The following is a 72089-nucleotide window of genomic DNA, read 5'->3' on the forward strand; positions in this document are numbered from 1 at the left end:
CCAACACTTTATCAATCCCTTTTGTAAAAAATTTTTTGATTTTTAATTTTGAGAGTCATATTTTATCCCTTCATAGTAGTTACCCTTATTTTTGGCATATATATATAAGTTGTTCTCTCTTCAAAATTTTGAGATACAGTTTCTTCTAACAGATCAAAATATACCCTAAATCACTAGCGCATGGTTTTGTTCTAGTCTCCTGCCTGATCACATTCTCTACCCCCTTTTTTTTTAAATCTTCTTCTTTCTTTTTTCAAACAACTTCTTATCAATTCCTTTTATACAATCTTTTATAATTTTCATCTTTACAGTCATCTTCCTTCCCTTCATTGTATCAACCCTTACTTTGTACATATATAAGTCTTTCTTCCTTTAAAATTTTAGGAGGCACTGTCTTCTAACAGAACAAAATACGCCCAAAATCTACTGTGTGGCACTGATCTATACACTAGTCTGATCATATTTGATCATATTCTGTTTTTTGTTTTGTTCTGTTTTTGTTTGTTTTTATCTTTTTCTTTTTCTTTTTTTTTCTCTTTCTTTTTTCTTTCTTTCCCTTTCTTTTCCCCTGGTTTCAGGTCTTTTCTGATTTGTATAGAGTATATTTGCTGGGGACGTTGTTAACCTGTTAGCATTTTGTTCTCTCATTCATCTAGTCTCCTCTGGACAAAATGACAAGACAAAAAAAAAAAATCACCTCAGCAAAAAGAACAAGAGGTAGTACCATCTGCCAGGGACCTACTCAATATGGACATTAGTACGATGTCGAACCTAGAGTTCAGAATCATGACTTTGAAGATACTAGCTGGGCTTGAAAAAAGCGTGGAAGTTATTAGAGACACCCTTTCTGGAGAAATAAAAGAACTAAAATCTAACCAAATCGAAATCAAAAAGGCTATTAATGAGGTGCAATCAAAAATGGGGAAACCATCTGCTAGGATAAATGAGGCCAAAGAGAGAATCAGCAATATAGAAGACAAAATGATGGAAAATAAAGAGACTGAGAAAAAAAGAGAAACAACTACTGGATCACGAGGGCAGAATTCGAAAGATATGTGATACGATAAGACAAAACAACATTAGAATAATTGGGATCCCAGAAGAAGAAGAAAGAGAGAGAGGGGCAGAAGGTATATTGGAGCAAATTAAAGCAGAGAACTTCCCTAATGTGGGGAAGGAAACAGGCATCAAAATCCAGGAGGCACAGAGAACCCCTCTCAAAATCAATAAAAATAGGTCAACACCCCGACATCTAATAGTAAAACTTACGAGTCTCAGAGACAAAGAGAAAATCCTGAAAGCAGCTCAGGAGAAGAGATACGTAACCTACAATGGTAAAAATATTACATTGGCAACAGACCTATCCACAGAGACCTGGCAGGCCAGAAAGGACTGGCATGATATCTTCAGAGCACTAAATGAGAAAAATCTGCAGCCAAGAATACTATATCCAGCTAGGCTGTCATTGAAAATGGAGAGATAAAAAGCTTCCAGGACAAACAAAAACTAAAGGAATTTGCAAACACGAAACCAGCCCTCCAAGAAATATTGAAAGGGGTCCTCTAAGCAAAGAGAGAGCCTAAAAGCAGCATAGATGAGAAAGGAACACAGACAATATACACTAACAGTCACCTTACAGGCAATACAATGACACTAAATTCATATCTTTCAATAGTTACCGTGCATGTAAATGGGCTAAATGCCCCAATCAAAAGACACAGGCTATCAGATTGGATTAAAAAACAAGACCCATCAATTGCTGTCTGCAAGAGACGCATTTTAGACCCAAAGACACCCCCACATTGAAAGTGAGGGGGTGGAAAACCATTTACCATGCTAATGGACACCAAAAGAAAGCTGGGGTGGCAATCCTTACATCAGACAAATTAGATTTTAAAACAAAGACTGTAATAAGAGATGAGGAAGGACACTATATCCTACTTAAAGGGCCTATCCAACAAGAAGATCTAACAATTGCAAATATCTATGCCCCTAACATGGGAGCAGCCAATTATATAAGGCAATTAATAACAAAGCAAAGAAACACATTGACAACAATACAATAATAGTGGGGGACATTAACACCCCCCTGACTGAAATGCACAGATCATCTATGCAAAAGATCAACAAGGAAATAAAGACTTTAAATGACACACTGGACCAAATGGACTTCACAGACATTTTCAAAACATTCCATCCCAAAGCAATGGAATACACATTCTTCTCTAGTGCCCATGGAACATTCTCCAGAATTGATCACATCCTAGGTCACAAATCAGGTCTCAACCAGTACCAAAAGATTGGGATTATTCCCTGCATATTTTCAGACCACAATGCTTTGAAACTAGAACTCAATCACAAGAGGAACGTCAGAAAGAACTCAAATACATGGAGGCTAAAGAGCATCCTACTAAAGAATGAATGGGTCAATGAGGAAATTAAAGAAGAATTTTAAAAATTCATGGAAACCAATGAAAATGAAAACACAACTGCTCAAAATCTTTGGGATACAGCAAAGGCAGTCCTAAGAGGAAAGTATATAGCAATACAAGCCTTTCCCAAGAAACAAGAAGGGTCTCAAATACACAACCTAACCCTACACCTGAAGGCGCTGGAGAAAGAACAGCAAAAAAAGTCTAAACCCAGCAGAAGAGAAATAATAAAGATCAGAGCAGAAATCAATGAAATAGAAACCAAAAGAACAGTAGAACAGATCAACGAAACTAGGAGCTGGTTCTTTGAAAGAATTAACAAGATTGATAAACCCCTGGCCAGACTTATCCAAAAGAAAAGAGAAATGACCCAAATCAACAAAATCATGAATGAAAGCGGAGAGATCACAACCAAAACCAAAGAAATACAAACAAGTATAAGAACATATTATGAGCAACGCTATGCCGGCAAATTAGATAACCTGGAAGAAGTGGGTGCATTCCTAGAGATGTATCAACTACCAAAACTGAACCAGGAAGAAATAGAAAACCTGAACAGACTTATAACCACTAAGGAAATTGAAGTAGTCATCAAAAATCTCCCAAAAAACAAAAGCCCAGGGCCAGATGGCTTCCCAGGGAAATTCTACCAAACATTTAAAGAAGAATTAATACCTATTCTCCTGAAACTGTTCCAAAAAATAGAAGTGGAAGGAAAACTTCCAAACTCATTTTATGAGGCCACCATTACCTTGATTCCCAAACCAGACAAAGACCCCATCAAAAAGGAAAATTACAGACCAATATCCTTGATGAACATGGATGCAAAAATTCTCACCAAAATACTAGCCGATAGGATCCTACAGTACATTAAAAGGATTATTCACCATGACCAAGTGGGATTTATCTCTGGGCTGCAAGGCTGGTTCAACATCTGCAAATCAATCAACGTGATACAATACATTAACAAAAGAAAGAACAAGAGTCATATGATCCTCTCAATAGATGCAGAAAAAGCATTTGACAAAGTACAGCATCCTCTCTTGATCAAAACTCTTCAGAGTATAGGGATAGAGGGCACATACCTCAATATCATAAAAGCCATCTATGAAAAAAACCTACAGCGAATATCATTCTCAATGGGAAAAAGCTGAGAGCTTTCCCCCTAAGGTCAGGAACGCGGCAGGGATGTCCACTCTCACCACTGCTATTCAACATAGTATTAGAAGTCCTAGCCACAGCAATCAGACAACAAAAAGAAATCAAAGGCATCCAAATCGGCAAAGAGGAAGTCAAACTCTCACTCTTTGCAGATGATATGATACTGTATGTGGAAAACCCAAAAGACTCCACCGCAAAACTGCTAGAACTCATACAGGAATTCAGTAAAGTAACAGGATATAAAATCAATGCACAGAAATCAGTGGCATTCCTATACACCAACAACAAGACAGAAGAGAGACAAATCAAGGAGTCGATCCCATTTACAATTGCACCCAAAACCATAAGATACCTAGGAATAAATTTAACCAAAGAGGTAAGGGATCTGTACTCAGAAAACTATAAAATACTCATGAAAGAAATTGAAGAAGACACAAAGAAATGGAAAAACGTTCCATGCTCATGGATTGGAAGGACAAACATTGTGAAGATGTCAATGGTTCCTAGAGCAATCTACACATTCAATGCTATCCTCATCAAAATACCATCCACTTTTTTCAAAGAAATGGAACAAATAATGCTAAAATTTGTATGGAACCAGAAGAGACCCCGAATAGCCACAGGAATATTGAAAAAGAGAAGCAAAGCTGGCGGCATCACAATTCCGGACTTCCAGCTCTATTACAAAGCTGTCATCATCAAGACAGTATGGTACTGGCACAAAAACAGACGCATAGATCAATGGAACAGAATCGAGAGCCCAGAAATGGACCCTCAACTCTATGGTCAACTCATCTTTGACAAAGTAGGAAAGAATGTCCAGTGGAAAAATGACAGTCTCTTCAACAAATGGTGTTGGGAAAATTGGACAGCCACATGCAGAAGAATGAAACTGGACCATTTCCTTACACCACACACAAAAAATAGATTCAAAATGGTTGAAAGACCTAAATGTGAGACAGGAGTCCATCAAAATCCTAAAGGAGAACACAGGCAGCAACCTCTTCGACCTCAGCCACAGCAACTTCTTCCTAGAAACATCACCAAAGGCAAGGGAAGCCAGGGCAAAAATGAACTATTAGGATTTCATCAAGATAAAAAGCTTTTGCACAGCAAAAGAAACAGTCCACAAAACCAAAAGACAACCAACAGAATGGGAGAAGATATTTGCAAATGACATATCAGATAAAGGACTAGTATCCAAAATCTATAAAGAACTTATCAAACTCAACACCCAAAGAACAAATAATCCAATCAAGAAATTGGTAGAAGACATGAGCAGACATTTTTCCAAAGAAGACATCCAAATGGCCCACAGACACATGAAAAAGTGCTCAACATCGCTCGGCATCAGGGAAATCCAAATCAAAACCTCAATGAGATACCACCTCACCCCAGTCAGAATGGCTAAAATTAACAAGTCAGGAAACGACAGATGTTGGCGGGGAGGCGGAGAAAGGGGAACCCTCCTACACTGTTGGTGGGAATGCCAGCTGGTACAACCACTCTGGAAAACAGTATGGAGTTTTTTTCAACTTTCAAACAGTTGAAAATAGAGCTGCCATACGATCCAGCAATTGCACTACTGGGTATTTACCCAAAAGATACAAATGTAGGGATCCGAAGGGGTACGTGCACCCCAATATTTATAGCAGCAATGTCCACGATAGCCAAACTGTGGAAAGAGCCAAGATGTCCATCGACAGATGAATGGATAAAGAAGAAGTGGTATATATACACAATGGAATATTATGCAGCCATCAAAAGGAATGAGATCTTGCCATTTGCAACAATGTGGATGGAACTGGAGGGTGTTATGCTGAGTGAAATAAGTCAATCAGAGAAAGACATGTATCATATGACCTCACTGATATGAGGAATTCTGAATCTCAGGAAACAAACTGAGTGTTACTGGAGTGGTGTAGGGTGGGAGGGGTGGAGTGGCTGGGTGATAGACATTGGGGAGGGTATGTGCTATGGTGAGCGCTGTGAAGTGTGCAAGACTGTTGAATCACAGATCTGTACTTCTGAAACAAATAATACAACATATGTTAAGAAAAAAGAAAAAGAAGAAGATAGCAGGAGGGGAAGAATGAAGGGGAGTAAATCGGAGGGGGAGACGAACCATGAGAGACGATGGACTCTGAAGAACAAACTGAGGGTTCTAGAGGGGAGAGGGGTGGGGGGATGGGTTAGCCTGGTGATGGGTATTAAAGAGGGCACATTCTGCGTGGAGCACTTTTTTTTAAAAAGCAGAAGCAAGACTTGTAACACAAAAGCCATTGTGAGGACCTAGAGGATCATTGGGCTCCCATTACTCACAGTGGATGAGGTTCCAGGGACGAGCAGACTTTCTGAAAGTGGATGGGAGACAGAATACATACCCTGGTTCCCAGCACAGGTTTCCTGAAACCCTTGAAATTCCCCAAGTGATAAGAGCACTCGGAGCACCTTGTGTTCTAATGAGGGGACTCAGGGTGGGCTCCTGCATGGCCCCTGGACAGGGGCTGCTGCCCAGAAAGACCAATCCATGATTGGAAGCTTGGACTGTTCGGCACCACCCCCATCCTCCAGAGAGAAGACGGGAATGGAAATGGAGTGGTAATGATCATGCCTCCGTGAGGAAGTCTCCATAAAGTACCAATAGCCCAGGGTTCAGGCAGCTTCTGGGGGTGAACGCATCCACACTGAGACAGTCACGCACCTCAACTCCACGAGACAGAAGCTCCTGTGCTCGGGACCCTCCCGGAGCTCATCCTGTGTGTCTCTTCATCTGGCTGCTCTCCTGTGTCCTTTATCACATCCTTGACTAAACTGGTAAGTGTAGATGACTGCCCCTCTGTGCTCTGTGAGCCACTCCAGCAGATGAATCGAACCTGAGACGGGGTCCTGGGAACCTCCGATTTGTAACCAAGTCTCAGGTAACCAGGGGACCCGCTACTCGTGATTGGCATCAGAAGTGGGGGCGTCTCCTGGGACTGAGCCCCAAATCTGTGGGATCTGACCCCAGCTCCAGGTAGATGGTGTCGGAAATGACTTAAATGGTAGGACCCCCAGCTGGAGCGGCGGGAGTGCTCAGTGCAGGAAAACCCATGTGTCCAGTGTCAAGTGTTTGGAGTGTGGGAGTCCTGGGGGAGGAAAGGGGCCACTTGGAGGGCAGGCTGACCCTGTCCTACTCAGTGGACAGGACAGCTTGTGTTCTGGACTCACCTCCAGTTGTTAAATGAAGGAAAAACCACCATGGGATAACATCGGCCGGCCCCGGGTCAGGGACTCGGCCAAACCCGCTAGGAGCAGTAGAAAATTTAGCTAAATGTGAGGGATTACAGGCCACCCACTTAAAATTAGTTTCAAGTGAAATTATGCTAGAAGTCTGCCTTTCGTTCCCACACCGTGGCAAGCTATTGCTCCTGCTTTATAAGCACTGAGTGGGTAAGGCCGTGAGACTAGCCTGAAAATATTTTCCAAATACACTGTAAACCAGCTAAAGCCATCCCTTGGTGGTTTTACAATGCACTCATCCTTCGTCATCCTGCTGCTAAGTCCCACGGGGTACACGGAGGCTCCAACCCGCCAACCTCAACCACGGGGTCAGGAAGGAAACAGCAATGGAAAGCATGGGAGAAGGGGAAGAAGCTGCTTTTTCTGCAAGTAGCTTATTTCTGTTGGGTCACCAGCACAGACTCAGAACTGGGCTGGGAAAAAATAAATACCTTTCACCTCTAAATCAGCTGCTAATCTGACCCACAGCCTGGCTGGACACAGGGATTCCCAGCAGGGACCTGATGACTATCTGCTGATAATTTTCACATCAAAGAAACATAACAAGCTCTTCCCCATCAGAGAGTTTTTATCTCATTTTATAAAGGGCCCTCGGGCCCCATCTGAGCTCCAATTCCATCCCACTGCTAGCGGACACTCTGGCCACTGTCACCATCCACGGCCATGAGGCCAGCGAGGGTGCTCAATGGAGCTCAGAACCTGTGGGTTACCATGTCCCGGCAGACAACAAGGGCCATCCCAACCCTTCTCCGGGGCCCCCGCCCCCTTAATCAGCCAGAAGGTGTGTTGCTGATTCAGTCAGGAACCCAATGACATACTCATGCCTTCCCCCAGCAGGCAGCGCCAAGGGGCACCCAGGGCAAGGTGAGGGCCCCGCCGGCCCCACTGTCTGCCATCTGCCCTGAGTCACATCCTGCTCCCCCAGCCGGTCCGCAGTCTCTCCCAAGTTGGGGGACAGATTGCACGGCCCACTCACATCAGCAGAGCACCTTTTCCTTTCTTTCTAAAGATGGGCTTACGCATCCCGCGCCCTTTGACAGGAAGGAAAGTGGGGAGATGCAGGCGTGGGAGAGGAGATTCGATCGCAGGGAGGAAAGCAAACAGATTATTTGATCTGTAAATGCTTTGTTAAACCTAAAACGAATTAGAAGAATTCATGAAAATGGCTTTAAATTAAAATAAAATCCCCGTGGATGGGAAGGGGCTGCTGCCGGAGTGGCCACCGCTGGTCCCTCACACACCTCACCAGCATCTCCCTGTGAGCCTGCCTGTAGGCGTCAGACGCCACAGAAACAGCACCAGGTGGTGAGGGGACGCTGCCCCCCATTCCCAGGGCCGCCCCCGCGAGGACATAAGGGAAACTCGCTGACGGTGAGCAGCACCTGGCCTCACTGAAGCCCAGACTCACCTCCATCATCCTCTGAGGGGCGGTGAAGGGATTCCTGCCATCAGAGGGCGGCTTCCCTGCAGAGAACATGCTGTTGAGAGTTACTTGGTTTAAAGGAATATTGGGTCAGATTTGCAGGCACCATTACTCCACCTGTGAGCCCTGTAAAGGTAGAGTCATCCCCTCCTTGTTCTTTTATCAGTTGATGTAACTCAGGTTAAGCCAACTGATTTTCTTAAACACCAGTTTCATTTATAGTTAATGAGCCTAAAAAAAAAAAAAAAAAAAAAAAACCTGAAACAGCACATCTAAAAATTCAGTGTGTCTGGGGCTCTTTCATACATGCTCTGAATCTGGGGGAATTTACTCTCCTAACAAGAAAACCGACCTAGATATTTGGGCAGTCTGTAAACGTGTTTCAAACAACATGAGAGCATCAAGCCTGAGACTTTTGTTGACATCGTGCTGCTTGAACAACCTTAAAGTTTCAGCAGTTTAAAACACTAAGCACCTGCCTCACGTTTAGGGTCTGAGGTTCAGCCGGGGGCTCTCCTTCAGGCTGCAGGTTGAAAACAGTCTGCTGCGTGCAATTCAACTGTAACCTTCGGTGTCCAGAGCTCATCGTGGGCCAAGCCCGTCAGAACCCGTCATTGGGCGGGGCAGTGTCTCCACTGACCCTGCAGGAGCCCCAGGAGGGGATGCTGCCACAGGCATGGAAGGAACAAGCCCGTAACAGTGAGGGCATGGGGAACCGGGGGTAAGTGGTCCAATCTCCACACCTGGATGTCATGACTGTCACCAGACCCAGATGCAGGACAGAAAAGCATCCAATAGCTAAGGAGAGTCTTTTAAACTGACAAGATCTGTAGCGTGCACTGAAGAAACAGCTGTCATCAACCTTAGTTAGCTAGATATTATAGTAAGGAAATGGCTAGAAATACAAGGAGAGATTTAAATGCACATCAAGAGTTAGCAGAGGTGAACACATCTCTCAGCCTTGGGCAGATCAAATGGAGAAAAACAACAGGATCTACATTACAATCTATAAATAAATGGTAAATTAATAGCTATATAGCAAACTGCTTCCTGAAGACAAAGATTTCCCTGTCGCTCAGAATAACAATCAAACATTTGTAGAAAATAATTGTATGCCAGTTTTCAAAGAAATCATTAATGATTTTATTTGATGATGCATTTGCCCCACAGTTTAAGGACAATAAAAGAAAATTAAAAACAAATAACAGGAGTTTAAAATAAAAACCAATTATGCAACTTGAAGAATAAAATCCTAATCACTATTCAAAGAGAAATTAGAGACTGATTTAAAAAGTGAAATGAGCCCAACACGTGAAAACCAACAGGATGTGGCAATAGTTGAATTCAGAGAGAATATAAATATTTAAGCGCTTTTATTATTTACAAAAAAAGACATTATTGTGGGTTTTACCCTGTTGTATTATTTCAAGCTTTTAAAGAACACAGAAGTTCATGCTTGGCAGAATCAGGACAGAAGGAAATCTTCTTGAGTTATTTCACGATGCCTCCATCAATGGCCTTGACGCTAAAATCTTACTGAGATAAATCCTGAAGGATGCTACTGTTAAATGTTTCTTAACAACATGTTGGTTTCTTCTTTGGAGAAATGTCTGTTCGTGTCTTCTGTCCATTTCTTTTAAAATTATTTTTTTAAAGATTTTTTATTTATTTATTTGACACAGAGAGAGAGAGCCCAAGTAGCAGAGCGGCAGGCAGTGGGAGAGGGAGAAGCAGGCCTCCCACCGAGCAGGGAGCCCAATGTGGGGCTCGATCCCAGGACCCTGGGATCATGACCTGAGCTGAAGGCAGTTGCTTAACCAACTGAGCCACCCAGGCACCCCTCTTCTGTCCATTTCTTGACTAGATTTTTTTATTTTGGGGTGTTGAGTTTAATAAGTTCTTTATAGATTTTAGATACCAGCCCTCAAAAAATTAAAAATAGAGCTACCATACGATCCAGCAATCACACTACTAGGGATTTACCCAAAAGATACAAATGTAGGGATCCAAGGGGGCACCTGCACCCCAATGTTTATAACAGCAATGTCCTCAGTAGCCAAACTGTGGAAAGAGCCCAGATGTCCATCAACAGATGAATGGATGAAGAAGATGTGGTGTACATATACAATGGAATTTTATGCAGCCATCACAAAGAATGAAATCTTACCATATGCAACAACATGGATGGAACTAGAAGGTATTATGCTGAGCAAAATAAGTCAGTGAAAGAAAGACAATTATATGTGGGATTAAAGAAACAAGACAGAGGATCATAGGGGGAGGGAGGGAAAAATAAAATAAGAGGAAATCAGAGAGGGAGCCAAACCATAAGAGACTCAACTCTAGGAAACAAACTGAGGGTTGCTGGAGGGGGAATGGGGTACCTGGGGGATGGGCATGAAGGAGGGCACATGATGTGATGAGCACTGGGTGTTATATAAGACTGATGAATCATTGACTACCTCTGAAACTAATAATACAGTCTATGTTAACTACACTGAATTTAAATTAAAAAATTAAGAAAAAGAACATGTTGGTTTCAGTAGCTTTGTGTTTTCTCAATTTTCTATAATAGGCATGTATTCCTTGCATAATAAAAGCAAATAATTCTTTTAAACAATAAAATGACAAAGGGAAAGACTTTTTTTTTTTTTTTCAGAACATGCTGGGAGTCCCAGATCTTTCCTTTCAGCCCCAGACAGTACCAGGAGGGGGTTCCTTTATCTCCTGGCCTGTTTGCATGTCATTTGCTTGAGTAAGAGGTGACTTATAACTAGATGCTCAGACTCATCTTCCAATCCCTCTGAAGGTATGGTGGCTGTGTTCAGGAAGAAAGCCACCCCCTCTCTGGGAGCACAAGGTAGCAGCTGACACTGCCTGTCTGGCACTCGCCCACGTGGCAGGAGTGGGACAGGGCCTGGCGCCAGCCTCAGACCTCCCAGAATCAGCTCCAGGATTCCCCGGCCAGTCCCCAGGTGTGACGCCCCATGTGCACATCTCCCAGTCCACAGAGAGTCTTCAGCAGGACACCTGGCAAGACCTTCGCATCCAAGGCCCCATGTGCGTCCAAGCCTGCCCGTTGTCATGCTCAGCTTTCCTGGGGCAGTGTGGTCTGGGCAAATGTGCAGACAATGACACCCCACTGAAACACGCACCAAGTCTCTGACATTCAACCACCGCTTCTGTGTTCCAGTGAAGTGCCGGGACCACAGAGGTGTCCTCCAGCACCTGCTAATGCTGCCCTCACAGCAAGGCTGTGACATCAGGCTCGTGTGTGAGACTCACAGAGGGACACCTGCCCAAGCCAAACGTACGTTGGCGGTGGGTCTGTATGGCTTCCAGCTCTGTGGATGTCACCACACGGTTGTGCTGCCTTTCCGCAAAATGCATTCTCTTTATAACACATCCAGTTTGCTGTTCACGATTTTTATACCAAACACCCTGTTGCAGACAGGGGAGAAACCCTTTGCTCCTAGCATTTATAGCAGTCCCAGTTACTCAGCTCCTTGGAAAAGCACAGCTGGAAGCATAAACTGTTTCCACGCATCTTCTCTGAACTTCTAACAACACAATTTTTAAACAAGTAATAAAGTTCCAAGCAGCTGCAGTGACATAATGCAAGGAATTTGATCTGCCGTCATGGATGGGTTGGAAGACCAACTTACTTAACTCTGTGGGCCCTGATGTCCCATTCAGAAACTGGGGTGGAGGGCTAAGGAGCTCAAAGTTATTTCCAGCACTTTCCTATCAGTGATGGAAAATGGTTACTTCCACCCAATTAAGTACCTAGGAGATTGCACTAAATCCAATGACAAAGTTACCTAGGTGCTGGTGTATGTCATTCAGTTTCATACCACAAAATTAAAAGCACATGGCTTTTCTCAATTATCTTTTCTAGTCACTACTTTTGGATTGATTTGCACCTGTGCCTTTTGCCTTTTATTTGTCTATTTCTGCAGTTTGGGAAAAGTGCCTCATGTGTTAAAAGCCAAATATAGAACAGGACCTCCTTGTTACAACAGGATCCTGGGAACCAAGTAGCTTGGAAGTTATCAGGAGATGGGCCATAATGAGGTTAATTCTGGTCAGGTTTAATTATGTAAAGTTGTGCTGTGGAGAGGCATGGTCCACACAGCAGGCAGGCTCCAGCATGGGGAGGCTTTCAGTGACAGCAGGTGGGGTGGACATGTCACCAACCACTCCATGAGCCACTTACTCCCCTTTTAGGTACCTCCTTGTCATTGAAAAGCAGGTGTCAGGGGGGGAAATGTCATTATGAAAGCACTCTGTATTGGGAATTAGTTATCCCATCATGATGCTGTGCCATTCGCTTGTACAGCAGTTATTTTAAGCTCTCTGTCCCTTTACAGAGTCAGTTCTCAATTATCCATCACTAGAGAAGGTCAGTGGCAGGAGCGAACCTGACTGACAGGCAATTAAAAACAATGTACATTTAGCTTTAAAATGAACTGCACTGTGAAAACAGGGAAAAGGTACCTTGTAGGTTATTAAATTACCAAAATTTTAAATTGTGTTTGTAAACTGTTATAAAAACAACATTCAAATATGTTGATTTTTAAATTAAATAGTTAAAAGGTAACAATGCTCTCCCACCACAGCCCAACCCCCCACTCCCTGGAAAACACCACTTCTGATTATTTCTGTTATTAGTTCTCTTGGCTATTTCTTTACCTCCATATCTCTTAATAATATGTTTACAACATATTTATTGAAATATCCATTTTTGGTATTATCTATTGACTTCCCATTGTGGGACATAGGATTTTAGCTTCCTCACCCTGCTTCTCTACTCTCCACATCTATTTTTAGCTCCCATGTTAATTACTTTTTGTCACTTTAGACTATATAATTGGAATGGGAATTCTACTTCTTGTTCTATTAAATATGGAGAAAATGTTTCCTTAACTCATAATACGAGATTGTAACACCTCCTATGTTTCTATTTACCCATTATCCTTCCCTTCCACCTCCTAAGTTCTCTGTATTTTACTTTTATAGTGGTCACTTCGGCAGCACATATACTATATTTTACTTTTATATTGTCAAGTTTGATAGCATTGGCACTCTAGTCCATAATCATAATTAAGTATCTGATTTGTCTGATTAATTCCAAAGCTTGGAAGATCACTGAACCACATTACATTATGAACTTTGTACATTATTAATTGCAAAGTGGAATCATATGTTATCATTATATTCCCTTCCTTTTATAGCTTTTTGGTTTCTCTGGAGTTTCTAATTGCCTTGTTTTTCTTGCATCAACTGCTTTTTCCTTGTCCTTAAAATCTAATATTTTAAAGGCAGTATCAAATTAATGAAATCCCCCACCATCATGATTTTTTTCTCCCCAGGGACTTCCCTCCTGGAGACCTCTGTTCTCTGGGGCTTATTGCTCTCTAGGACTATCATCCTCGAACTTAAATTTCTCAGTGTTCTGAGTGGTATCCACTGTTCTTCTTGACCCATGTCTTCTTGATTTCCACGTTATTGTGTTGGAGTACTTCCTCAAGTAATATCCTAACAAAGGATCAGGGCATGGGACATAAGCAATGAATGCTTACACATTTATACTTTATTTATAGTATTCTCATAGTTTGATTTATATCTAAGATTTGGGAACCTGAGACAAAGCATTAACTGTAAGCAGTTTTTTGGGAGGTACTCCCAGGAAGCTCTGGTAGGTAAGGTACCATGTGCCTTAATGTGTAGGTTACCACTTGAGCAAGTGAACACCTCTGGGAGACTGTTTGACAGTTACATCCTCCAAGTTATCTCAATCAGAGTAATTAGCCAAAAGAACCCCATCAGGCATAATGACAGGGCTTCTCCCAAGAGTGTTAAGTCTCTGGAACTTCCAACCTGCATGTTGGCTCCTTCAAACAGAGAAAGCCCTTTGGCAAAGATTTGCAAGTGTCATGCTAGGAAGCATCAATCTGCTTAGGAAAGTTCATTGTAGGGAGGCATAGGAGGGCACAGGGGTGTCTGCCTCCACAGGTACATAATTCTAGAGGGAAAACATTTTCTTGGAAATTTGAAGTTCATGGTCACTGTTCTAGCATAAGTTCCCTGCTTCTTGATTATTTAAAAGATGCAATATCATCTTTCATTTTATCTAAGAATAGTAGAGCTATTGTCAGTGTTTTCTTGTGTTCACTACGTTGTTTCTCTTCTATTTCCTGGATTATGGTACACACAGGCAGAGCTCACCAACCAGCAGACTTCACATTAGGCTAAGTTGGTTGTGAACCAGTCATTACAAAGTGCCAGAGTGAGCACAGAGGCACCAAATTCCACACATTTGAGTTCTGGCTCTAATTAACCCCCAATATTACCCTTAATTCTTTTTGGAACAGTGGGTTTGTGGAAGAAATCTACTCAAAGCTGGCCGTGTTCAGTGACATGCTTATCAGAACTCCAAGCAAGGGGAGGGGGGACTCCAAATAAGGGTGTCAAACAGGCAGTTGGTTATATGAGTCTTGTTTTGGAGCAAGGTTTAAACTGGAGGCATGACCGTCTGGGTTATTGGTCTCTAGATGTTATTTAAGTCATGAGACCAAGTGAGATCTTTGAGAGAGGAAGAGTATAGACAAAGAGGTCCAAGAACTGAGCCTTGAGGACTAAAGAGGAACCAGTGAGATTCGACAGCTGAAAATAACAGAAATTTATTCCCTCCCAGTCCTGGAGCAGAAATCTTAGATGAAGTCATCTTCAGGGTTGGTTTCTTCTGTGGCCATGAAGGAGAGTCAGCTCCAGGTCTCTCTCATAGCTTCTGGTCATCTACTGACAATCTGGTATTGCAGATGCACCCAGCCCCCCACCCCCAACCCTCTATCCTCACTCACAAGGCATTTCCCCTGTGTCTCTTCACATTGTCCTTTCTCTGTGTGTGTGTCTCTGTGTCTAAAGGTCCCCTTCTTATGAGGACATCACTCATATTGGATTAGGCCTCACCCCAGTGACTTCATCTTAACTACCTCTGTAAAAACCCTATTTTCAAGTAAGGTCACATTCTGAGGTAGTGGGGGTTAGGACTTCAACATATATTTTGGGGGAAACACAATTCAACCATCACACCTTCTTGGTTCATTTCCTCATACCAGATCTCAGTTCTAGCAACACATACTCTGCAATCCCACCCAGGACTGTGTCTTAGCGGAAGGCTGCTCGTCATGTACATGTCCATCTGCTACCACCACTTGCCTTGTGCACTTTCCAAAAGTCATATTTTTCCAAAATTTGCTTATGCCACTCATATTTCTATAACAAATATATAAGGTAATTAAATACTATGCAACCTGATGAATGTGAAAACCAAGTTAAATGTGAGGGAAATATTTGCTAGCAAGAGAAGTGACTTACAACAACTCCTTTGAAATTAACATCGGATAAAACAGCCATAAAAGATTGGAACAATCTTTTAGGAATCTAGAAAGATTCTTCATTCAAGCTGTTGTACAAAATGTTTTCATGTCCTTGAACCAATGGAAGGAAACCCAACCTCTAAGCTGAAGTCAACATACTATACATATGTATAGAAGAGGGGAGAGAAATCTGCTCAACACCAGTCAGTAAAGTTATTCTCAGAGAAAAAAATCCTGAGCGCCACACTGAAAGATTAGCAGGTTGGTGCCAAACATTTGTTTAAAATGGAATTGAAATGTTTAAGGTGTTTGTTATTATAATTCTGCTCCTTAGCAGTATTCACTTGACTCCAGATACCAGCCCAGATGTCATGGAAAGATGGATATGTGCTACAGGTGGCTGAGGCAGGCTCGAACCTGGGCTGTTCAATTTCAGGTCATGACTGCTGATCCTTCCAGTGGGAAGCAGGTTGACTCACGGACGGAAGCATAACTGGCCCAGGGAAATCTCAGGAGTCACCATCTATGAAACAAAAAGCATGGTTAAACATCACACAGATTTCAATCTTTCTCTAATTGTGCCTCAATTCTCTTTCCAAGCCCCATGTTTGGTTTTCCTATCATGGCTCATATTTCAGTTTCCCATAGAACTTTAGGGGAAACGCCAGTACCTGTTACCCAGGAAGACACAGGCTTACCCATTCATTTACTCATACATGGAGCATGCAGCAGAGAGAATGGGGCATATGCCTGTGCCTGAGATGGTTCCAGACACTTGCAGACTCAATTAATCCCAGAGCAAGTCAGATGGGCCGGGTCCCTCCTCTCCCAGGGTGGTCAGCAAACATTCACAGAGTCCCGCCCGAGTATGTCAGGTATTACAGTACAAGATGAGGGTACTAGTCAAATGACACGCGAACACTGGCCTGCCAGAACTTATAGGCCACCAGAGAACCCGGAATGCAAGCCAATGTCAGTAGACTAGGGAGTAAGGGCAGCCATGGGGTGTGCACGGGACCTGGAGAGGGCCCAGGTGCTGGGCTCCATCCTCAAGAACATTCTCTCACTCAGTTCCCCCAGGCAGCGCAAGGCACAGATATCATCCCCAACTTTCAGGTGAAGGCAGATGGGCGTCAGCAAAGACCCAGCTGAGGAAGCCCCATGCCCGTCCCCATCTTCCCTTCCTTCTCCACAGGTGTGAGCTCCCTAGATGGACATGAACCAAACCAGCGATTCCTCCTTCAGGGACGGGGGGCAGACCGTATTTCTCTGGCTTCTTCTCCTCTGTTTCGGGGCTCAGAAGTCTCAGTGCACTCCTTACACTTGCACACACAGGGAGCACACCCCAACACAACCCCCGACAAATGTTAAAATAGGTCTGCGCTGGCAGGTCAGCTAAATACATGTGCTTTTCTTCCTCCCTCCCAAGGTGACCCCTTGGTCAACCTTTCAGCCCGGGCAGCCAAGCTGCGACCAGCCACCAGACATCGTTCCGTTTCCCCATCTAGAAGTCAGGACTCTCCGAAATGTTACAAGGGACTGCGGCTCTGTGATTGATCCGGCCAATTTCCAGGTGCTCCTGTACTGACAGAGGCACGCTCTGAACCGTGTCAGCTGGCGGGACCTTCCCGTCATGGGCCCCCAAGTGTGTCCTGGGAAAGGCGGCCATCTGGGCAGGAGCCCTTCAGGGGCTCTGGGCGGTGCCAGTCGAGCTGCTGTCAGGGAGCGGGGGAGGCCGGGCATCGCAAGATTAAAACACACCATTTCGTAATAACACTGTCAGGGGAGGTGCAATGGGGGGGAGGGCAGGTTGCTTTTTGGCTAAATACCTTTATTATGTTTTGTGATTGTGAAGGCAAAATATATCTTTAGAAAATGTGGAACATGTCAAATAACAAACCTTCCTGAATTGGCCATTAAGCCCCTCATGAAGGTCCCCCCCCCCACTGCATCTACCACACTGTCCTATTTTCCTTCTCAGCCTCTGAAAAGGTGTATATATTATATGTGTGTGTATTTTTTATCCTATATATAAATAGAACACTTATAAATTTACAAAAACCATATATAAATATGTATTTACATGTAGATAAATACGTGTGTCTGTATGGCTTTTGTACTTTTAGTGTCCTGTTTATACAATTTACTGTCTTGTTTTCTCATGGAAGATCCCAGCATTGGATAGTCTCTCGTCTTTGAACAGCCGCTAAAACACGACCGCAATGGCCAGGACCACGCCGTCATCTGGCGTACCCTCCCTGTCTGGTTTAGCGTCTCCTGCCCTTTTCTAGTATCTCCCTGACGTAGATTATACTGTGATTGCACTTACATAAATACCTGTGCCACTTTCCCGCTCCCTCGGGACTTTTTTCTTTTTCTAGAAGGGAAATCACAAGGTCAAAGCAACTCAACAGAGTGCTCTGGGTGAGCACTGCCCAAGTGCTCTCCAGGGAAGCGGAACCGACCTCTGCGTCCACCACCCACCTGCCCACAAGAGGGCGAGTCTCAGGGCACTGTCACCAGCACTAGCTGCCACCACAAAGCTCAGTGTGTCAGCAGAATGGGCGAACACTGGTCTTTTCATTTTTTTTTTTTAGTTGTATTATTTTGTATGTCTTTGCTCACCATGAGGCTGGACATTTTTCAAATGCATATTGGGTGTTCTGGATTTCTTTTCTTAATTAGACGGTTCCTACCTCTTGCACTTGGTTCTCATGTTTTTCTTACCAATTTCTATAAAAATAATTGGAATTAATGTTCTAGTCTTTGCATAACATTTTTGAAATGGTCTCAAAGAGGGAAAAGATTTGACTCTGTGCTTTCCCCAGGCCTCATACGCTGCATTTTCCAGAGACATTTAAAAGGTCAATGCTACTTCAAAGTCAGACTTCAGTCTGAATGGACCACCACCAGAAGGCAATACAGTTTTAGATATGTTCCACTAGTTCTGAAATGAGCTAAAATTTTGACTTCTTAAAATGTCAAGCTCATAAATTCACCCCTCAGACAAAGCCAGGTGCTGATCACCACTCAACAGATACTCACTTAGCCATGATGATGTTCAGGGCCTTGAGCTATGGTCCCACCAACGTGTCTGTGTTTAGATGCAATGAAGGAATTTCAAAATCTCTCTGTCATCTGTAAATTCTTCTCATCCACTTTTTCCCCTAAATCCAGTAATTCAGGGTTAAAATATAAAAAGCACTTATAATTTTGGTGCAGGTAGAATCAAGAATGATTTTTTCATCTCTGAAGGTTTATTTAAGAGATGCCCAGAATAGACCTTTCTTCCTAAAATAACTACCTCCATCCATACCTTGGAATCAGGGGCTGTGAGACCTGTGCTTCCTTCGAAGGTCCTCTGCTCCCAGGCCCTGACGACGGACAGGCTTGGAAGCCCACAAGATGGGGACCACGAGAACCCAAGGGGCCCTGGGACTCATCTCTAGGTGAGCCCATTGGAGACGGTGGGCGTTCATTTCTGGCTACGGGATGGAATTTAAGCATCCCGGGTCGTGAGCACCCAGCATGAGGCAGGTGGGGGCTGACCCCTCCCTTCTCCTTCCAGGAGCACATCCAGCCTGCTGACATGCCCAGGACCTGCTGTGAACACACGCTCACTGGCCGCTTCCCTCAGCCCCAGATAAACCAGTCACTTGAGGACTCCATTTCCTCACCCATAGGGTGAGCGCATCAATAGGAGCATGTTATTAATTACGAAGGATTGGGTGATCCGTGTAGGATATCCGTCTCGTCTCTTTCCCCAGGACCACGCGGTGCTCGCTGCCCACCAGCCAGTGAATGACAATGCAGATCTGCTAAGGGACAAATTGCTGCCGACAATAAGAGCCAGAAAATGAACCAGGTCTAAATTTAGTTCCTGTTTTGGGGCACCTGGGTGACTCGGTTGGTTAAGCGACTGCCTTCGGCTCAGGTCATGATCTCAGGGTCCTGGGATCGAGCCCCACCTCGGGCTCCCTGCTCAGCGGGAAGCCTGCTTCCCCCTCTCCCGCTCCCCCTGCTTGTGTTCCCTCGCTCGATGTATCTCTCTGTCAAATAAATACATAAAATCTTAAAAATAAACAAATAAATAAATAAAAATAAATTTAGGTCCTGCTTTGTCAGAACACCACAGCACCAGCTATAACCTGCTAGGCATGAGCTGGGGGGAGGCGTGCCTTCGAAAGGTTCAAGCACCCCCCTCAGGAGGGCAGGCTTTCGGGGCCAGGCGGAGGAGGGGGCACTGACAGCTGCGAGGTGCCCCCCAAACAGGAGGCATTGCTAACACTGACAAAGATGGGGGTAACCCAGGACGACGGTGGGCTGCCTGGTGTGGCGGAAACAAACCTGTCACTCCAGCGGCACAGCTGCCTAGAGGACCCCAGGGAGGCTGTAACCCCTTCCCCCTTATTGCTGGGAAGTGACTTTGTGATTTGACACATTAAAAACAGGTTCAAGCGAGGCTCCTCTCCAGTGAGTTGGAACCTCTGAAGTGACAGGCCCGCCTTCCCTCCTGCACATGCTGGCTCAGACAGGAGCCTTCCAGAAGGAAGAGATGGGGAGGGGCAGGTGGGGGGCTTTCCTGGAATGCTGTGCTCTCAATGCTCCCTATCCTACCAGGAGAGACTGGGGCAGTTGTTTAACTGAATCCTCAAATAATTACTTACACGAATAACGAGGAGCTTCTGATTCTGGATCCTTGGTCAGTGGTGCGGGTCCTACAGGGTATTCCTGGGGTGCAGGCACTGCCCAGAGCTACAGAGCCCTGTCCAGACCAGCCATCAGCCCATGATCAATCCTTCCCAACCCCAGCCTGGCCCTCCCCAGCCTTGGTGCCTGCCCAGCCCTGCACCTGCCTAAACCTAGCCTCACCCAGCCCCGCACCTGCCCAGCCTAGCCCTGCCCAGTCCCAGCCTCACCCGGCCCCGCACCTGCCCAGCCTAGCCCTACCCAGCCCCTCCCCTCCCCAGCCTGGTCCTCCTCGGCCCCAGCCCCACCCAGCCCCGCACCTGCTCAGTGCTCATCTGCCCAGCCTGGCTCGGCTCAGCCCGCACCTGCCCAGCCTGCACCTGCCCAGCCCCACACCTGCCCGACCTGGCCCTCCTCAGCCCCAGCCCCACCCAGCCCCACGCCTGCCCAGCGCGCATCTGCCCAGCCTGGCCCCGCTCAGCCCCGCAGGCGAGGAGAGTGGCGCCCGCTGAGGCCGCGGAGTCCGCGGGCGGCCAGCAGAGGGCGCGCCTCCCCGGGCCGCGCCTGGACTCTACCGCCCGCCCCGACCCCGTCCCCGGGGCCCAGACCCTGACCCCAAGCCGGGACGCGGACCCGGACCCGAACCCAGCCGGAGTGAAAGGGAGAGTGGCCGCCCGGCCGGGAGTCCGACGGTCCGACGGTCCGGGGTTCCGGGCCGGGAGGGCGGGAGAGGCGCGCTGCGCGAGCCAAAGGCGTTTGTGCCACCTGTTGGCGCCGCGCCCGCACTGCACGCGCCGGGAGAGGCGCGCGGGGCTGCTCGGTGCTGCCCGGGGAGGGCGATGCCCGGGGCGGGGGCCCGGCTCAAGCCTGCCCGCAGGGGTGAGGACTCAAGGGGTGGGGGCCGGCCCGCCCTGCCTGAAGGAGGGGGACGCATGGGGCAGGGTCCAGGTCTGCTCCTGCCCTGGGAGGGGGACCACGCTGCATGCCCCTTATTTTTAATACTGCAGTATTTCTAAATTTAATTTTTTTATAATTTAATATTTCGATTAAATTAGCTGGCATTTTCCTCAAGTTCAAGTTTTGACCAGCATTCATTATTTTTCATGGGGAAGAAGTAACTTATAAATAATAACACGTGTCTCATTTTTTCCTATGCACATTTAGTTTTACTCTTTATAATGAATGCATCTTTTAAAAAACGTGTAAGCTACAAGATATTTGTGTAAGCTACGTGGGTTGGTCATAGATGTAAAGAACTACTTGGAATTCAGATTTGCAAACAATGCTTTTTATAACTAATTTTGCCAGATGTCACCCTTTCTTCAGACATTTGGTTTGTCTCCAATCAGACACTTGTTTGAAGGTACAAGGAATTTGGTCTTAACTGTGTGTCCTTGTCTTAACCCTGCCTCCTAAATACCAAGGAGGGTGACAGGGAGGCACGGTTCTGCTCACAAGTTAGTGCACACATTCTACTTAAAAGGAGGGCTGGGACCTGCCCAAAACATGGAACAACATGGGTCCCCACCTCAACTCCCTGCATGTGTGATGGATGCAATTTTGGGGTTTTCTAGCATTCATTTCTTCAGGGGGGTGGGGGGAAATATATATATATGCGCTTTATCATGAAATGTGTGCGCCACAAAACATGAAAGAAGGCTTAATTACAGCTGTTGACATCCTATTAATAGAAACAGAAGATAAATGTTTTAAATGTACAAATACAAAATGCCGCAGCACACCTTTCATTGCGAAGGCAAATGGCCACTCCTCACTTACCCTTGCCCTCAGTGTGACACATAGCCTTCCCTTCCTGTCCCTAAGTAAAGCAGGGCTTGTATTACTGGGTCATACCTCTCCCCATGGTCACCAAATGTTTTCCAGTAGTTCATGTTTATTGGCATATTTTTTGTTTATACAACTTTGTATGCAGGAGCTAAATACATCTAGCTCTTTAATGTGAAAACACACCTCATTTATAACTCACAGAAATGAATCAGGAGACACCTTGGCTGTATAACCGAGAGGAGTGCAGAAAAACAGGAGGAATTCTACTGTTTTCAGTATACATATACATAATATATCATATAATACTAATCATATTAATATATAATTTCATGTATAATTTTATTATTTATAATTACATATAATTTTATATATACTATCTATAGTTATATAAGTAAAAAAACCTAGGGATTATATATATTTCAGATTATATGTATAATAAGCAGGGCTGTTAAGAGAATACATATATTCCATATTATATATAAATAAGAACATAATATATCCTATATATTATATATATCCTAATATTATGGATACAAAATTAGGGTGTGAAAAGGATAGCTTAAGTTCAGGGCTAGAATGAGATAGGATAGGAAAAAGGGAACATTATTTCTTACTAGCAGAGCCTCCATATGTGGCTCGAATTCAGTGATTTAACTGAATCCTACAGATAACATCAGGTTTTAAGTGTCAACAGCAATTAATGAATACCATGGCATTCTTAATAGCATATCCCCACCCCCCAAATAAGTAAAGAGGAGAAGCACTGTCTAGCCCTCCTAAAAGAGCAACGGGTCAGAATCTGGTGATGGAAGTCTCTATGCAACAGCCCAGCAGTAGATGATATTGTTACTGCACCTCTCGTAGGACAGTGCAGGGCGAATAGACAAAAATTTCCATCTATAGCCTAAGGTATCTAATATTAGGAATAAAGGATATTCTACAGATAGATAGAAATCTTAGTAAAAGCAGATATGCAAAGATAACATTCATATGCCAAGAAAAAGGAGTCATTGCAACGAGAGAAGTAATCAAAATACCGTGTTTTTAAGAGATTATTAATTGAGATGAAACAATGGGAGTTCACAGTGAAATTGTTGAAAACCCTGGGGCCCTCACTGCAGCTCCATGGCACTGTATCCATTAAGTAGAGATAGAAATGTGAACAGAGTAGAATGCGGGTCCGTTCTGGACTCTGGGCGTGTGCGTAGGCATAGGCAGGTAGGAAGCAGGATGAACATGCAAAGTGGATTCTGTGGGCACCACGACTTAGTGTCTCTGTACCCACAGGAAAGATGAGTTAAGATTTTAAGTTACCCAAAGGCGAATAGGGAAACCAAACACAAATAGTGTGAAGAAAGAGCACTGTTCTTTAGAGAATGCTCCCCAAATTAAACAGTGTAAAGAGATGTAATATTATGCCGCCGCTTTTTAGGTATACGTTCAGCCAGTGTCTATTGAAGGTTTCAGGCGCAGTGCTAGGCACCGGAAGGACAGAGATGGCTAAGACGTGGGTCAGTGATCACTCAAAACAGGAAGTGACTACAGAGACAGGAGTCAAGTATAGTGGGAGCAGAAGGAACATTTCCAGATCTTTTTCTACAGATGTCCAAGTATATCCACCCATTCTTCAACAAACGCTTCTTACATGTGGAACACTTGCTGAGCACCCTGCTGGGAGCTGAGACGACAAATGTTAGGGGAAAGTAAAGGTTGTGGTCTTCAAGGAGGTAGTCTGGTGAGGACGCTTATGGTGTCATCAATCACACAAATGCATTTAAAATTACACTTATGCTCTTTGGTGGCTCGGGAGTGTGTGCAGCACTGGGCACATCATGGCAGACTCCACCTGCCCAGGGAGGTCACAGAAAACTTCCCTAGGAAGGGACAGCTGAGCTGAGCTATGATGGATGGATTAAAGATGGCCACAAACTCTATCAAGGGCTTTGGTCTAATTCTTCTCCCCTGGATTTGGGGCTAGCCCCAGGCTCTCACCACAGCAAAAAGTACCTGCAGAGGTAACGACCACATGACTCCCAAGTCCAAGTGAGGAAAGGCTGCAGCTGCTGCCTGTCTCTAGATTCACACACTCCCAGGTGCTTCTGCTCAGGATGCTCCCTCTTGGACTCAGCCACCATGCTGAGAGCAGCCAAGTACGTGGAGCAGTCATCACTGAGGGCATTCCAGCCCCAGACAAGCTTGGCTCCCAGATAGCAGCCAGCTTCACCTTCCAGCCTTGAGCCACCATGGAGACCCAGCCCAACTGAGCTTTCAGATGCCTGCAGCCCAGGATGCACCAGCCCACAGCACATGAGCAGCCCAGAGTGAGAAGCATCAAGCCAAGCCCTTCCAGAACTCCTGCCCCACAGACGTTGTGGCCATGCTAATTGGTTGTTGCTCTAAATGCTGGCCAGAACAAGACCTGCCACGTGGCATTGGTTTTGAGACCACGCACTGATAGCAGTTTGAATGGCCTTGCTGGAGCTGCTGGAACACCTCAACGAGGTGAGGAAGGTGGGACTGGAAGCCAGAGTAAAGGAACCCCCCAGTACGTGGTGGCACAGACTCGGGTGGCACCATGCCTGTGATAACACAGGATGTAGAAGATGTACCTGACAATCACTATGATCTCGCTAAGGAACTCTCTAGGGGGATTCTTGGAAGTACCTTGCACCTTCATGGCTGCTTGTGAAAAGATGAGGTGGGGGAGAAATGGCATGAAGACAATGTGCTTAGGTTTTTAGCAGAGTGAGCATGAACTGTAAGGGTCCAGGACAGACTCTGCAGCCAGCAAAGGGTTCACTGTGAAGAGCTGGCCTCAGGGCAAAGATGAATTTGAGGGCACTGCCAGGAAAACATCACCTCGTGGAATTCAGGGCATAGCTGAGGGACCCTTCAAAGGGCCTTCTCAAGGTAAAAAGATCATGCACCCCCTCCACTGAACAAAAAGACCTCCATTAAATAAAAATAGCCCTAGGGACAATAGTGCTTCAAAGGCAGGACATTGCTCTCTGCAGCCTCACAGGTGGCCAAGGCAGAGAAGGGTTTATCTCGAACAGATCTGTGAATGTGCTTTGGCCTAACGGAATGGATTATAAACTGATGCTTAAAACTCCATGGGGTTTTTCAACAACTTAACACAGTTGACTGACAGGAGCCATGGAGGCTCCTTCCCAGGGGCAGGGCTGGGAACTCACTGCAGAGGTGATGATATGTGCCTGGCAGGATTCAGAAACACTGTCTCCAGTGGCCCCCAATGCCTCCTTCTCCTTTTTCGAAGCAGGAGGGTTTATCAGAGCATTCCTCACTCAGTGTCGCCACTATGTGCCGGGGCTGTGACAGATCTGTTTAGATTAGAGGCCTTTGACCAAGAGAAAGTGCACTTGAAACATGGGCTTTGAATGGGGGTCTTGTGGAGAAAGGAGAAGCCAATTACAAAACAAATTTTCATGGAGGGGTAGAAAAAAGAGGGAGAGTCTTGAAAATGAAGTTATAAATACACTAAGAAGAAATGCCATTAAAACACAGTCAACAAATGGGAGAATTCACTCCTGAGGAAATAGAAATAATAAAACAACCTAAAGAGAATTTTAAAATTAGTATGTTTAACATAAAAAAAAAAAAGACCAAACAGGAAAATTATGGAGCTAAAAGGCCAACATAGATCAAGGACATCTGCATGTTAAGAACTAATTTAAAATGCTAAAAGTGAAAAAACTTGTACTTCATTGGAGAAGTAAATGTGAAATAAGAAAATGGAAAGAGTGCATGCATATCTTTTAGAAATTTTCTGTGAAAGAGAGGGAGATGGGATAGGAGAATCGGTGTGGGTCCTAGGAGCATCCCTCAACACCACCACTGTGGGAATTACCTGAGCATAATCGGAAAGCTACCGTGGAGAGTGACAGGCTGTGTAGTCAAGAGCCAAAGGGGATAATCCACAGGGCAAGGCTCCCCTATAAGAGAGACTAGGATCTGCTACCAGGTGGGGAGGATACTTCTGTGGGGAAAGGTACAGGATGCTATCTCTGGTAGCCTCTGTTATCTCCGACGTTGGGAAATGAGGCCAGTGCTGGGTGCTGTGGGGAGGAGGCTCTGAGCATGGGAGAGTTGAAAATAGCAGAGTCAAGGGTGGGGGGCAAGCAGTCATGAACACAGAGGGGAACACTGGGCAAAATGGAGGCTTATTTGAGGCCAGGGTTCCTGAATGTGGAAGGGAGCCCAGCCATCTTGCTGTGGGACTCTTCATGAGCACCGGCTTCTAGAGGGCCTGCGGGCCTGTTGCAACTTAGCTTAAAGGAGCAGGCCCTGGCTGAACGCCCACTGAGTGTCTCCAATACCACTATTAAAACTGCACCGTGGAAAGACACTAGGGTGAGCCCTCAGCACTGGGAGAACACCTGCAGGTACAGGGCTTTTCATTTTGACCACTTTTCAAAATGTATTCATTTCTAAGGTTATTCTAATTTTACTAGTCTCAACTCATTCTATTGACAATAGAATTCAGCATTTCTTATATCCCATACTATCTCCTGAATCCATTCTTTTTTCAAACCACCTTAAAATCTGATTTTTCCTAGTATGCACCGTGACTTTGGGAACCTCCCTCTGGAAATGCTGATCCTAGTGGACTGTAGAAGGACAGTGCTAAGTGGTCTGTGACAGAAGAAAATTCCAATTCCATATGAAAAAAAAAAAAAGTAGTAGGGTCTGGCCAGTCCCAGGGTTTGTCAGGTGCTGCGATTAACATAAACAGCACCTGGGAACATGACACATGAGTGGGAATGTTGCTGACCCTGGAACATGGAATCTAGGCTGGATAAGAAGGAAATAGAGAACAGGCTGGGGAAGGGTCAGGTCCACTACCATCAAGAGTCATCTTCAAGTCATGAGAAAATAACTCTCGGACGTACAATTTGGGGAGGCTAGGACATGTGGATGCTAACCTGGTCCAGCATGGAGGACAGTGCAGTGGAGGGTAACCCTGAGCCAGACGCCAATGATGGTCACCTGAGGGAAAGATGTGGGAGTGGGAGCCCCAAGGAATGGTTTGCTCTTGGGGCATGTGAGTGAAGACCCAGAGCCTGAAAGGAACAGGAGCAGGTCATCCTACAACCAAGGGGGAGCAGAGCATGATGTGCCCAAGGCATGGCTTGACTACAACCAGTGTGGCTCATACTCGAGGTGGACTGGGGCAGAATCTGTGCAAACACTCCACTTCCCCTCTGCAAAGTGAGGTTGATGATTTGGGACTCCAGGGAGGATTTAATGATACGCTGTCTCACACAATGCGTTTACATGTCGGGTACAGTGAAGCTCACATCGTGTGCCACTGTGGTTCAGTCTTAAAAGAACAAGAGGGCCCTACTGTGTGCCACACACTGGACTGGAACTTGGGAACAAGAAACCAAGAAACCAATTGAGTCATGAGTGTATGAGGGAGGCGCAATAGCAGGTTTACAGGGGGACAACCCCCTGCATCAAACTGGAAGGCCTCAGGCTTGGCTGGAAGAAAGGGCATGTGCAGAGGCTGATGGGCACATGCGGCCCAGCCATCATGTGGGAGAGAAACAGTTTAAACATAGTTAAAAGTCATTTCCAATGACTTGTCATGAGCCAGGTGGGAGAGAGAATAAGGAAAAGCTACATTACAGTCCTGTGTAAGGGTGTGACTTCTTCCCAGCCCTTCCAAGGGCGTGAAGATCTTCCATGACCTCCAGAAACTTCATTACTCCTTTTCCTTTCCCTTCCCAGAGGTAAGAAAGTGTGCCAGGGATTCTCTATCGAGACCTTAACAGACGACAATTCTCGGCAGTTGGCAGATGGGAAAAGAAAGAGGCTGTGTCTTAGCAATAGGACAAACACTTCTGGCTATTTTTTTATTAATATTTTAATCTCTGATTCAAGAATCCTTTAGGAATTAGCTTATGTCATTACACAACTTCTAAATAGTATTTTTGGAAAATCCTCGTGACAGATAAAACCCAAGATTTTGGCTAAAGGGCAGTATAATACTTTTTTTTTCTTTTTGAGCAAGCAGTAAGAACCCTATTAGATGTTCACTGGTGCCGGGTAACTTATTAATACATGTCATAGCTCAATCATTTACTATTACCTGGATGAACATCAAGGGTGAAGTACCACCTAAAACGAGTTTGCTAAGAGTCATTTCTAGAAATCAATATTTTCATTTGTTTTGTTTCCACATGTGAAAGAGTGTGTCGAACCAAAAAGGTAAAGGCAGGTAGGAGACAGGACTCCTCCGAGTTGTCGTCGTGTTTGCGCGCAGTCCCGGCTCCTTGAGAAAGTTGTAAAATCATCAGCGAACATGACCGATGCCCAAGAACGTGGGTCCGTGTGAGAATGAAGCCAGAACCTAGGGCTTAAAAAGCATGGTGGCTGCCCGACACCTGCCTTTTCTGGAAAAGGAGGATGAGCTGCAGAGAGGTGAGGGGGCTCCCCTGGGGCCGCCCAGGAGCCATCTGCCCACCAAGCCTCTGTCCTGACGCCGTGACTCGAGGTCACCACACGTTACACTACACTGTCACCACAGTCCGGTCTACCCCAGGCTGTGAGATGAGAGCTAAGTGTCCCTGTCCCCTCAAGGCCTTGGGCAGGGAGATGGCAAGAGACCCGTGTCACAGGTGCAGAGGCCCGGGGGTTTGGTCCACGGCACACGGGACAGACACGGGAACCCAGACTGAGTGCGCATGCGCAGTCTCAGTGCCGCCCTACCCAGACATCTTATTTAACAACAATTCTCTAAACACCTATCTATGAACTTTTCCTAAAACTTCCTGTAAGCTTTTCACTTGTTGATGAAACTATTTCATCCTTCATGACATGAGCTAAGACATGTTCACAAAACGTGCTCTGGAATGTTGGATTCTAGAATAACAAAAACGTTATATAAAAACTAAGGAGTGGAGATGGGTGGGGGATGGGGTCACTGGGGGATGAGCATGAAGGAGGGCACGTGATGTGATGAGCACTGGGTGTTGTATGCAACTGATGAATCACTGACCTCTACCTCCGAAAACAATAATACACTATATGTTAAGTAATTAAATTAAAAAAAAAAAACTAAGGCAATCTGAATCACATACAGGCTATAGTTATTAATAATGTGTCAGTGTTAACTTACTAAGTGTAATAGAAGTAACATTCTAATAGAAATATTAATAGTAGGGGAAAGAATGCAAGATATGTGGGGGTTCTCTGTACCAACTTCATAATTTTCCTGTAAATCCAAACCATTTTAAAAAGTAAAGTTTAGGGGCGTCTGGGTGGCTCAGTCGTTAAGCGCCTGCCTTCAGCTCTGGTCATGATCCCAGAGTCCTGGGATCGAGCCCCGCGACGGGCTCCCCGTTCCACGGGAAGCCTGCTTCTGCCTCTCCCACTCCCCCTGCTTGTGTTTCTGCTGTCACTGTCTCTCTCTGTCAAATAAATAAAATCTTAAAAAAAAAAAAGCAAAGTTTATTTTTAAAAACAGCACTAACCATGTTGTTACAAACATAGACAGCAGATGGGGACAGCCTCTCATGAGGGCAACAGGACAACACCTATCAGAATCCCCGATTTTACTGTCTTTCTACCTAGAAACTCCCCACTTTGGGTATCTAATCTAAAATATGTTCAAAAGTCCTGAAAACTATCATGGACAAAAGTATCATTGAAACAGAACAAATAGTAGCTAAACAAAAAAAAGGCAAACAGTAGGAGATTGTGATAGATTCTTACGAGAGAATACAGTTTTGGAAGTCAAGTTTTGGACAAATCTGAGTGACAGAAGAAAATGTTGTTGCCACCTCATTATAATGCCTTATGGAAATGCATTAATGTATTAGCAGGAATTACCTCTGGGGGTGACATTAGCACTGATTTTAAGTTTCATGACTGTTCATTTATAATTTCAGAATTTTTTAGATTGACAAGATGTTTCTGAAATAAGGAAAACATAAAAATATAGTAAAAGGATTACGTTGAAATGAAAACATTAGTAACCTGTTTTTCTATTTCTAAATCTTCAAGAATGACTATAAAATAGTTGATTTTCCACATTTTGAATTCAGATGTAAAATCAACAAGGGGAATCATACTTCTACAAAGCTTCTGTTTTAAAATAGCTTTTTCTTACAACTTTGTGTGTCAGTGGAGAGAAGGCAGGGCCTGCTGTGTAATCTGACCTGGAAGACCCTCCTCAGCAATCCAAGGATGTCAGATTGTACCCTAATGAAATAAACAATTGATTCAGCTCTTCCCACTCTGCACCTGTAGGTCTGATGAATGCATTTGTACATAACTTTGAGCGTGACAATGAATTCTGCATCAGGCATATGGATGATTAAATGACAGAAGTGTATTACCTGTAGGCAAATGCAGCCATCACAGGACACACGGCAGCAGCTCTTCCAGCTGGGAATTGTCTCGGCAACGCTGGGGTCATCCTGTTTTGAAATAATGCTGTGGGATTCTTAGAACATGTCTTAAGAATGTTGGAGATGGTTGATAAGAACTTCTGCTTGACGTCTTGTTTCCAGGGCAACACTTCTCATAATGCCACATTCTCCAAGAAATAATAGTGATACCTGAGGAATTCTGAACTGTGCATATTCCAGGTCTTGGTGCTGTAAGACATGACATCACATTTCCAGAACTGGTCTTGGATAAAACTGGACTTCCTAAAGAAATAACATCAAGAATTCATAAGGTGGTTCAGAATAAACAATAATGCATCAATATTTCTCCCCAACCCTCTGCTGGGGTGGTGATATCAATGAAGAAATACTAACACATATTTTTAATCTTGAGTTTTATCCTCAATGGGTGGGACATCTGGCATAATGGAGTAAGATACTAGATAAATCTCCCCCAAAAGCAATGACAAAACTGGACAATATTGTCAAAAATTTCTTTAGGACTCTAGTAATTAAATAAAAGCATATCAAAAATGAGAAGCATGTATTCAAGAAACACTGCTATACCTCAGGTGAGAACACTGGGGTGTATGGTGTCTTTATAGGGCTTCTCCAACCCCACATACCACCAACTCCCACAGTGTGGTGGTTCATTGTTCTCCCTGGGCTGGGTGGGCAGTGGAGACCAGCATCTTGGCTGTTGGCGGACCTGACTTCATTTGGAGTGGTGTGTGGTGCTGAATAGAATAGCCATCTCTGCAACAAAACCAACCAACCAAACAACAACCAAAAAAAAAAAAAAAGACAAAACATTACAGCAAGTCCTATAAACTGCCCAACGTTTAAATGCACAACCCAACCTATACACAGATTCACTGGCTAAGGATGGAAATGTTATTAGTTCAAAGGATTTTGAGCCAACCTCTCAGCAATCCTCGTCTGACTGCTAAGCTACAGCAGCCAGAAGCGACCCCTATGAAACCAGGCTCATATATAAAAACAAGAGCTTCTAAAAACTGAACACAGATATAAGAAGTAACAAACTTCAGGGGTGACGGAATTTGCAGAATTAGTCTAAGTCACTGAACAAACAAGTAACAAAACCAGTAACAACAAACACCAGGAAGAGGGGAAATCATAACCCAGAATTGCTACAATAGAGCACCTAAAATAACAAGTTTTTAACACCCATTACTTCACCCATTACAAGACATGCAAGAAAATGGAAACATGTGATCCATACATGGGGAGGGAGGCTCTCTGAGAGGACCCAGATGTTGAAACTAGAAGACAAAGATCTCGAAGCAGCTATGATAAATATGTTCAAAGAATTGAGGAAATCATTCAAAGAATTAAAAACAAATATAGTGATGAGTCATCAACAAAGAGATAGATGAGTCATCAACAAAGAGATAGAGATTCTTAAAAAGACAAATTAGAATATTCTGGAGTTGAAGAGCACGATAACCAAAATGAAAAATTCACTCAACAGAGTATTTGTACTGGTCAAATAAAAAATCAGCAAACTTTAAAATACATCAAAAGAAAATAAGCAGTTTGAAAAAGCAAAAGTGTAAAAGAGCAAAGAAAATAAAGATTCTGAGACCAATATGACACCATCAAATATATCAATATACATTTAATAGGACTCACAGAAGGGTTAGAAAGTAGCAGAAAACATTGAAGAAATATTGAAATATTATTGAAAAAATAAAAACCGAAAACTTCCCAAATTTGATGAAAAATCTGCATGCCCAAGAAAAGCTCAACAGATTATAAATAAGATAAACACAAAGAGATCCACACCTAGACACATCATAGGCAAATTGTTAATAGCCAAAACTAAAGAGAAAATCTTGAAAGGAGCAAGAGAAAAGCAACTTGCTACATACAAGAAAACTTTAATGAGATTAACAGTTGACTTCCCTTAAGAAAGAATGCATGCAAAAAGCTATTGAGATAACATTAAAAGAACTAAAAGAAAAAAAAAAAAAGCCTGTCAACCAAGAATTCTATAATAAGCAAAAATATGCTTCAAGGACTTAAAAAAGTCTTTCTTAGGTAAACTAATATTGAGAATATTTGATGCTAGTACACCTGTTTTACAAGAAATAACTGAAGGAAATCCTTCATGCTGCAAGGCAATGACACCAGATGATAATATGAAGAAATAAAGAATGACATTAAAGTTCTTATGTACATAAATGTAAAGTCAATATAAATATATTTTTGATTGGGGCACCTGGGTGACTCAGTCAGTTAAGCATCTACCTTCGGCTCAGGTCATGATCCCAGGGTCCTGGGATTGAGTCCCATGGCAGGCTTCCTGCTCAGCGGGGAGTCTGCTTCTCCCTCTGCCTCTGCCCCTGGCTTGTGCTCTCTTTCTTGCTCACTCTCTCTCTCTCAAATAAATAAATAAAATATTTTTTAAATATATATGTATTTTTTCAATTGTTTCTAAAGCTATTTAAAATACAATGACTCTAGGTAATAACTAGAAAACTGTGTTGGTGGCCTTATAATATACATAAATGTAATATGTAGGACAATCAGAATACAAAGGAGGAAGACAATGAAGCTATACCGGAGCAAACTGTCCATATTTTGCCAAAATTAAGCTACTGTTAACATAAAGCAGATTGTGATAAGTAAATATGTATACTGCAATCCCTCAAGCAGTGTTTCCCTAAGAAAGTGGCATTAAAAGGGAATAAAAATAGCACATTAGAAAACTACTATTTAACACAAAATAAAACATTAAAGGAAGAGGAGAGGAACAAAAAGACATGAACATAAAGAAAACAATTAGCAAAGTGGAGGAAATAAATCCAACCGTGTTAACAAATTCATTAAATATGAATGGATTAAACACTCCAGTCGGAAACCAGAGATTGGCTGGGTTAAAAGCAAAATGACAAGAAAAATAAGATCCAATGTCATTCTTTGTAAGAAGTACACTTTAGATACAAAGACACAGAAAAATATTTAAAAGTAGATGATTTAAAAATATACCATGAAAATAGGAACCATACAAGAACTAGAGGAGCCAAACCAACACCAGATTAAATAAACCTTAAGACAAAACACATTAATAAGGGAAAAGAAGGATTTTTATGACAATAAAAAGTCAACTTATCAAAAAGATATAACAATTATAGACGTATACACACCTAACAATAGAGTCCCAAAATACATGAAGCAAAACTAACAAGATTGAAAAGACAAATAGGCAACTCTGTAATAGTAGTCAGGCACATTAACATCCCACTCTGGATAACTGATAGAAAACTAGATAGTAAATCAACAAAGATACAGAAGACTTGAACATTATCAACCAACTTCACCCAACTAACATCTAGCAAACACTTTCTGCTTCGCAATGGCAGAATATATCATCTTTTCAAGTGCACATAGAATAGTCTTTTATATAGGTCATATACTAAGTAAAAAAAAAAAAAAACACAATCAGTTTGAAAGGATTAAAATCAGAGTATATTCTCTGACCACAATATAATTATAAATTTCATTAGAAATCAACAAAAGAAACTCATGAAATACAAAAATATTTGGAAATTAAACAACACACTTCTAAATAACTCGTGGATCAATGAAGGAATCACAAAAGAATTTAGAAAATATTTTTAAATGAATAAAAATGAAAACACAACATATCAAAAATTATAGGATGCAGCTAAACTGGTGTTTAGAGGGAAACTTCTAGCTTTAGCAGTCTGTATTAGAAAAGAAAAAAAAAATCCCAAACCAGTTAGTCTAAGCTTCCATTTACAAAATTTTTTTAAAAAGAGCAAATTAAACCAAAGTAACCAGAAGAAAGCAAATAATAAAGGGTGGAAATCAATCAAATAAAACAAAACAGGAAAAAATAGAATAAACATCAATGAAAGCAAACATTGTTTCCTTATAATGATCAAGAAATTTAACAAATATTTAATTATACTGATGCAGAGGGAAAAAAAACACAAATTACCAAAAGGAAGAATAAAGGAGAGCACATTACCAGTAACTCCATAGAAATTTAAAGGATTATAAGGGGAATACTATGAACAACTTTATGCTAACAAATTAGAAAATTACATGAAATAGACAAATTCTTAGAAAGATACAAATTACCAAAAGGCTCAATAAGAAAGAGAAAATATGAGTAAACATATTATAGAGATATTGATTAATAATTTAATTAGTAATTAAACATTTTCTCATAAAACTTAGAATAGTCAGAACAATATTAATGGAGAAAAACAAAGCTGGAGGACTAACACTACCCTATGTCAAGACTCAGTATAAATCTACAGTAATCAAGACAACACAGTATTGGTGAAAGAATAGACAAACAGATCACTGAAACAGAACAGAGAGCCCCAAGAAGACCCACGTAAATATAGTCAACTGATCTTTGACAAAGAGCAAAGACAACACAGTGGAGCAAAGCTTATCTCTTCAATGAGTGGTGTTGGGGCGCCTGGGTGGCTCAGTCCAGTTGAGCGTCCAACTCTTGGCTTCCACTCAGGTTGTGATCTCATGAGTCATGAGATGGAGCCCCAAGTCCAGCTCTGTGCTCAGTGGGGAGTCTGCTTGAGAGGTTCTTTCCCTCTGCCCCTCCCCCCACTCTTGCATGCTCTCTCTCTCTCCCCCAAATAAATAAATAAATCTTTATTTTTTTAAAAAAAAGTGATGCTAGAACAACTTGATATCCACATGCAAAAAACTGAATCTAGACCGAGATGTTATGCCCTTCACAAAAATAAATTCAAAATTGATCACAGATCTTGGAGATGGAGATGACTTTTTAGATGTGGCACTGAAGATGCAAATCCATGAAAGAACACTGAGAAGCTGGACCTCACTAAAACGGAAAATTTCCGCTCTCTGAAAGACAACGTCAGGGAGTGAGCATAAGGTCAGATGGGGAGAAAATATTTGCAAAAACACATCTGATAAAGGACTGTTATCCAAGATACACAAGGAACTCTTAAAACTCAACAATAAGAAAACAAACAACTCGATTTAAAAATGGGCCAAAGACACTAACAGACACCTAACTAAAGAAGATATAGAGGTGGTTAATTAGCATATGAAAAGTTGCTCCACATTTTATATCATCAGGGAAATGTGTTTTTAAAACAATATTGGGTGACGGGCATTAAGGAGGGCACTTGATGTAATGAACACTGGGTGTTATATGCAACCGACAAATCACTAAATTCTCCCCTTAAACTAAAAATACACTATATGTTAACTAATTTGAATTTAAATTAAAAAAACAATTTAAAAACTAAAAATAAATAAATAATAAAACAATAAGATACCACTATGCACACATTAAGATGACCAAGCTCTGGAACATTGACAGCACCAAATGGTGATGAAGATGTGGAGCAACAGAAACTCTTATTCATTGCTAGCGGGAATGTAAAATGGTGCAGCCACTTTGAGAGTTTGGCAGTTTCTTCCAAAACTAAACATATTCTTACCATATGATCCGAAAATCATACTTTTTGGTATTTACCCAATAGAGTGAAAACATAGGTCCATACAAAAGCATGCACGCAGATATTTACAGCAGCTTTATTCGTAATTGTTAAAACCTGGCAACAACCAAAATGTTCTTCAATAGGTGAATAGACAAACTGGTGCATCCAGACAGTGGAATATGACTCGGCACTAAAAAGAAATGAGCTATCAAGCCGTGAAAAGACATGGAAAAACCTTAAATGCATATTACTCAGCGAAAGAAACCAATCTAACAAGTTTACATACTACACGACCCCAACTTGAAGAGGTAAAGACTACAGAAACAGTGAAAAGATCGGTGGCTGTCAGCAGATCGAAGATGGAGAGATGAATGGGTGGATCACAGAGGACTTTTAGGGCAGCGAATATGTACGATATATAGTATAATATGATACTATAATGCTCAATACATGTCATTATGCATTAATCCAAACCCATAAAGTGTAAAACATCGAAGTTGAGCCCTAAGGTAAACTATGGACTTTGGGCGATAGTGATGTGCCCATGCAGGCTCATCGAATGTAATAAATTCACCACTTGGAGGGGGATATTGATAAGGGGAAGCTGTGCATGAGTAGGATCATGGGGTATGTGGGAAATCTCTGTATCTTTTTCTTAATTTTGCTATAAATCTAAAACTGCTTTAAAAAAAAAGTAAAAAAAAAAAACCCTCACATAAAGGAAGGCCACTTAGATGGCTTATTCAGTAATTGTATCAAACAAATAAAGAAGAAATAATACCAATCTTTCCAAATTCTTCCATAAAATAGAAGACAGAGGGGAATTTCTCAACTCATTCTACGAAAGCAATATTACCCTAAAACCAAAGCCAGATAAAGACATCCATCATAAGGAAAGAAAGCTGCAGACCAGCATCTCTCATGCAAAATATTGGCATACCAAACTCATCAGTATAGAAAGGATTAGCTACCCAGAGCAAGTAGAATTCATCCAGAAATACAAAATGGCTTCATATTCAAAATAATTTAACAAACTCTATTAATAGCATGAAGAGGAAAAAATATATCATCATCTTAGATGTAAAAACACATTTCACAAAATTCAGCACCTATTCATGATAAAAATAATCGACACATTAGAAATGAAAGGAAACCCTCTCAACTAATAAAGGACTCCTACAAAAAAATTCACTAACCTGAATTCAATGGTGAAAGCCTGAATATTTTTCTCTCTACAATGGGGAGCAAAACAAGGATGTCCATTCTTGCCATTTCTATTCAATATTGTAGCAGAGGTTCTAGACAGTGCAATCAGACAAGAAAAGGAAATAAAGACATTCATCAGGAAAGGAAAAAGAAAAAATTCACAGGTGACATAATGCTGTATGTGAAAAATTCTGAATTCACAAAAAACGTCTACTAGAACTAATAAATGAGATCAGAATGGTAGCAGGATCCTTAAACAATGTAGAACCCACCAGAAATAAAGTTCAGAAAATAGTTCCTTTCATGATTGCATCAAAAAGAATAAAATACTCAGGAGAAATTCAACAAAAGGGATGGAAGGTTTGTATTTGTATACTGAAAATAACGAAATATTGCTGAGAGAATTTAAAAATCTTTAAAGCATGGGGAAGCATTCCATACCCATGGATTAGAGAGCTCTGCTCTCTTAGGAAGGCATTTCTTCTAAAATCAACCTGAAGGGCTGCAGGTCCCATAAAATCCCAGTGGACTGTTGATGCAGAAATGGACACCTGATTCTGAATTTTATATGGAAATGCAAAGGATCCAGAATAGCCAAAGCAAAGGTGGAAGACTTCCATGCCTCCATTTCAAAATTTACTGTAAATCAAAGATAATCAAAATAATGTGGGGCTTGCATAGAGGTGAACATGCAGAACAATGATATAGAATTAGAAGTCCAGATATAAACCTTTACATTCATCGTTAATTTATTTTCAGCAATGGGGCTAAGACTATTTAGGAAGTGATGACAGTCTTAACAGATGATTCGAGACTACTGGATATTCACATGCAACGAGATGAACTTAAACCCATACCTTGTATGCATACAAAAAATTGACTGCCAACAGATCATAGACCTACATGTAAGAGCTAAAACTATGAAACTTTTAGAAGAAAACTGAGGTGTATTAGGTGGAGTTCTTAGATCTAACACCAGAATCATGATACATAAAAGTAAAATAAAGTACGTTGGACTTATGGAAATTAAATCCATTGAAAGATGCTATCAAGGAAATGAAAAGTCATCCCACTGTTGAGGGGAAGCATATATACGATGCGGGGTTTGTAGCCAGGGTATATAAACAACCATTACAATGGAATAACCAAGACAAAAACTCAGTTAAAATGAGCAAAATATTTAAATAGAGATTTCACCAAAGAAAAGATATTTTCACCAAAGAAAATATATGAGCTTGATAAGCTCACAGAGAGATACTCAGCATCATCAGTCATCGGGGAATTGCAAATCAAAACCACAGGGAGATACCACCTCACACCCACCCAGAACGGCTATAACCAGGAAGGTGGGCGGTGACACGTGTGTCCAGGGCCCCGGGAAGGTGGAAGATGTGCACACCGCTAGTGGGGGAGAAGACCGGTACAGCCACTTGGGAACCGGTTGCCAGGTTCTTCAAAAGCGAAGTATAACATTCACTGTGAGACCTAGCAACTCCACTGCCAGGTAATTACTCAAGTGAGTGAAAGCACACAGAGACACCTGCCCAAATGTCCCGCATGCCAGTCACCAAAACCAAACACTGGAAACAACCCAAATGTCCATCAACCAGTGAGCCAACGGAGAAAGAGCTTTAGCCTTGAACGCATGGATGTCGTAATGGCCGTTTCTCTTTTGATCAGGTGGCTGCTCAGCATTCTCTTTAAAGACTTCTGTTTTGTTCCGTTTCAGATCTGCCTCTGCCAGACCCTTTGTATGTATAACCCCACTGAGATCTGGTTCCTCCAAAGAAGTCCGCCATATCTGAAGTTCTGTTCCCAACGTTCTTGCTTGGCTTTGCTACAGGAAGGGAGAAGGGAGAGGGAGAGGGGAGAGCCACGGGGGCCACAGACCACGCCTGGAAATGCCCTGTGAGGCCTTCTCCTATTTCCCACATGCAGAATCAGTGTTGGGGTCCCACCTAAACACAGACAGCTCTGCAGCCCCTGACTGGCAGCTCACATAGGATTTTGCAGGCTGTTTCAAGAAACTGTCTTAATAAATATCTACTCATTTGATAAATAATTAGCCTAGAGAGAATTCTAGGTGTTTGGGAACACCCGAACACAAACTAACGTGTCCTCACAGTCCTCTGGAGTTCATATGCAGCATCTGATGTTCCCAGGGACCGGTAGCGGGCCCCAGCGGGGAATCCACTAGCTACAAAACTGCCAACAGGCAACCGCTCAACAAATGTGATCCCCAGCAATCAATTTCTCCTGGTCCAGCCAAGAAAGTGTCTTTGCTGGGAAGCCGGTGCCCAATAGTGGGCACGGAGGCTTCCTGGAAAAAGATGCAGAGTCCAAAGCCTGCATGATGAGCGTGGTTTCCAGGCGACTGGTGGGAGACAGCCAGCCAGCTTGGGAGGGAGGGAGCGTGCAGGGCGCAGGCCAGGCAGCAGGACACAGCCCAGGCTCAGGCGGGGCTCCCCCACCCAGGCTGGACTGGTAAGGTGTTCTCCCACCTTTTCTGTAGCTCATAGTCCATCTGCTCCATTTCCTCTTTCTGGAATATTCTCCTTATTGACAGTCTGAACCAGCCCTCTGGACAACCATCCATTCCTCTCAGCATCTCCCCATCTTCTTCCTTCCCCCTGTGGCCTGGTGGGATTTCCTGGTGTCATCCACGCCACGAGGGCCTTACTGCCTCACTGCCCAAAGATCCAGCTTGTCCCACATGCGTTTCTGCCTGGATGCCCTCTTACGCTGCAGCTCCAACTGGCTCACGTGCCACTTTCTGCCTTGGGCAGGAAGGTTCTTGCAGAAGTACGAAGCACAGGTGGGGCTCTCCATGCCCCCAGGCCCCCTCACCCAGCAAAGTGCGAGCTGCCTGGCCCTGGTCCACTTTGGCTGCCCCTCTGCAGGCCCAGCTCGGTGGGTGGAGCCTGTCCTCCCTGTGGCCCCGGGAGCGGGGGGCAGCCTGCGGCAGGCTGGGGACAGCTCCCTGCCTCCCGGGGAAAGCCCCCCGCCCTGCGAGGTCGGCCTCACCAGCGCTGGGCTTGGGCACACCTCACGCTGAACATGGGGCCAAAGACCCCTCGCTGTCCTCAGAGAAAGTCATGCCAGGCCGCGTGCCCACATAGGATCCCAGGCACCCTCGCCGCAGGGTTACTGAGACTCCAAGGTCAGCTAGAGTCTAGAGAAGAGACCACGTCACCGTGTCATCTCAGATGCCGCGAAAACATGCTTGTTCTTCAGATAAGGGAAAACCTCTGAACGGAGGCACCTGAATTGTCTTATACTCCCCAACAACATTATAAAATGTTCTATTTTACACAATCAAATCATCTTTATGAAACCAGCACAAATTCTTCTTTGTACTTGTCAGTCAGTCTAGCATATGTTTCTGTTCGGACTTGTATTTGTAACAATCTCCTGATTATTCAGAAGCTAAAGTAAACTGACAAAGGGGGGAAAAAAGCAAAGCGACAGAAAAACCCAAGCTTACCAACTTTTAATTCCATGTAGAATGAATAAATCCGAAAGAGAAAAAAAATGTTTTGAATGCCAGAAAAAGAACTCTTAGAGTCAAATTGTCGTTTTAGCATGAAATACGTCCCAGCTCCTGAGGGGAAAGTTGAGGTTTCGGTCAGCTTGTTTTCGGCGAGGACAGATGGGCTTCTATGCAGCGGCGCGCGGGGCAGAGAAAGAAGAACGCACAGCCCACTCACCACGGCCCACGCGCACCACCGTGCGCGTGAGCTTGGCCAAGTCTGGAGCGATTATGAGTTTTCAAATAACATGGGCACTGCACCAGCGACAAGACCAGGCGTCCCAATTCGTGTAGTCAGAAGTTGTGTTTATCGCTGGGCAAGCCTCCTGAGGGGTCAGCATCCCTGCGCACGGTGCTCCCGGGGCCAGTCCTCACAGAGTCAGGATCCCCAGCCGACCCCTCCCACGAGTCCCTCCAGACCCCTTCCAGATTGTTCCCTAATATTGAAGTTTCCAACAGAAAACAAAACAGACTACTAGAAAAGGAGGAACTTGAAAATGGAAAGCAGGAGCCCCCTCTGAGAGCTCTTGGCATGTTCTCTGTGCCCCTGGCCCGGTGATGGGAAGGCCCCAGCCCCACTGCAACCCCCCGCGCCCCCCCCCGCCCCCCCGCGCCCCCCACGCGCCCCTCCCCCCGCGCCCCCCCGCGCCCCCCAGCGCCCCTGCCCCGGCGCCCCCCTGCGCCCCCCAGCGCCCCTGCCCCGGCGCCCCCCTGCGCCCCCCTGCACCCCTGCCCCGGCGCCCCAGCCGGTGCTCCCGCCTCCCCTCCTCCTCCAGCACCGATTTATCAAGTTCAGACTCCAGCTTGATTAACGCTCCTACCTGTCCTAAACGTCAATAGCCATCACCGCATATCCAATTCCACGGTGGCGATTATAGTATTGATTTCCGATGCTTGCAGTGCCTGCTTCCGCGGCCGGGCTCCGGGGCACCTCCCGGACAGGCGTGTTATTAATGTAGGGTTTAACTTAGAGTCGTTTTTTAAAACTCCTATTTTTTATGAAAAGTGCCTATAAAGAAGTGTTGAGGGTTGAACTAATTCAAAAATGTGCTATCTTACCCATATATATTTCACTGGTGCACGTGTCATCTCTCCTGGGTAAATCTGTGTTTCTGACAAGTTTCAGCATCAGAAGCGCTGCTGCATTGGGAAGGGCACAGCATCGTAAAGCTTTCTTAATAAAAATCACTGTACAAAGTAGATTACACTTTGAAAGCTATTTTATTTGCTCCCTTTGAGGTAGATAATCATAACCAAAATTAGTATATTTTATCTTCATGTTGCAGTGTAACTATAGAAGAAAAAAGAAAATCAAGATTAAAAGCCCCAGAGCATGTAACTCTGCAACTATTAATCCAACCCCACTTTTAATTTCCATATACTTGCAAGAATTTTTATGAAATTACTAGAATTCTCTATTAAGATCTATTTTTATGTATATTTAAGCAGTTTCTCTACACAGTGGCCTTAAAATAATTAGTAATTCCCTTGTCTTATTTTACAGCATTCACAAACTTCTAAGTTTTCCCACTTTATAAAAGAACATTTTACAAAATACGATGCATCTGCCGCCTTACATCACAGGATTAATATGATCTAGTGGGCTCTCATAAAAACAGATCGAAAAGAGGAAAACACTATATAAATGTGAAGTATTAATACCACTGTTATCATTAATAATGGCAAGTAATATGCCAGCATTTAATTGCCTTGTTAGAAATGAAATTCCAGGTTTCGTGCTAATGTACTCCAGGATGCCTTGTGTTTCCTGGGGACTTTGCATTTCCAGGGTGTTTGGTTTCTTCTGGTAAGTGGGTAGCTGTCTTAAATCACCAGCCCAACAGAGGTGCCAGGCCCTCACCTGAAAACAGGGTGCCCAATCGAGCTCTTTTCTGTGTACTGACAGGTCTGCAAGCTCTTCAAGGGAACTTGTTTAGTCCGTTTTAGAAATGCACACAAGTTGCTTTCCATTAGCCAAGAATGTTTTTTTTTTTTCTTTAGCCAACATCTCCATCCCTCCCTTGAGGGATAAGTCCCTGCCCTTTGAGGGTCCGGGTGAGTCTGGGAATTTCCGGGCTGGGAAGGGAGGGTGCTGAAGGCAGAAGGACAAGGGCACTTGCTGGAAGTAAGGCACGTGGTTTCTGCAGACACATGAGTTCCCCAGGAGGGAATGTTGAAATTTGAGGACCAAGCGTGTCTGCTCTCTTTCCAAAAAAGGGATGGTTCCTAGAGGTGGGTGAGCAGGGCCTTCCGGATCTGCGGGGGCGTGGAGCTGGAGCTGGGTGGTGAGGCAGCCTTGCAGCTGTTCCCCAGGGAGCACGTCTGGAAAGAAACGCCCCGGCAAGAGCGGCAAGGAGCCCCACCGTGCCTGCCTTGCCAACAGTCCCCTGGCGATGGAGCCAGCGCCCCTCATTGTCTTCCCAGGTGCTGATGCTGGAGCAGGCCTGGCAGCGGTCCAGGCTGCGTGTGCTCCCCAAGGCCGGCTGCCAACGGAGAGCCAGCCTAATCCTTGGAGCTCTGGCAGACAGAAACCCAACCGGAGCTCACACAGGAGTAGCAGCGGGGAGGGGGAGCTGCCTGGAGCAGGGAGCCGGGCAGAGCCCAGGCCCCCGGCCACCCGCCCCACCTCTAGCTGTGTTCCACCATCTGCAGCCTCGGCCACCAGCCCCTTCTCTCTGCCTTGCTCCCCTGTCCCAGCACCAGCAGAGAACTGGCTGCCTTTGTTCGGATTTATATTGTCTCACTGACTAACCCAGAAGGGCCAAATAAGTCAGCAAAATTAAAATGTTCTGGCTGAGCTCGTCATGGAAAAACCCAAGTAAAAGACAATCCGATCGGATGGCCTGGGCTCTCAGTCCTTAGAGCAACCCACCAGGTCCACAGGGAAACACCATAGCCAGCCTGCAGCCCCGAGGGCAGATCCTCAGAGGGAGGAGGTCAGCTTGTACCAGGAGACGGGAAGGGAGTCGGGACAAAGAAGTTATTACAAATATGCGAAGGGCAGCCTGAAGGTATGTCCCCACCCCAGAAGCTGGGCTCAGGCAGGACCGGGTGTGAATTTTGGCTTGGTTTTTACTTGTCACCTTGTGCCTGTTCCTTAAAATGCCTAAAATACAATTCAGCCCTCTGTGCACAGGGCTTATGTTTTTTAATAACTAGCTCAAGTTCCCCTTGGATGATAATTTATTGTTGTCACCAGTATTGGTGACGTTTGAATGGAATGAGATTCCAATTAGGAGAAACAACTGCGTAAATATTCTGTGACTATTTGCTGTAAATAAACCAGTGCTTAAATTAGTAATTTTTTAAAAACGTGATTTCTTTAAAGGAGCTCTCTAAAGAGATCTGTTCTTTGGAGCTGCCAACAGTTAGTTGCAGGAAGACCAGGAAGCATCGAGTTAGAAGGAAGGGAAGGAAGACGCATGCGTGGCTCAGGGTGCACACGCGTGTGCGTGATTTCCGTATGTCGCAAGCAAGTCAGATCTGCCAACAGGAATCTTTAGAAAAACTCTGGGGGAGAGGGGTAAGCACAGAGTACCGTAACAACCCAGAAATTCTGGTAGATTCCTTTATAATTGCTTGAATTGGAGGGAGACTGCTTGACGTCTCCCTCCAGAGAGAATCAGGCCTGATGACCTGCCTGTCCCGTCAGAGCCAGGGACAGACCTGGTTCCCACAGCTCCTCGCGTCCTACCTCATTCTTCTTTACGGGCGCACGTGCAAAGCCCTTCAGCGTCAGTGCCGGCTACCGGTGTATGTTCGGGTGTCGTTTTGTAACAAACCAAGAACACGCACACGACTTTCACCATGAGTAACAGCCTCGACAGAACCAAGTTCTCCTGATGAAAAACGCAGATCATCCAGGACTGAGCAAACAGACGACGTCTCCCACACGTTGCTGGCCCGGCCGAAGTCTGGTCTTGGAGTGAGTGCCGCATCCAGTGCTGTCGCCTCTGAAAAGCTTGAGCCCCGCGGCCTCCCCGCCGGTGTCTCCCTCCCCCGCCCTCCTGAGGCCGCGCTGCCAGGCTGACAGCAACCCTGAGGAAGGGGCTGCCCAGGGGCTCCCCAGGAGTGCCCCGCGTGCATGCGGGGAGCAGGGTTCTTCTCGGGGCGGCCACGGGAGAGGGGGCCTCCTGCTGACCTCTGAAATCACTGGGGCGTGCCGAGCTCTGGGCTCCCCTAAGTACCCGGGCCTGGGGTGGTCCTCAATCGCCCCGTGGATGGGCTGCAGGAGCACGGGAAGGGCCAGGGTGGGAGGGAGAGTGGGCTGGCCTGCTTGGGGAGCGACAGAAGAAAGAGGGTACCTGGGTTGTGTCAGGGAAATGAAGACCAGAGAGCGTGAGCCCGAGAACGGCTGTGCAAATATCGCCGTGTCCACGCCACCCAGGGGATTGGGGCTGGAGCAGGGTCCTCATTCTCTTTCCGACCTGGAGCTCCAGAACCCCTCTCCCCTCCTCCGCTACCCTCTGGAGACGCAGTTCAGAGCCAGAGACGGACAGACCGAGTGACTGATGTCGTGCAGCCCACCTGTGAGATGCAGCCACCGCGGCCTTCCAAAATTAATCGTCAGGCCAGCAGTATCGACAGGCTCATCATTTCTCTCCTCTTGTCTTCATTCCAAATTTGGCCATCGATTTTCATGGGAGTCCTGAGCTTCAGTCTCCAGCAACCCAGAGAACTTGCCGCAAACAGCTTTCCGTAGCCCCTGCCTCAACAAGCAGAGTTCTGTCTGTCCAGATAAAACGCGGACTCCAGCCTGCATCGATGGAGGGGCATCTCGGGGCCGTCACCCACCCTCGGCACCCTCCCAGAGGCATCCCAACAGGGGCATCAGCTCTTGTATCCCTCCTCCGGAAAGAGCCCGTGCACCGCAGGACGCCGAGGGAGCTGAGCCCCCGCAGACGCGCAGCCGTGTGTCCAAAGGCTGATGTGCTTCAGCTCCGACTCCGTCCCTGCAAGGGGGTCTCCAGGCAGGGAGCAGAAGTCTCACGAGGAGAATTACATTCTGATGCTGCTTAACCATTTCTGGAGATGAATCAAGGTGCTCTTTCCAAATACTGCTGCTCGTGGGCCCCTCTGGTTTGCCCCCAGTTCTGTGGATTTGGGACAAACTGTTTCCAAGATGCCTCCGGAAAGCTTTCCTTTAATGCTTACCAAAGCTCAGAAGAATCTCTCGGCTCTCAAGTGCCACTCCAGATGCGTCTGGAGAAGTCAGCCTCTTGTGAAAGAGCTAATTATAAGCTGAGGGGCATGAAGACGCCTGCCGCACCCTGCTCAGCCCTTGCTCTGTAAGGACAAAGTCCTGAATCCAGAGGTTATCCCTGCTTGTCAGGTCCCCATGAGGAGGCGAGGACAGAGACCACTGATACCCCCATTACACAGGCAAGACAACAGAGGCACTGACACCTCCAAGGTCCATATCAGTAACCAGCAGAACGGGAATTTATTTTTTTTACTTAAAATTTAGTTAGTGGACGCCTGGGTGGCTCAGTTGGTTAAGCATCTGCCTTCGGCTCAGGTCATGATCCTGGAGTCCTGGGATCGAGTCCCGCATCGGGCTCCCTGCTCCACGCAGAGCCTGCTTCTCCCTCTGCTTCTGCTCCCCCTGCTTGTGCTCTCTTTCTCTCTCTCTCAAAAAATAATTAATATTAATTAATTAATTAATTAAAAAATAAAAATAAATTTTACTTAGCATACAGGGCAACGTTGGTTTCACGGGTAGAATTCAGTGATTCGTCACTTACAACACTCAGTGCTCATCAAAACAGGTGTCTTCCTTAATACCCATCACCCACCTGGCCCGCCCCCTCCCACCTCCCCTCCAGTGACCCTCGGTGTGTTTTCTCTCATTAAGAGTCTCTTACGGCTTGCTTCCCTTTCTCCTTTTTCTCCCCACTTCCCATATGTTCAACAGTTTTGTTTCTTAAATTCCACATATAAGTGAAATCATACGGCATTTGTCTTTCTCTGACTGACTGATTTCTCTCAGCATAATACCCTCTAGCTCCATCCACAGTGTTGCAAATGGAGAGATTTCATTCTTTTTGATGGCTGAGTAGTATTCCATCAAATATATATATGTCACATCTTCTTTATCCATTCATCACTCAGTGGACGTTTGGGCTGCTTCCATATTTCGGCTATTGTGGACATTGCTGCTATAAACATCGGGGTGCAGGTGCCCCTTCACATCTGTATTTTAGATTAAAAGTTGCAATGCGACAACTTTCACGATCCCCAGCGGTGGCTAGTGCTCGGTACTGGGGCGTCTCTTCTGAACTCCTGGAGCATCACACTCACCATCCCCACGAGAACTGGGCAGCTGATCCCCACAAGGAGAATCAGGCACAAAACAAGATGACTCGAATGCAGGCAGGTGCAAGGAGCTTTCTGTTCTGTTCACAAATTAACCAGCTCTGAGGACTGCGTGCACTGGTGCTGAGCCACCCAGTTATGTACAGGCGCAGGTAAGGATATCCAGGAAAAAAAAAAAAAAAAAGGTCAACTTAATAAGATCATTTTTAAATAAATTAGTTTTTTGCATACTTCACTTCTCTGACCTTCCTCCCGCCTGTACTCCCGGCTGCTCCGCTAGAGACCACCCCTCTCCACGGCCTGTCCACGACAGTGTTCTGCCATTTCCTGCGGGTCGTCTGCCCACCGCTCACACCGACTGTAGTTTTCCTGTGCCTGAGAATTCTATGTATTTTTTATTTCCTACGTTTTGTTGTGTTTTCCATGCTATTTGGCACATGGAGCATCAAAGCAAATATACCGTTGACATCGCTATTTCCACGAGCCTTCCTTTAATTCACTTTTGCGTGAACTTTGAGGTGCTCAGAGAAGGAGGCTCCCGCACGGTGTCGTCTGCTCCTTGGGTCGTATCCCTCATTCGCTCCTGCTGTGCTTTTGTCCTGAAAACGGCGGGCGGCTTTCCTGGGGTTCCCCAGCGCCCTGCCTTACGGAAGAGGAGGCCCAGGCCCAAGGACATCAGGCGACAGTCCCAAATAATGAGATGACCCCACATGTCTCACTCAGGATGTGCTCTGACGAATCCGGGGGCCCCGTATGGGGCACAGCCTTCTTAGACATTGATGAGGCGGGGAAAGCATAAATTCAGAACTTTGGATTTTTTTCATTATCATAAAAGGAACATACTCTAGGCTCATTAGAATTTTGGGAAACAGAGAAGAAAACAAGGGTCCTGCAACCTTGTAAGGGTAAATTTTGTGTATTAACCTGCCTCAGTCTCTGGGTATGGTGGCGAGCGTGTTCCCCAGTGACATTCGGACTTGAATCCAGGGACTCAGGGAGCAGGCGCCCTCCCATCCGCGAGGGCCTGGGCAGAGCAGAGGTGGGAGGAGAGCTGGCACGGCAGGGTCTCCTGCCCTCAGACTCAGCCCAGAACCGCGCTACCAGCTCACAGATGGCGGATCGTGGGAACTTCAGTCTCCTTAGTTTTCCGAGCTAATTCTTCAAAATAAATCTCTTTATACTGATTCATCCTGGAGAACCCCAAGTAACGCACTTATTCCAACATGAGTGCTGGCAAATTTGACATTTTTCCACCCGGACTTCTTTTCCTCCTCCTTTTGTTTTCGGTAAAGCCTTCTATGGGCATCAGCCCCTCACAGCCACCTGAGAAGCAGAGACGGCCGTCAGCTCCGTGTTACAGGACGGGCCGAGGCACAGCCCGGCGGGTACCTGGGAGCACCCTGTGCATGTGGGCCGCTTTGCAACAGCTCAGAGGATCAGCACAATCACGTAATCTCTGGGACCTGCACACCCAGACCATGGCTGCCCAAGGCCCGTTAGGACAAAGGACAGTTAGCCGGCACCTAACATTCACTGTTAACTGGGACAGTGATGCTCACATTTACCCACATCAAGCCTTCTTGGGTGTGTCTATGTTATAAATGGTCCCCACTGGATACAAACGGTCGGGACGCATCATGTTCTCAGGTGCACGCTGCACAGCGACTTACCCCGACCTGGACCGAATCTTAGGTGCTTGCAGGTTGGGCCTGTGGGCCACCATCTTGAAATCTAGAATCATCTTCTTGTGTCTAGACTCACTTTCTCAGGAAAGACCTGCAGGAGTGGCTGACGGTCCAACAGAACTGAGTTCAGAGCTCGGGAAGGCATCTGCACGGACCCTGTTTTGAGGTGCGGTCCCATGCTGAGGTCCTGGAGCTTAGGATTCAACACACCTTTTTGGGAGACAGTTCAACACATGACCCTTTCTTTAAACCACCTCCCCTTGTTTCACAGTAAAAGCGTGCCTAGCCGTGTTCTGTGTTGTCTTGTCTTATTGTGGTCAGAGTTCCGGCTAGCCATCCATGCACGTCTCTGGCCGGTCAGCGGACAAGGGGGATTGCACCAGTGTGTGTCCCGCCCGCGGTCCTTGCAGAGCCGTCTAAGGGACCACTGCACTGCACTCTATTCGCAGGCTTCTCCTTCATGGCTGGTCACCATCTCGGGCCCGGCATGCAAAGACTGGCGGGAAGAAGCTGGATCAAGCTGTGCTGATGCAGAAGCCAGTGAGCGCACCACGAAGTTCAAGCATTCCACGACAGAGCGAGGGAAACCCCGGCACCTTCCATGTTTCCTTCAGGACTCTCCTGCTCGCTGCCACCAAGCTTCCTGGACTGAGATGCAGCAGGAGTCATGTCTTCTGCGTATCACTGTGGGCAGATGGCAGTGTTACCTCTTCACCCACCCTGAGCCCTGGAGCCCAGCTCGAGCCTGCAGAGGAAGGCACGTCAGGCCCGCGGAGAGGTTGCGTGATGCGTCCTCTCTGTGGCATGGCTGAAGTTCTCCACCACCCAGCTAAGCAGCCCAAAGCCACATGCAAGAGAGATTATGTATCTGTCTTCTTCCGTCTGACTTGTTTCACTTAGCACAATACCCTCGAGGTCCATCCGTGTTGTCACAAATGGCAGGATTTCATTCTTTTGTATGACTGATTTTTTTCCAATTTTTTAAAAAAATTTTATTTATGTATTTGACAGAGAGAGCGCGCACACAAGTAGGCAGAGAGGCAGGCAGAGGGAGACGGAGAAGCAGGCTCTCCACCGAGCAGGGAGCCCGACGTGCGGCTCGATCCCAGGACTCTGGGACCTTTCCAGTTTTTAATCCATTCGTCCACCGATGGACTCTGAGCTTGTTTCCATATCTTCACTATTGTGAATAATGCTGCAATAAACATAGGAGTGCACATATCCTTTTGAAATAGTGTTCCCCTTGTGCGGGATAAATACCAGGTAGTATGATTCCTTGATTATATGGCATTCTATTTTTAACTTTTTGAGGACCCTCCATGCAGTTCTTCACAGTGGCTGCCCCAGCTTGCATTCCCACGTGCGCAAGGATTCCCCTTTCTCCGCATCCTCGGCAACACCTGTTGTGTCTTGTGTTGTTGATTTTAGCCATTCTGACAGGTGTGAGGTGGTTTCTTATTGTGGTTTTGATTTGTATTTCCCTGATGATGAGTGATGTGGAGCATCTTTTCATGTGTCTGTTGGCCATCTGCATGTCTTCTTTGCGGAAATGTCTGTGCTTACCTTCTGCCTAATTTTCAACTGGATTTTCTTGCTATTGAGTTGTATCAGTTCTTTATATATTTTAGCTATTAGCCCCTTCTCAGATATGATTTGCAGTTATCTTCTTCCATTCAGTAGGTTGTCTTTTCATTTTGTTGATGGTTTCCTTCCCTGTACAGAAACTTTGTAGTCTCAATAGTTTATTTTTCCTTGTGTTGTGTTTGCTTTTTGTGTCAGATTTTTAACAGTCACCATCAAGACCTATGCCAGGGAGCTTACTGCCTGTGTTTTTTTCTAGGACTGATATGGATTCAGGTCTTACGTTCAAATCTTTAATCCATTTTAAGTTAATTTTGTGTGGTGTAAGATAGTGGCCTAGTTTCACTCTTTTGCATGTGGCTGTCCAGTTTTTCCAGCAGAATTCATGGAAGAGACTGTCCTTTCCCCATTCTGTACTCTTGGCTCCTTGGTGGTAACTGAGTTGACGATATATATATGTAGATTTATTTCTGGGCTCTCTATTCTATTCCCAGAATGATGTTTTACCCAAAGCTGGGCACCATGGCCCAGCCAAGTGACACAAAGTAAACCATCACAGCTGGACAATAAGGTTGTCACCAGGATCTTGTTGCAGAATCCATGGCTCCCACCCCCTCCTCTCCAAAGGTGCTAGAGCAGACGCCAATCAGCGGCCCCAGCACCAACAGCAGTGGGGCCTGGGGAACCTGCAAACTGGACATTCGGAGCAGAGAATGACCACTGATGTGATGGTTCAGACACACGGCAGCCCGTGAGTGTGAGCGCCCAGCCCCACTGAGGTGTGCACATGTTCCATGTGGCCTCGTCCTGATGACGCTGCCACCATCTTCCTTCAGGTAGACCGTTTTCCAGAAGCGTGAGGATCTCTGCATCTCAGCACCTGGCCGAGAAGCCATTCAGAGCAGGCACTTGCCAGCGTCCATCGAGTTGGACGAGGTTTGCCCATCCAAACCACCCCTCCTCTGCACCAGACCTGCCCCCCAAGTCACTGGAGCCAATGTTGGAACTGGAGATAATGTTGAATGTCCTGAAGCTGAATGTCATCAAATAGTACCAGGATGGCCTCAAGGAGTGAAAACATCATTTTCTGTTGCAAGTTTAACTTAGATATACAACTCATTCCTGGTTTTCTTGAAATGTTCTATCACAGAAAAAGGGCCATAAATAAATCATTGAACAAAAGAGGGGAACCATCCAGGTATTAATTTATTCATACAAATCTACCCCCATAAAGCTGGAAGAGGTTTTCAAAGGTGACTTAAAATTACAGAACATGTACATAATGGAAGGCTTACTGGCTTTCATCCTTTCCTACGACAACAGCCTGAGTCACAAACCAAACTGAAGATGAATCTCGTATCCTTCCAAAGATGATGGGAGCAAGCAGGTGCACTAGTGGCCAAGCCATTAGGCTAAGCTGATGCCACCATTACGTAAATTAGCTTCCATGGGAACAAGGAAGACAGTTACTCGACCACAGCAAGGGCCCCTGGCAAGTGCGCCCTTCTGCAAGCCGTGCTTGCAACATCCCCTTGCACATCCCGTGTGGGGTGAGTAGTTTCCCTCCCCATACCCTATAGCTGTCAAAAACACCCTCAGAGACGGGCACAAAACATTCCCTTCCTCCCCAGCCCGGCCACACAGCTGCAGCCCTGCATACGTCCACCATCGTTCTTTGCCACTCAATAACACAGATTTAAAACCATGTCTTTTCGCAAATAATAAAATTTTCTGCACCAAAAAGCTCTCTGGAGGTGTTCATGAGGCCCATCAGCCTTGGGTTTTCATTATTTCCCTGATGCTTGGAAGATGGCCAGTACATCCCCTGACCGGGGCAGGGGGAGGCGGAGGGGAGGTCTTCTGGGACCCGGAGGGCTGCCTCCACCAGGCACAAAGCCGAGCAAAGTGCAGGATCTGCCATGAAGCAGGTCTGTGAAGCAGGCAGCCGTGTGCCGAGGAGCTGGGCCCTTGGGACTGAGAGTGGTCAGAGTGCCCGCGGTCCAGGTCTTTAGTCCACTGTGTGCCCAACTCGCAACCCCTCCAACCTTCCATAAAAAAGAAAATCAGGAAGACGCAGTGGTGGCCTATTTGGCAAATTCTCTGCTTGCTGTGGAGGAAGATAATTTGCTACATAAATAATGAATTAGATGTGTGTTAACGTGGAATTAGTTCTCGGAACGGTTTGTAGGAGCCGTCGTGTGATTCCAGGTCACTGCGGGGTGTCGACTCCCGAGGACGCAGGGACGCGTGAGTTTAAGGTCCTCTGACTGCCTGCCCGCGGTGGATTTCTTCATGGGGTCTCCTAGTGCTGTCTGATGGTGGCGGACAGTCAGGAAGCAGTCAGGACAGGAAAACGCCCTTTTTACATGGTAAACGAATGCAGACGTTTCAGTCCATGCTTTGTCTCCCTGCGGTTCTACAGTTCGTATTTTAGTGTGACTTTCCCATGGGATTTTTTCATCCATGCAGAGAAGACCCCTTCTCCCTCTTTCTCCTTCCCGGAAGCCCACTGTGCTTACGAGTCCAGGCAGCTGAACCGGCAGTGACAGGGCCCAAAGGAGAGCAAGGGGTCTGGTGGAGTCTGGGGATGTGTGCTCTGAGCAAGCAGCCAGGAGACAGCAGCGGGGCTCGTCCCGCCAGGAATGAGGTGGGACAAAGCCGGCCGTTCACGGGCACGCAGGGCCCAGAGGGCGCCCCCCATCCCCGCTGGGAGCTGAGCTCACACAAAGTGCTGTGGTCCTCACCCAACAGCCTGGCCAAGAGGGCCCTTGACCTTCCTCGCGATCCAGCAGTGACAGCTGTCCGGAAGCAAAGGGGCCAGGAGGGGGCTGTGCCGACCGGCCCCAGTCCCGGCCCTGAGACATCCCAGGGCACCAGCTCCGGGAGAGGGGCTGTCTCCGCTGGAAGCTGTCGCTGGATGGCTGGACGCATCTGGGAAGAATTCCAAAATCACTGCCACGCTCCAATTTTAGACAACCCATCCTGTTGGTCTGCCCCTGCTGGGAAAGCTCCGCCCGCCGAGACCCTGCCTGCTACCTCTGAAGCCTGTGCTCCGTCCGTCCCCTGCACTGCCCTCCAGGCCCCTCGCTGCTAGGCTCAGGGCACACTGAGGCGCTCATACCTCTCGGCTCCCTGGAGGGTGATCCTATAACCTGGAAGGATCTCCCGCACTGCAACGCCCAAGGCTTTAACAGCAGGGTCTGCGAGAGTCACTGAAGTGCTGGGTCAACAAGTCCCTCCCAGAACAAAAGAACAAAAATTCCAGACTAGGGTGCAAACCCCTCCTGCGTCCAGACGCCAGGCTCTTGCCGTGGACATGCTCGGTCATCACATCAGGAGGAGAGCCTGGTGCAGATTCAGCTGAATGTGAACCTTCCTACAGACACATGTGCACATGTGTTATTGGGTGAGAACACTTGCCAGAGATCCACCCTCTTAGCAAATCCTAAGTGCACGTGCAGTATTGCTAATTGCTGACACAGCGTTGTATGGTGGGTCTCTAGAACTTCGGTCTCTAGAACCAATGGACAGCACTCCCCAGGTACCCCGTCCCACCCCTTCAACCACGATTCCACTCACCGGGTGTGTGAATTTGACCACCTTAGAAACCTCACATCTGTGGAATCCCACAGCATTTGTCCTTCTGTGACTGCCTCAAATCAGGATCTCAAAGAGCCATGTTCACCTCAACAGTGTTCCCAGTGGCCAAGACACGGAAGCAACCTGCGTCCACCGTCAGACGAGCAGACAAAGAGCACGTGGCATGTGTGTATGTGATGGACTCTATCCAACGTCCTGCCACAGGCAGCAGCAAGGGTGAACCTGGAGGACGTATGGGTGCGTATCTCCGGGAACTGGGGCACAGCAAATCACTCAATGTGGACAATTTCACTGAACCATTTAACATTCAAGATAATTTTGTCTTTCTTTGTACTCATTTTTTTTTCATTGCCTTTGTAAGTTACCCAAATCATATCTGCTTTCCTTCTGGCTTGTTATTAATTTTGAGGCTTACATCCTGAAGATGGAAAAATCCATCCTTCTAGATGATTCTGAGCTCTTTGCAACGGCCTTCCTTTAGCCACACAGAAGGGTCTGGGGTGCTGTCCTGTGCCGCACTCAGCTCCTCCTGAGTGAGGAGAAGCGGGGGCTGCTGAGGGGGCTGGAGCCTTCGAGGTGACCCTGCTCCACTCAGCTTGGCTGGCACGGTGGCCCACGGCAACCTTGGGCTTCCTGGGCTGTTCGGGGCCCGAGGCCCCCCTTGGCAGGAGCATCAGAGCTATCTTCGTTCTCACCCTCGCCTGCCCTGCTCCCAGCTCCCCAGCCGCTCCGTGTGTGTTTGGTGATGCACTTTTGAGAACGCACGAGGAGTCTGGTCTTGGCAGGCGGTGTCTGGGAGTGTCCGTGTTCAAGTGCACACATGGACAATTCCGCACATCACCTCCCATCTTCAAGGGACAGGGCACCTGGACATGCATAGATCATTTGCAGCTTCGGTGTCCGTTGAGTAAGCTAGGAAATCAGGCTTCTGTCTTCACTGGGCTCCGCAAATCCCTGAGACCGTTTCCTTTATTTTTAGAAAAAATGGTTCAAGACAAACACGTTTCTTTTATTCACCAGAACTTTCTCTTAGTGGCGCTGTAATGCACTGTCGAGAAAAGGTTCGTTACATGCAGGAGGACGCAGAGCCGTGGAGCGTGGGGCGTGGACAGAAGGGCGACGGCTGCCCAGAGCGTGAGGAAGGACGGTGGGCAACGGGAGGACCCTTCCTCCCCGGGGTGGCCCAGCGGCCCCTTCGCGCTGGGGTGACGGCACAGAACCACGGTGCACGCGGCTTCTGGGTGTGGATGCAGGGGAGACAGGACCGGACACTCTGGGTGGAAAGACACTGGAGCCAGGCTGCCTGGGGAACACGGGGGGACGAGGCCTGGCGACCGTCAAAATCTTGCTGTGACCGAAAGCAGGGTCAGGAGTCCGCGCCTCAGCGTGCCGGCGTCTGAAGTGGGCTTGTGCGGGGCCGCCTGCGCGGGACGTCAGCTCCTTGCTTGGACGCCCCGATGGAGAAAGGAACCAGCACAGCTGGGCTCCGCGGCTCCCCCCAGGGCCTCCCAGGATCTAGAGGAGACAGCCCCACGCCTGACCCCACGGGGGGACGGGGGCGCTGCCTTCGCCTGAGCACGTCCGCCAGGACAAGCGGGGGTGCCACTCAGACCGGCGCCCTGCCCCGCGGCCGCCCGCGCTCCCAAGGACTGAGTGCGGCTGGCTAAGCCCCCTGGGTGCCCCCCACTTCCTCCCAGCTGACACCTGTCCCAGGGGGAGGGCCTCACGGCAGTGCTGGGCTGACTCTGGCCTACACAGCTATCTGGGTCCACGCTGGTCTCCGCTGCGTGGGAGTGATTGTGACCTTGTCCTCACAGGTGTGTTCTGTCACGTGGGGCAGGGCCATCTGCCCACAGTGCTCTGCGGCAGCCTGGGTCCTTCCTTCCTCCCAGAGCCTTGCCTCCCTTCCAGAGCCACCAACACCGGGCTCCCCCTCCAGAGCCCCTGACACTGGGGTTCCCCCTCCAGAGCCTTTGACACCGTGGTGCCCCCCTCCAGAGCCCCCGACACCGGGGTTCCCCCCTCCAGAGCCACCGACACCAGGGTGCCCCCCTCCAGAGCCACCGACACCAGGGTCCCCCCCTCCAGAGCCCCTGACACTGGGGTTCACCCCTCCAGAGCCCCCGACACCGGGGTGCCCCTCTCCAGAGCCACCAATATGTCAGTGCCAGGACCGCATACCCTGGTGCCCCTCCACACACACTCATGCACACTCACACACACAAACTCTGGCAGAGGCCAGGATGGTAGAGGAGGGTGGGGTTTGTCAGCAGCCCCCACCCTGTCCTGCGTCCTGGCCTCTGGCCTCTCCTCCCCACGGCGGATGACCCCTGGGATGGAGCGAGGTCGCCTGCCTGTGACAAGGGGCGTCTGGTAGTTGGGAAGCCCTCTTCATTCATCACGGTAATCCCTGGTGTTCGGGATGTTTGTTCTGCCGTAAAATCCAACATGTTATTACTATTTTGGAAGCAAAAAGCTTTTCCTTGCATTGTTGCCTTAAAGATTTTTACAACTATAACAAATACTTTGAATTAAATGGGGAAAGGGTGAATTAAAGAAAATGTGAAAAAGAGTAAGTCAATCGCATCCTTCAAATGGAGGTTCCCCAATCCAACCCGCAGCGAAGAATGGGGCATGGAGGCCGGGGTGGGTTGCAGCGGGCTGGGAAGGGGTGTGAAGCACCGCAGGGGTGACAGACATGCTCCGTGTGGCCCCACAGGTGTGCAGGTTTGTCAAGAGCATCCAGTGACAGCCCCAAACGGGAGTATTTTCCTGCACGTGCCTCATACCTCAGAAACATGGTTTCTCCCTGGTTAATAGGTCAGTCTTCAGGGCGGCAGGGTTTTCCTGAGCCTCCCGGGCGTGTGTAGGGCTATGGGAGGCACGTCCACTCCTGGCGGGGTCCCCCCTCAGCCACTCACTTGGGTACGGTGTCCCTGGGGCAGAGAAGCTGGGAGGGTCTGGAGCACCAGAGGGTTTACGGTGGTCTGAGGCTGGAGCCGAGGCCCCCACCCTCCTCTCCCCACTGGGCCACCCTCCCTGACGTGATTCCATGTCCAGCCTCTGAACCGTTTCACACCGAGGAGAGTCCTCCTTGGAAGTGAATGCTGTGTTGCAACAGAAGGTGTGTTGGAATAATTGCAAAAATGGCCAAGAACCTCTCCCCCTCCCTGTGTCCATGTGCTTGGCCATGTTCCCTCAGCTCCTCCCTCTGACAGGTGGGCTTTGTCCCCACCCTTCCATTCTGGGGGCCCTGTCACCCGCTTTGACCATCCAATGGAAGCAACACACGCTCCCTGCCCCGTGAGCAAGTCCAGGAGAGCCGGCGGGAGGAGGGAACTGACCCTGGGGCAGAGACCAGCCCCCCCCGTCAGCGGGAGGTGCCCGTGACTCCCCAGTGGGTCCAGGCGAGCCCACATCACACCACTGACCCACAGAACTGTGCACCAAATGATGACTGTCGTTTTAACCCCGTGAGCTGGGGCCGGCTGACTAGCAGCCGTGGCTGGTGCACACGGACGTCCGGGGCCCTGGACGGCACTTGCTCCCACACGGGCGCACAGGGGCCTGGCCCGTGCCCACGGCTGTGCTCCTAAGGAGATACCACTCTTTGGCCTCCACTCTGCCCGGCTTTCCCCACAGGCGCCTCCAGGCATCAGGCAGCGCGATTCATGACGCCAGAGATGGCACCGCTCGTCAGAAGAGAGGCAGCTGTGGCTCAGTCACTGGGAGAAGCAGGGAACCCCGAGATGTGACCACAAAGCCCTCGGGATTCTTCAGTGTCCCCAGCGGCATGGCTGGCTCAGAGCAGGCGGCGGAGGCAAGCAACCACCAGCTCCCTGACAGCTGGTCCTCCATGTTTGCCCACATCCCGGGGCCGCTTCCCACCTCTCCTGCCCCAAGTCCCAACTGTCTCCTCCAAAACTTTCTTAAGTGTTTTTCTAGATTTTGTGTTTTGTCCTCAAAAATAATCCCATCAAGTTTTATTTCTCAACCTGCTGGCCCTTCTCCCTGAAGAAGCCGGCCCACCCTGTTGTCTAAGCCCCACGCCGTCCCCAGGACGAGGGCTCGTGAAGCACAGGAGTCACGGGCGCCAGCACCCACACCACCTTGCCACGGCCGTCAGACCACGGGAGGGCCGCGACCCCCTGAAGTAAGCCTGCAGCTGAAGTCTGAGCAGATCCCCCACCCGGGCGAGTGCAGTGGAAATCAGGAGACTCACGGTGATTGTCTGCTTGGGGCTGATCCTCCCCTCCTACAGGAGGTGGTTAGGGCCTGCCTAGAGGCCCACCCCTGTGCGCACAGCCTCCCAGCAGTGTGGCAGCCGCAGGATGTGGCCGGCCTGGGGAGGCTGGAGAGTGTCCCCACGTGCCCCTCGGGCGGCTTCCACGCTGGTGTGAGGGTGGCGAGTGCAGGCCTCCACCCAGGACACCGCAGCACGGCTGGGACCTGCCCCAGGCTCTCGCGCCCCCCGGGACCCCAGCCACCCGCTGTGACCGAGTTTGCTCCTTTTATTCCACCGACAAAGGCCCCTGAAGACGGCCGGACTAGCAGGCTGTCCCCTCCCAAGCCTGGAACCCACCTCGACACCGTCTCAAACGAGCGGAAGGATTACCTGAGTAAACCGTATAATTTGGAAACACTGTTTTGGAGAAAAGCCTGCTCTGCTCTTTATCTAGTTGATTCTATTTCTGCCCTTCCAAACAGAGCTTGCTGGGCTCCCCGCCTTACGGAACGCATCGGTTTCCAGTCCAGCAGACTCCATCTGCCGATTCACGCACATCCTTTGTCAAAGTCCTTCAGAAGTTGTGTGCTGCCCACGTGCGGCTGCGCCCGCTGTGGGGTCTCAGGTCAGCAGCAAGCACGCCGGCTGTGAAATTAGCCCGCACGCCCGCCCATCAGCGCGGGCTGTGTGGGCTGGGAGCCACCCGGGCGTCCGACGCCTTCCCGGCGCTGGCCTCCATTTCCAAAGCTCATACTTGAGATGGAAATCTTCCATAATTGCCTCAGCACAAAGGTGAGTTTGTTCGGAAAGTTTCAGTGAAACCTGCTCGTCTGTTTGGCTGTTGCAAGACTGGGAGCAAAGAAGCCTCGGGAAATAAGGAAACACCCACGCACAGTCCCCCAGAAAGTCCCTTCCTGCGGTCCACACGCGGTCGGGCTGGGAATTCCGAGAGTAACCACCGATCAGGTAAGTTTTAGAGACCGTCTGATCCTCTGATCCGCCGGCTCATTGAACTGTCTCAAACTATTGAGAGATCCGGCCAGGATCCTCGGGACACTGCTCCCAAAGCTCCGAGGGTTTCACTGGAGGGGACGGAGGGGGGCGTGCATGTTCTCGGGCGGCAGGTGACTTAGGAGGCCTGAAGACAGTGGCCAGGTTTCCTATTTGCAGAGAAGCACAGGATGGAGGCTCACGGGCTAAGGATTTACGTTCGGGGTCCCGACTTTATTTTCGCGGCTCCCGGAGAGCTGGGGAGAGTGGACGGGCCTGCACCCCTGTTCCTCCGGGGCGAGCGTGCCCGAGCCCCTCCTGCTCTCGGCCTCCGTCCTCTCCGTTTCCCGTGATCCTGTTCTACGTTGTCACCCTCTGCCTCACCCGCAGACGGGCGTGTGGATTCCATGTGGGCCCCAGGACGCACCTCCGGGTCTGTCTCCCTGAACTTCAGCACAGAAACCATAGAAGAAATCCAATAAAATCGCAAATCTGCATCCCATTTTTTTTCTGGATTTAACTCACTGACCCTTGAACCGCCCTTTGTTCTTTGCGGGAACACTCACTCATGCCTCCGTATTGTACACAGTTCCCTCCAAGCCCCTGGACTTCACCACATGCTCCCTGGAAACTCAGTCTGAGATGTTTGCACCAGGGAACCGCTCCTGGATGCGACCCGAGATCCGCCCGCGATCCAGACGACTGTGCCCTTATTGCCTTTCTCTGAAGACATCCTCACAACCTTCATCCATGAACACTGTGACCTTGACAGTGACCTCTGACCTTCACTTGCAGCCCCTGCCCACGACCTTCATGATGACCCGCCACCGCATCATCCATGAGCACTGACCCGGACTGCAGAATTGCCTGCTGGATCTCACGTTCTTCCACTTGGAGTTCAGGGGACACGGTCCAGGACACAGGACAGAGGTGGGATCCAGGATGCCATCGTTCTTGGAGAGAAAATCAATGCAAACACTTCACCTGGGCCAGGTACACAGACCCCAAACATGCTTTGGAGAGTGACCTGGCCACCTACATAGCCACCTGCTCTCTTCCTGTGCCCTGGCAGCTCTCGGACGCCCCCTGAGAGCCTGGTGCCGAGGCTGTGCCAGCCGCCAGCGAGGTGGCTCCACCCAGGTGTGCGTGCATCCGTCCAGTGGAGACAGGAGCCTGGGCACAAACACCCTCCCTGAGCACAGCATTTTGGAAAATTTGCTTCAGTTCACTGTGAAATTCAGAATCTGTTTGGCATTTTCCTTAAGCAAATTAGGTTCAATTCACAATATATGAGTTTCCAAAAAATTGCTATTTATTAATCCGTGAGCCACACCAGACCAAGAACATGTGGAAATATGGGACATATACCCACATACCTACCTGTCCCGTGTAAAACAAGGACAGTGGTCGCGATGAATATTTGTATGTGTTTTGTCCTTTTTAACACATAGGGACTGGGTTTCTATCCACTCAACACCACAACAAATTTTAGCGGATTGGCAATGTTAATCCTGTGTTTAGATTTCAACAATCCGCTCTCCGAGGTGACACCTGCGCTTGCCGTCCTTCAAAGCTCCCAGCCTCTCATCTGCCTGGTGTGTCTGATTTCTGAGCCCTTTCCTCTTGTCCAGCCACAAGGGCAGGTGGACCAGCTGCTGGGGCTCGTGTGTGACCCTCTCACTTTTACTTACCCTGCTGGTTGTCATTCGTCATCTGCCTGGAATTTGATTACTTCCCCAAGAAGAAGTTTAACTTCTTATTTAAATGATGAGCCGCTGTCTTAAATTAAGCCCACCTGCTCTCTTCCCACTTGGCTGGAAGGTTGCTGATAAGATACAAGTGGTGAAATATTCTAAAACATACACAGTCCTTAGCATATTAATAAATACCTCCATGTGTGTAAATATATGCATGTATGTGTACCTCTGTGGAGACACACACGTATGCAAGTAATGTGTGTGTGTGTGTGTGTGTGTGTGTGTGTGTCACACATTTTGCTTTGGCTCCAGATGGTCCCTTGGTTTAAAAACTTTACCTAAGGAGGAAAAAATAAGTCAAAATTGCTTGGATATTTGGAGGTTTCACATAAGAATTTTTCTCTCTCATAATGCAGCATAGAGACACACAAATATTAAAGATACAAGGTTTAATATTTAACCAGTGGCCAGTCCACTGAGGTGCGCCTCTCATTTCCACGGGGGGCCCCGGACAAGCGGCGGCTCGTTTTAACAGACATCACACATTAAAGCGGGGAGGGCTGTCGAGTCACGACTCAGCCGGGAGCCGCAGGGCACAATATGTTCTGTGGGTCATGAGCACGCGTCCTAAAGGAGCTACCGAGCTAGGACAGTGCCTTTGTTATTAATCCGGAAATTGCCTTTTTAGAACTGATACTGTCGGCTACATAAGTCCCTCTATTTTCCCCGTGGAATTCCTTCCCCTGAAAACCAAACAACCTTCCCTTTGTTCTCTCCGAGGTGCGTTGCCGGCCCTGAAAGAGCTGAGACTGTGGTTGGCGTGTCCTTCCGTGGCCTGCACTCCGGTAGAGACTTGGGGCCCCGTGGCATGTCGTCCCCCACGCGATGCCCTGCAGAGATGGCCCCTCAGGGAAGGCCGGTGGCAGGCCCGGCCACACCTCCAGGAGACAGATTTCAGGCCAAAGGCCGACAGAGCAGTTGTGGGCACGTTCGGACCCGTGTTCTCGAGGCGGCTACTGCCAGCCCATCCTTCCCCACCAGGCCGGAGGACAGTCCGAAACAACAGGACAAGGTTGTACACTTGATCTTAGCCAAAAGGCCGAGAAGCGATTCAGGACAAGGTTGTAACAACTCACCCACGGGACATGCGGCCCCATGCATGACTTGGGCCTCCTTAGTCTTCTGAGAGAGTGGAGTGGAGTGCAGGCCTAGGGATGGGTGTTCCTTGCACACTGTCCGGCCCTCCCAGCCCAGGACGGTTTTCCCAAGAAACCTGCACACTCACAGAAAGAAAGCCGGAGGCCTCAAGAGGCTGTCCGGGGCTGAGTGTCTCCACCACCCCGGCCCCCCTCAGCTGGTCGTGTAGTGGGGTGTAATGGGGCAGACCACAAGGGAACACCTCATACTTGACGGAACCACAGGCCACCCTCTGGGGCTGCAGGGGCAAGGCTCCTGGTCTCAGCTCCGCCACTGGTCAGCTAACCCAGGGATGACCACACACCGGGCTGACCCCCAGGGCTGTTGTGAGCCACACACATATGCGCACGCACAGTGTGGTTAGAGTAGCCTACTCTGCAATCGACGATCTCACCCCCCACTCACTGATGTGGCTTTTCTTCCACTGATCCCTCGGGGATGCTGCTCCCTGGGGGTGTAAGGCGGAGGGGGGCCAGCCCGGGGAAGCTGGGCCATGGTTATGGTCACAGCTTCGGAAAGCGTGAAAGCCACACTAATGGAACCGGCTGAGCAGAGAACAGCCGACCTGCCTTGTGGGCCCCGCGACGATCCCCCCATGGTGTGAGGCCCAGTGTTCGCCCCCCCGCCCCCGCTGCCTGTGCGTGGGTTGGGTGCACAGCCTGGGCGCCACCCAGGACGGCCGCTTCTGTGGCAGGATGTGTTAGAAACGAGTGAGGAAAGGCTCAGACATCCTGCAGCCACCGCACAAACCATTTCGGGAAGAGTGGGTACTGGAGGCCCTTGGCCTGACACAGGGATTTGTAATTGCTTGAATGCATTTCAATTAATACCGCCTTAAACGCTTCCCATTTATTTACAGTGCCGTCATTAACCCATTTGGTGTGCCTGAGCAGGCTCCAGTATCAAAGATAATGCGGACAATTAACATAATGTAATGCGTTCTGAGCGTTCCTTCGGGCTCCTGCGTTCGGTAGCACTACAGCAATAAAATAGTTTCCTGTCATTACTTAAATGGTGAGAACCAATGTTCAAAACACATAAAGCATTTCTTTAATGTTAGGAAATTACTTGCTTGTCCAAGACCTTGAAGCTCTGCAGAAAAGATGTTGTTTGAATTTCCTCCCCTGGAGACCCAAAAAGTTTACTCAGGTTCCAGACATCAGCGTGGATTTCAAAACGGCCTTTTAAAAAGTCATTAATTAACACTCGGATTTGTTAGAACATCTGTCTTCCCTGATTTGTCCCCACAGCCTGGCCCTTGGCCACATATTCCAAGCGGACATGAAGTTATCTGCTTTTGCAATAGAAAACCAGCCCGGCCGCCAGACTCCCTGAACGTTTCCGCTGGATTCCTGGGAAGCTGGTGTCCGGCTCTCTTCCGAGGGACTGCGTCGCATTGCTGCACAGCCTGAGGTTCCACACTCTGGAACAAGGGGAGGGAACTCTGGGGCAGCAAGGCACTGGGACCTCCGCCCCCAAGTGACTCAGTTCCCGGCCTTCGGTCAGAGGATGCAGTGGTGCCCTGCAGGTTGACGGCGTTCCACGGCCAGGAGCACCTGAGACAGGCCAGCAGGCAGGAAGACCAGCCTCCTGTCCTGGGGAGGACCACCCCCTAAACGCACCATGTCTCTAAATCCGCATGGAAATACGACCGTCAGAAGCATGAGCCGCCACAATCAAGCTACAAGTGGTAGACATAAGATTAAACTGTGAATATGGTCAACATAACAGTTTTCTAGAGTGAATTTAGCTGCCAAGAGAATCTCCTAGATTTCATTTAAAAACAGAATTCACTTATATGTGTTTTTTCCAAAAATTAAATGATAGGATATAAAATAAAGATGTGGGGACAATCCAAGAGGCCAATGCAAGTAAGAACAGAGACCCCTGTGAATATGGGGTAAAGTGAAACTAAGCTAGAAACCCACAATGGGAACAGATGGTCTCATCCTTGAAGAACGTGGGAGCCGTGACCTTTATTCCCTTCAGAACAGAGATACACACCAAGATATATCACAGATATTGTGAGATAAACACAAGCAGAAATGGACAGACCCACAACACTTAGAGGAACCACTGATGCACTTTGAGGAATTCACAAAGCACACAAAACAAGGAGGATTTCAATACACAGCTGACAGGCTTGACCTGACAAATAGAAAGCAGTTTCCTGGTGGAGCCTAGAAATTAGTTTTAACCTACAGAGTAGTGCGGTTACTAGCGGGTCACAGAGATGACCTGCACGAGCCGTCCCAGCCTGGGACCAGGGTGCTAACGTGGTCACATACACCCACCTTCGCTCTCAGTCCCATGCAGATGCGCACACACACATGGGGAGACCCGCGCAGACATCGCGTGGAGTGGGGATGTGTTGGGTCCCATCAGACCATGCCACTGCCCTCCACGGCTCCCGAAGGGGGGAAGGAAAGGGCAGTTACCGAGGGGGAGCCATTGATCCAAAGTGGCGTCGATCATACAGACGGCGCTGATGTTAGTGCAAGCAGGGGGCTTGCCGATGGCCCCGGGAGATGCTGTGCAGGTGCGTCGGGGTCTGCAAAGGGAGAGAACCCACCAAGGTGGGGGAAGAGGTGGGCGTGTGCAAGGGTTTGCTTTCCTCTGTCCCAGCGCGAGAGCCGCCCGGGGTACCATGGGGTCTGGTGGGGGTAAATTCTCCATGGAATCTGTCCCGCATTTACCTCCCCTGCGGTGATACAGACAGAGAAGGATGGGACGGAGGGGAGGCATGCTTTCCACCTGCACACGTAGGCCTGCATGTCTGTGGACGCCCTCCACAGGCTCGCCCTCTGCTCAGAATCCTGGCCCAGCCAAAAGCCGAGGGATGAGCCGGGAGGGAATCACAGGAAAACATGCTGAGGAGACTGATGGCTCCCACTGCAGGAGATCTGAGTACTCAATAGCAAATGCACAGCACCCAGCTGAAAACAGCGCGAGTCTCCCGGCGGCGTAGACACCCTGGGGCCGCCCTGTGCACTCCGGGGCCCTCTGGGGCCACGTGGGCTTTCCTAAGTGTGCTGGCTGGGGATTGTTGCGGAACAATCTGGATGTGTTCCATAGTGTTCTTGTGAAATGTATCCCCTGGCTGGGGCCCCCCGCAGTGTCAAGTGGACGCGCTAAGAGAGGACGCGGTGCCCCGGCCCCACGGGGACATACCGGTCTTCGGCCGCCGAGGGCCACGTGCCCCAGCTGCGTCTCCTCTAGGCGTGTGGCCACAGAGACACCATGGGGGCCTGGGGCCCTGAACATTTTCACTGCATGTTCAGTGGGTGCAATATGCTGGAGGTTCCTCAGGTGTCTTCTTGAGGGAGCTGTGGGGTTTCCGCCTTGTGGGGAGTATGTCCATTGGATTTGCATCCTTAAATTTATTGGCATAAAATTTGTTCACACTATTTCCTTATTATACCTTGAACATCTGCAGAACCGGCTGGATGCTGTTTCGATCATTCCGACGTTGGTGCTTGTGTTCTCTCTCTCTCTCTCCTCTTTGCCCCTGAGATTTGAGTTTTATCAATCTCACTGATCTTCTCCAAGAACCGGCTTTGGGTTTCATGGCTTTCCCTCCCTGCTTTCTCCGCTTTACTGATTTCTGTTCTGATGCTTATTACGGGCACACCCCGCTTTACTGTGTTTTGCTTTATGGCACATCACACACACCCCATTTTTTACAAATTGAAGGTTTACAGCAACTCTGCATCAGGAGAAGTCTATTTTTCCAACTGTTTTTGCTCACTGTGTGTATCTGTGTCACATTTTGGTCACTCTCCCAATATTTCAAATTTTTCCTTATCTTTCTATTTGTTATGGTGATCTGTGATCAGTGATTACAACTCTCTGAAAGCTCAGATGATGGTTAACATTTATTTTATTTTATTTTATTTTATTTTATTTTATTTAAGTTCAGTTAATTAACAGAGTGTATTATTAGTTTCAGAGGTAGTCAGTGATTCATCAGTTGCATATAACCCCCAGTGCTCATCGTATCACGTGCCCTCCTTCATGCCCATCCCCCCGTTTCCCCATCATCCCACCCCCCCCCCCCCAGCAACCCTCAGTTTGTTTTCTATGATTAAGGGTCTCTTATGGTTTGACTCCCTCTTTGATTTCATCTTGTTTTATTTTTTCCTCTCTTCCCCTATGATCCTCTGTCTTGTTTCTTAAATTCCACATATGAGTGAGATCATATGATAATTGTCTTTCTCTGACTGACTTATTTCACTTAGCATAATACCCTCTAGTGCCAACATCCACATCATTGCAAATGGCAAGATTTCATTTTTTGATGGCTGAGTAATATTCCGTTGTATATATAGACCACATCTTCTTTATCCATTCATCTGTCGGTGGACATCTGGGCTCTTTCCATAGTTTGGCTGTGTGGACATTGCTGCTATGAACATTAGGTAAGCATTTTTTAGCAATAAAGTGTGTACATTTTTCTAGACGTGATGCTCTGTGCCCTCAGTGGATTACAGTGTAGTGTGAACACAAATTTTATATGCACTAAAGAACCAAAAAACTCATTTGACTCACTTTATTGTGATATTGGCTCTATTGCAGGGGTCTGGAATGAACCTGCAGTATCTGCAAGAGGGGCCTGTATTTCTTTTCTTCTCTTGCTTTGAATTTCATCTGCTCTTGTTTTTCCAAAGTGGACTCTGACATCATTGATTTCAGACTTTTCTTCTTTTCTAATAATACAGGAATTTAGTGCTATTAATTTTCCTGTAAGCACTGCTTTAGATGCACCTTCTAACTTCTTTTTTGAATTCTTATCTGAACCATGGATTATCTGAGGGTTTTGTTATCTAATTTCCATATATTTGGAGATATCCTGGACATCTTTTGGTTACTGAGTTCTAGGTAAATTTCACTTGTGGTCAGAATATATACTTTTGATAATATGTTTTGTTATGTTAATGGGGTAGCTTTGGGGGACCCCACCCCAGGATGGTCCCCAGGAGAACCAGCCACGAGACTGGAGAAATACAACTTTCAGTCTCCACCCATGACCTCTGGGGAGGAGAGAGGGCCTGGAGGTTGAATCAGTGTTCAATGACTTAAATCTTCACATAGAATGTAAATGTTTTATTACAGTATAAGTCATAGAAATGAGCTAACGGTAGCCTACATATGTATCACCCTGCAAGTCACTGCAGTGACTGTGTTATATACCCAAACCGATAAAGATTTTCTGGCTGATGTTCGGCATCCGCACAGAGGGACTGCTGTCTTTGTTATAACCCCCTCCAGAAGGAGCAACATATCGTTTTCCAAGGCGGGGGATACACTTCGACCCCTAACAACAATATTGTGTTAAAATAGTTTAAATTAATGTATATATTTTATAAAAACAAGACGAAAATGGAGTCACTTATGTCAGAGGCTAGATGGAGATGGTCAACACAGGTGCATAAGGGAAGCAACCTAATCTTACAGGAATTTATAGCTAATCTCAGAAATCAGCAATTCCTTGCTCCCCTGACTCAGTCAGCTACCCTGATCCAAATAGGAAAGAAGACCACTAGGCAACCAATCAGCTGGAAAAGCCAAATAACTTCCCCATTTACCCCATAAAAACCCATCAGTCTGTGAGCAACTCAGAACTCATTGCTCCCATAGCCCTGAGTTTCCAGGCTTGTAGGACAAAGCTTTGCAATAAACTCATCTGTCTGCCTTGTTTAATTCAACGTGCACAGTTGGGTTTTTGACGATTTCAATAAAACTCTTATTTCATTAAAACATTCATTATCTTATTAAAACATTCATCATTTTATTAAAACATTGGCCACTCTAATCATACAAATTGGGCAGGGTTTTTTTCTGTAAAAAATACCGCTTTACAGGACTTTTCTCTAATGACAGCTCCAGGAAAAGTACTGAAGGCTTTGGTGCAGAAGGACGAGTCCAGCGTCTGACGGGGGCAGGTGACCAGCCACCAGCAGGGCGGGAGCAGCTGAGAGCCAGATGCCATACTTTCAGGGGAGGACAGCAGAGTCACCCAAGGACGGGGGAAGGGCACCGCAAGTGTGCCCACTGCCCACAGTGTACCTAGTTAGTGGCCCTGGAGGAAAGCTCAGAGCATCGAGGAAAACTAATGGCATCGATGGGGGACGTCCACGTGGAGCGGCTGGTCTGCCACATGGAGGACAGAAGATAAATCACCACTCCTCCGAGTTCTGCTGCCCCGCCGTGTAAGCGGAGGGGCCGCCTGATGGCATGTCCAGCTGCATGCTCCAGCTCATTAGCAAGGAAGACCCACAACTGCTGCACATCAGAGCCTGAAACGTGGAGAAGACACAGGCCACACCAACTCGACTGCACATTTGGGAGATGAAGGGGAAAGAAAGAATTCTGTGGGGCCACCCTGGACTAGCAGTGTAGGTGAAATCAGTGCCGACAGGTGGCGTCCCGTTTGTGACCGGGGCTATTCTCATCGAGGCCATCACAGCACATGGGAGCTTGCTCTGATAATTACCATGTGTTCATAATAGTAACATTTTCCTCTAAAGCCGCTTGATAAGTTCCAGTCTTGGATGGCAGTTAGCCACACAAGAGGTAACGAGAGGGCCTGGTGGTCATGCGCGGGGCTCTGCCCGTGGTCTTAGGGTAACCGCCACTGTAGGGATGCAGCCTGAGCCCCAGCCTGGTCGCCCATGACTGATACTAGATTCTCTTCTCACTCGCTCTTTATTTTTACACAGCAGTAAAGACAAAAACGTAATCGTCATCCAGACGCCTCCATCACCTCAACTTACGCATGCCCCCCAATCACAAAGTCTTGACTACACCACAGTCACAACAACAATTTGGGTTTTGCTTGTTGGTCACTATAGAAGAGTCCAAATTTTGCTTGTGTTATATATTTTGGATTTTAATCTATAATGATCAAAATTAAAGTTACCTGTAGGTTGAATATATGAAAATTTAGTTCCCTAGAGCTTTTTTCCCCCTCAAACAATATGACCCAGGAAGATTTGTAAATACATCCTCCCACCCTCATCATCAAATGCTACAATCTTGAGCCCGCGGGTTCCTGCCCAGAGGGCCTGTCAGCTGTAAAGCCATTACCAACTACTGCTTACAGCAGATGCTGAATACGTACAAAAGCAATCATACGTAGAAATATCATGAATAACGAACTGTGTCATGGAAATCCCGTCAAGGATGCACAAGACAGCGAGATGGCAAAGGGGCAGTGAGGTCCTGTTATGAAGGCGGCTTCCCGGGGACCAAGAGGGTAGGGGTGAGGCCATAGTTCAGGAGTGACCGCGCAGGAAGCACAGGGCCCTGTCTACTCGACGCCTCAGGACCGACATGATGACGGGAAAGTCAGGATATTCCCCACAAGGAGGGAAGCTGCAGATGGCCTCTACCACCTGAGACCCAGAAGGACAAAGAGCGGGAAAGAAAACATGATGCCCGCTGACCGGGGAATGGTTCCTTTACGGAAATGCAGAGAACTCCCCTGGATGGGGAGCGGGTCAGAGAAGTTCAATATAAATCAAACATCGAGGATGACGAGGAGGAGGAAGAAGTTGTGCTCTCTTGTCACAAACAAAAGGAATCCTGCAGTGTTGACCAGCGTGTCCGCGGGGTTCCTGCACCAGGTCAGCTGGTCCAGGCTCTGGCACCTCTGTCATCACTGTGTGGGAATCACACACTGGAAGCTTTTCAGACTCTCCAGCAGAAGAATCTACCCCAGGGCATTGACTTTTCCACCAGTACAACTGCAGTTCTCTGCTGGGGACTGTAGGGAAAGCCCTTTGTAGCCAAAACTTATTGGAAAATGTTCCATGTGGCTACACATATATTCAGTGAATCTGATGTTTTCTGCCTTTCTCCCTATTTTTTTTCTAATTTGAGAGAGTTCTTTTTTTTTTAAGATTTGTTCATTTATTTTATAGAGAGAGTGCATGCAAATGGGGGGAGGGGCAGAGAGAGAGAATGCTCAAGCAGACTCTACGCTGACCACCGAGACCAATGCGGGGCTCAATTCCACTACCCTGAATCATGACCTAAGCCAAAATCAAGAGTCCAAAGCTCAACCGACTGAACTACCCTGGCACCCCAGAGATTTCTACTTCTGTTTCATTGTATTAAAAACATTAATTACAAAAAACTTAGTTTTCCTTTTTTCTACAATATATCATATTAATTTTTATATTAATTTTTTATAATATTCTGAAATACTGGTAAAAAGCTGAAGCTCAACACCTTATGATATCTGACATTTTAAATTGAAATGGCACTGGTTAATTTTTAATTGTTACTAGAATACAGTTTTGTTTAAGCTACCAAAATCACATTAAGAAACATAGCAAATTATATATATGTTGTATTTAATAAACTAAAAATGGATCTGAAATATCTAAGGTACCTAACAATTTAAATGTAAAAAAGATTTTTGTTTTGGGGTACCTGGGTGTCTCTATCGGTTAAGCAGCCGGCTCTTGGTTTCAGCTCAGGTCATGTTCTCAGGGTCGTGGGATCGAGCCCCACATCGGGCTCTGCACTCAGTGGGGAGTCTGCTTAAGGATTCTCTCTCACCCTGCCCCTCCCTTCCCCCCCTCTCTCTCTCTGTCTCTCTCTCTCTCCCTCAAATAAATACATCTTTGGGGAAAAAATATTTTAGTTTTTCCCTGAAATTTGTTTTGATTGGTTTGTCTTCTTTAACAACAGCACAGATACTTTCCTACTTATGTTCACGTCTCCACAGAGCACGTACCATAACCGAATAGCTACCTGGGTGCTGGTGATGAACAGGGGCTCCCGTGCATCAGTACACATCTCTGGGGTTGGTGTGATGTTCCACTGGAGTCCAATCCAGGACATCAACCTGGTCCTTTCCAGAGTAAATGCCGTCACCAGAGTTTGGGCTTGTGTTTGCCATCCCCTTTACAACAACTACAAGGCAAGGTCAGGGACAAGAAAGGTTTGGATTGGCAGGATTAGAGAAAAAAGAGAGAAGACTGACTTGTCACACACCGTGGTGGCACGCAGGAGTCTGCAACACACATCCCTCAATATGGAATTGCGTCTGCCATTTCCAGGGGTTGGCTTGCAATTGAGTCTAATCAATATGCAACAAGAATTCCTCTTTTCCTAATTTCAGCAATGACTACATTAAATAACTGTTTAAAGTAGATTTCAATAATGCCACAAAACTAACATATTCAACTGAACAAGTTATCAGGCGGCACCTTATTAAAATGAGGATTGACAGAATTTTGGCTAAGGATAAAGTCTGATTATCCTAAACTAGAAAAAAATCCATGAATATAATTCTATTTTCTTTAATGTATTTATCTGGAACAAATGTTCTCTACATTAGTTGAAATTCAAATGAAACACCTATTTTAAAAGACCTGGTTCTCTGTACATGCTATTTCCTTTATTAAACCAAAGTTCTTGAGGGAAATATTTACATTTTGCTTTTTTTTCTTCCTAACATTGTCTAATATATTGTTGATGTTAAATAAATATATTTATGAATAAGCAAAATAATGAAGACACATTGGTCTCTTTAAACACATCTCAATATTGTTAAGCTTAGAAATTTTAAGGTAAATAAAAAGTTTCTTTCCTCACTAAAATAGTCATTAGAATGAAAGATCTTAAAATCTGCTATAACTCTGAATCCCAAGGAAATCAAAGGCTTATTCAGCATTTGGCAACAATTCAAAATGTGTACAGCCAAATGTTTTGATATAGTGCTTTATCTGTTAGTATTGTTTGTTTTTATCCCAAACTTAAGTTTTCTGATGGAACAAATAGGTGTTAAGTGTTTATTAACTGAGTGACAGCAACACCTTTTCTACCATAAAGTAAATTGAAATAAAAGTTTAAAATCACCTATAACCACAGAGAACTAATTTCATCTTTTCCTTTTCAGTCTTTGCTTATATATATACTGTTTTAAAAGTTGCTATTATAGAATATATGCAACTCTGTACTCTGTTTCTTTTTTCCTGAACATAATTATT

The 72089-nt window shown here is 46.7% G+C and overlaps 1 long non-coding RNA gene across 2 annotated transcripts; it reads right to left on the reverse strand.

The window, feature by feature from the left end:
- Positions 1–15979: 15979 nt before the first annotated feature.
- On the reverse strand, positions 15980–30617 carry LOC141371547 (uncharacterized). Of its 2 annotated transcripts, none has more exons than XR_012376591.1 (2): positions 30521–30617; positions 15980–16203 (listed from the first exon to the last, which is right to left on the reverse strand). It is a non-coding gene; the product is annotated as an uncharacterized lncRNA (long non-coding RNA). The 2 variants fall into 2 exon arrangements; XR_012376592.1 differs by lacking the exon at positions 30521–30617 and adding an exon at positions 20348–20594.
- Positions 30618–72089: the final 41472 nt, after the last annotated feature.

This window comes from Callorhinus ursinus, unplaced genomic scaffold (genome assembly GCF_003265705.2).
Source record: "Callorhinus ursinus isolate GAN/ISIS: 27379988/994484 unplaced genomic scaffold, GSC_fseal_2.0 scaffold3, whole genome shotgun sequence".
Taxonomy (NCBI): Eukaryota; Metazoa; Chordata; class Mammalia; order Carnivora; family Otariidae; genus Callorhinus; species Callorhinus ursinus.